The 56597-nt window shown below is 41.2% G+C and overlaps 5 protein-coding genes across 10 annotated transcripts; 3 read left to right on the top strand and 2 right to left on the bottom strand.

Annotated features, from left to right (window-relative positions):
- Positions 1-9854: 9854 nt before the first annotated feature.
- On the bottom strand, positions 9855-12650 carry ankrd39 (ankyrin repeat domain 39). The gene is made up of 5 exons (XM_051423440.1): positions 12561-12650; positions 12251-12456; positions 11983-12086; positions 10861-11064; positions 9855-10783 (listed from the first exon to the last, which is right to left on the bottom strand). Exons 2-5 carry the CDS (start codon positions 12339-12341, stop codon positions 10637-10639), a joined length of 546 nt encoding a protein of 181 aa, XP_051279400.1. The 5' UTR covers positions 12342-12456; positions 12561-12650; the 3' UTR covers positions 9855-10636.
- Positions 12651-13085: 435 nt separating this feature from the next.
- On the top strand, positions 13086-20525 carry kctd9a (potassium channel tetramerization domain containing 9a). The gene is made up of 12 exons (XM_051423437.1): positions 13086-13274; positions 14186-14307; positions 14401-14444; positions 14535-14631; positions 15190-15248; positions 15335-15463; positions 15552-15619; positions 16507-16602; positions 16687-16836; positions 17916-18021; positions 18097-18230; positions 18734-20525. Exons 1-12 carry the CDS (start codon positions 13227-13229, stop codon positions 18848-18850), a joined length of 1170 nt encoding a protein of 389 aa, XP_051279397.1. The 5' UTR covers positions 13086-13226; the 3' UTR covers positions 18851-20525.
- A 976-nt stretch (positions 20526-21501) lies between these two features.
- On the top strand, positions 21502-23270 carry LOC127376498 (progonadoliberin-1-like). 3 transcript variants are annotated; one of them, XM_051423443.1, is made up of 4 exons: positions 21502-21829; positions 21927-22077; positions 22948-23049; positions 23185-23270. In XM_051423443.1, the coding sequence occupies exons 2-4, from the start codon at positions 21928-21930 to the stop codon at positions 23230-23232; spliced, it is 300 nt and encodes a 99-aa protein (XP_051279403.1). In that variant the 5' UTR covers positions 21502-21829; position 21927; the 3' UTR covers positions 23233-23270. The 3 variants fall into 3 exon arrangements, with proteins under 3 accessions (XP_051279403.1, XP_051279402.1, XP_051279401.1); XM_051423442.1 differs by lacking the exon at positions 21502-21829 and having other exon boundaries at positions 21838-22077; positions 22951-23049; XM_051423441.1 differs by lacking the exon at positions 21502-21829 and having other exon boundaries at positions 21838-22077.
- Positions 23271-32034: 8764 nt separating this feature from the next.
- npy8br (neuropeptide Y receptor Y8b) lies at positions 32035-36548 on the bottom strand. The gene is made up of 3 exons (XM_051423438.1): positions 36363-36548; positions 35912-36029; positions 32035-34383 (listed from the first exon to the last, which is right to left on the bottom strand). The coding sequence occupies exon 3, from the start codon at positions 34205-34207 to the stop codon at positions 33110-33112; it is 1098 nt and encodes a 365-aa protein (XP_051279398.1). The 5' UTR covers positions 34208-34383; positions 35912-36029; positions 36363-36548; the 3' UTR covers positions 32035-33109.
- A 12018-nt stretch (positions 36549-48566) lies between these two features.
- Positions 48567-56195, top strand: klhl22 (kelch-like family member 22). 4 transcript variants are annotated; one of them, XM_051423432.1, is made up of 8 exons: positions 48567-48854; positions 48976-49216; positions 51728-51893; positions 51979-52290; positions 52438-52847; positions 53623-53815; positions 53935-54168; positions 54757-56195. In XM_051423432.1, the coding sequence occupies exons 2-8, from the start codon at positions 48987-48989 to the stop codon at positions 55093-55095; spliced, it is 1884 nt and encodes a 627-aa protein (XP_051279392.1). In that variant the 5' UTR covers positions 48567-48854; positions 48976-48986; the 3' UTR covers positions 55096-56195. The 4 variants fall into 4 exon arrangements, with proteins under 4 accessions (XP_051279392.1, XP_051279391.1, XP_051279390.1 ...); XM_051423431.1 differs by having other exon boundaries at positions 48949-49216; positions 51979-52302; XM_051423429.1 differs by having other exon boundaries at positions 48568-48854; positions 51979-52302.
- Positions 56196-56597: the final 402 nt, after the last annotated feature.

Below are 56597 nucleotides of genomic sequence, written 5' to 3'. Positions count from 1 at the left end.
GTCGTCTCTTCAAGGGCTAAAACCTCCGTTCAGTTTAAATAATTAAAGGAGCAGGATTTAGTTGCATCTAACAGTGTAGCTGCAGATTGCAACCCCTTCGCCTCAACCTCCAGTTTAAAGTGTGTAGGAGAAACTACGGTGGCCACGAATGTGACAGGCCGCATCTAGAGGGTCAGTGTACGACTTCGTTCTGAAACGAAAAAGAAACGAAATGAAGAAACAAATATTTGATGTGCTTATAAATCGGGAATTAAAATATGTGTTTGGAAATCTAATTCCTCAATTTTGTTGTTTTTTTTCTTAACTTTATTTATTTATATACTGTTTTTATTTATTTAAATCTAGAATATACTGCTACATACTGCTGTTTATGCAAATTAGTTGTATTTGTGGTTTGTTTCTGGGAAGTTAGAAAGAAGAAGTGAGGTGGGACGCCAACAGTAGCACACCTGGTAGAGGTTGTGGACTGGGCTCGAGTCCTAATAACAGCGGCCAGGGTTTGATTCCAGCCCCGGGGAACCTCTGGTGAATGTCGTCCCCTCTTTCTCTCCCTCTTTCCCGTCTCTGTTGGGCTGTTCCTCTCCAATAAAGGAAAAAAAAAACAAAAAAAAACTGAAAGCTAAAGCTGCAACTTGCATAACACCCAAATCTCATTGAACTGTCGTTGATCAAGGTGCACTTTGGGTAATGTAGGCTCCAGGTTTTGAATGGTCGAAGAGTTGAGTTTGAGTTGCACTAATTATAAGAGAGAGAGTTAGCTTAGCTTAGCACAAAGGCTGAAAACAAAGCTGGTTTTCCCGCAGCGTCATCTGCCTGACTACGTTTTGGCCACGTACATTAACTTCCTCGAGATCCCAGGAAGTGAGGTCAAGAAAAAGTCCGACATATAACCCCAAACAACCTTTTTAAACTTCGGTTCTTGTATGAATAAAAAAGATATAGTGCTGATTAGTGAACTTTAGAGCTTCCAGTCTTTGTGCTAAGCTAATTTAGCTCACAGATATGAGAATGGTTTCCATCTGCCCAGCAAACTCTTGGCAAGAAAGCACCAATTTCCCACAATGTCAGCTACTCCTGAGAGTTATAGTGACTGATTGGTGTATTTTGCTCCGACCTTCTTTTTTTGCTTTTAACATTTTCTAAACTGCATTTTTTTTTTTTTGTCCAATGCAACTTCAGAGAGAGCTGCAAACCATGCAGCAGATGGAGTGTGAATCTGACAACCGCATACATACCAGAGAAAAAGCAAGCATGTTTATTAGGGTAACTAATAGTGAGAGTTAAACGTGCCATCGGCCACATCTTACGATTTCAGAGCATCAAAACACGACTGAAGATCTTTGATGAGGCAGCAGTTTGGAACCAGACATTTTATAGACTTTTCTTTCTGTGTCACCGATAAAGAGTTCCCTCGAGATGTGCGCAAAGCTGTTAATGATAAATTCTACACAATGCACCAAAGTCTTCACGAATTCAAAACACATGGGGATTGTTTATTCATTTGGCTGCTTATTGTTCCCCTCTGATGATAGGAGGTGATGTATCTGAAACTCTGGAAAACCTCCGCCGCAGTCTGAAGAGTGGCGGCTCAGGGCGGTAAAATCTGTGCAAAACAGATGAGGAAAGTAATAAATAAAAAGAAATGCAATAAAATATGGTATTTGGCAGGGGCAGATCTAGATGGGTGGCAGCTGGGGGCCGGGCCACCCCAGTCTGCTGTCAAATGCTGTCAATTTTGTCATTAATTTGCACTAATTTTAAAAATAACTTGATAAAAAACAGGAATTAACACATACTTTAATCTGTCATGTCAAGGTTTAAAAGTTATTAATGATATTCTGGCACAACTGTTTCTGAGTGTTTGTAACATTTTAACATGTTATCAGCTGAGATTAAACTGTTTCACAATTAAAGATTTGGTTAGTTTTAGGCAAGAGCTGAGTACTAAATTGATTAAAGGTCCAGTGTGTAATATTTAGGAGGATCTATTGTCAAAAATGTGAATATAAAACTTATTAGTATGTTTTCATTAGTGTACAATCACCTGAAAATAAGAATCAGTGTTTTTGTTACCTTAGAATGAACTCTGGCGGAGTCTGCCATGTTGATGTATATCTTAAATAATGAAATAAACTTGATGTAAAATTATGATTTCATTTACAGATATGAAGGAAATTTTGGTATATTGAAGTTTTCTTACACCCTTTAAAATCAAGAAGGCCTTTGCGACCCCCTGTGAAGCTTTGGCGAACCCTAGTGGGGGTCCCGCTGGTTTCTAGCAACCATTGGACCATTCTGTCCATTTTTCTATACTGGTGCACTGACACAGATTATTACGTGGGGGTTCATTTGAAAAAGCTTCAAATCATTAATCATTAACCCGACCCTGCAATGTGTACATGCCACAGTAGCTCAAGAAACATAAAGACGAGCTAACCTACAAAAGGCTATAAAATGAAAGCATTAATTTTATGATTGTTATTACTAATTCCATAGTGCACCTGTAAGGAAAGGCTAAAAATGTTCACATGTTGTCTGCAAAGGGTGAAATCAAATAAATAAGCGGTTTATCTGAGATAGCACCAGGCCTACGTAGGCTTTTAAAGTCAGTTGAGCTTCAGATGCGTCCGACAAAAGCCGAGCCCGAACGCAGTCTGTTTTAAGATGAGGTGGGGCATTTCTGATCTCTCCTTACTTCCTTTCAGCGTAAGGAAATGTGCCGGACACTGTTAAAGCCAGGAGTACCTTATGCAAAAGCAAACCGAAGGCTGGCTAAGCCACACATCAGCATGAGAACAAACAGAGAGTCATGCAATCCTCAAAGTGAACAATATCTCCCCCCCCAGGGACGCTTTGCATGATGATTTCCCTAGCAGCTTCTTCATCGCCCCAAAGTGGTGTTTTATTGTCCTCGCTTTTCGTGTTTGCATTCCATTGTTACTGGGCAAGTACAAATATCCTCCTTTATGCACAAAAACCCTCAGACAAGGCCTTCCACTACGAGCCCAGCCCTCATCCATCCATCAGCAGTGCCCCTGTTCTGTGCAGGGCCCCCCCAAAGCTCGACTCACCACCCCCAGCCTGCTCTTTGACATTACGCTGTTGTGGCTTTTCCGGGCCTTTATGCTGGCTGTTGTCTGAGGCAGATTGAAGACCCTTTGTGTGCGTCAGGCCCCTGTCCTGAGTGGCCTGGAGGAACCTGCTGGGCTGCGAGTGGAGAGACAGGAATGCGCATATGAATGGGCCAGTGTGTGCCGGGCACCTGCTGACAGAGGGACGGCGTGCCTCTATGAGTCTTAGTTCATCAGCGTAACCATCTTGTTCAATTACACGTGCAGCGCGGTGTTGCGTTCCCCCGGTCATTCACACTGAATGGGAGTATTGTCAGTGCAGTTGTGGATATTTTGCTGTTTGTAGGGGTTGCTGTCAGCTGCATTGTTTTCTAGTTGTGAATAATCATCAGCAAATGCAGCAATTTTACGTCTGCCCTTCTATTGTACTCCTACTATGTTTCCCATGATGTCTGAATGCTATGAAGGATCGGATTTATCTGATCTACACAAAATGAGGGCTTGCAGGATCTTGTCTTTACATGAAGTCGGCCTTTTATGCCTCATTTCTGACTACAGATGAATAAAACTCACCTGATGTCAGTTTTAGATATAACTCTTATCCAGTTCTCTTCCTTTAAAGTATTTTTCCTTGATCCTTTCTTTTGGAGCAAGTATTCAGATCCTTAACTCGGTAAAAATAGCAAAACTACTCTTTAAAAATACTCGATTAGAAGCAAGCGAGCAAACCTTGGAGCTGCACTGAACAAGCGGCACATACAGTAGATTCACAGAGCTCCTCTGCGGATTTGGCAGATGATACATAGTCTGATTTCCAACGACAGCCTGGTATGATGGGACCTTAGATATATGATCCCAAAAGCTCCATTAATTGTCCTCTGACTCATATGGTACAGCTTATTGGTTGTTTGTCTGGCTCTGCTTTTGAGAAGATTACATCTCCATAATCAATAAAAAGAAGCTTAACCATCCACCACAGGAGTCTGGAAGAAGAAAAAAACATCTGGGAAAATGAACTTTCCCCCCTTAAATATTGCCACAATAACACAAAAATCACAGCATGCTCACTGAGAACAATTTCCTGGGGAAACTTTTACATGATTATGGTGGCCGGTAGGGGCAGTTTGACACTGTCCAGATGTGTTAGATGCATTTAAGTCCAAGTGTATCCAATCTGTTATTAAAGCAGGGTTGTCACTCTTTTAAAGGATTCATTATTTCAGAATTAGGGGCCAATAATTTACCTCTATGTTTACATATAAACATGAAACTACACAGGAAAAAATCATTTTATTCTATTAGGATGAAACTTTGGCAAATTTGTATTATGAATATTTATTTTTTAATCATTGAATGATGCAAATGAGGCAATGTTTAATTACATTTAGACCCAACAAATGAAGAACTACATAGCAAAATATTGTTTTAAAGGTTTTTTTTATGCTGAAAAACACAAATTTTGACAATTTCTTCACATAAAATCATGCGAAAAAAATCAATGAAGTTATTGAGGTATCCCACTTTAAAACTCAATATTCGAGGTATGTAAGATTTGTCAGCTGTCAGTTATGAATGTCAGCAAAGACTGTTGAGCTATTGCTAACGAATGTCCGTGTCTGGCCTCAGTGCAGCTCTTCTTGTGACTGCAAAACAAATCAACATATTTGGATATGATACATGCACTCAGAAGAAAATGTACTTTCCAACCACACTTATTACTTACGGTTAGGACAAATATTGTGGAACTTCTGCATCATTCAAAACAACTCAAACAAACCTGGTATCATATGTGAATTTTGAGATGACTGAGCACACAAACACTTAAAGGACACATTTATTGCTATTTATTGTAAATCCAAGACCTTTCAAGTACTTTCCAGACCCGTAGAAACCCTGTTAAAGCTAGAATATGTAACATTTCTGCATTAAAATGTCAATAAACACTAAAGATATGTTATATATGTAGTTGAGTTCTTACATTATCCCAGATGTTTCCAACAATGTTCTAACTTTATTCAGGTAACGCTGCGTTTCACCAGTCATCAGCGTTGTGGTTGTCTGTCAGAAGCTGTCATACATTGACTGTTGATCCAGTCTGAAGCCACATTGTTACCATCAGCTGTTTAGATCTTGGTGCTTTTTAACTCTAGATTTGAACCGGATGAAGGATTTTAGTCATCGGACGTCTGGATCTTAAGTTATCAGAGAAACAAGCTGAGCTAACGTTAGCAGCAGCTCGGCTCGCAGCCCCTCCGGGATGTCCTTTGTCTGTCCAACAGCGTGGGAGAAGCAGTGATTTTTAAGGTGGAACTGCTTTATTCAGTGTTTTTAGTGGTTTTAATCAGCGGGTCTGTTTGTGTTGGAGAGGAGGAGACCTCTGTGGATCATTGGGCTCCCGGTAGAAACCTCCTGAACCATGAACACTGAAGGAATCCTAACCGGGAGAAGCTGACTGCAATGACGCCAATGGTGGTGAAGACAACAACTCCCATGATCCCACACTACTTAAATGTCATCAAACCTTTTTTTAAAAAAAAAAAGAAATTCAAATGACTGGAAGATCTATAATGTGTCTGGAAAAGTAAAATTAAAATATAAAGCTAACAATCATGTTGATTAGAGCTACAATAACCTGTCTCACATGGTCCTGTCTGTGTGCGGCTGGATCCCCTGATAAGCCTTTACTCGTCCCACAGTGGCAGTGTGAGCTGCAGCCTCTGGACTCATGGCTCTCATCACCCGCTGACCTGGAAAGCGGCGGCGTAAGATCTGCAACATCACTTCAACTGGCAGACAACATGCTGCTTTGAAGTGGGAGTGGACCTAAATTGGATTATGCGGCATCTCTGAGGAGCAGCTCCCGTAGATTTGATTACACACGCCCCCTCACCCGACACAACCGCACTTCTACTCCCCCCCCCATGCAGATGAGAAGACATGGGGCGGATCCTCCCTGCCAGAGTCTGGCACTCCACTTCTTAACGTGTGCCCATCTGCCAGCCATTTACCTGATTACTTGGGGATAACTCAGACAGGTCGGGCTCTTCCAGGGCAGCTGGGAGGCCAGAGAATGCGTTCATGTTGTACAGGTGGTCACAGGGACAGATAAGGACCAGATGACCCTTTTATCTGTGAAAACAAGCATCATCAAAATGGAGAAAACGGATGTCTGGCAGCCGAATACAATGGTGTTGTTGTGTTTTTAGTGTTGAAGTAGTCACAAAACTACTAATTTAGCAGCTTAAACACAGAGAAACACACACAGAGGACAAGCTGTTCTCATCATCCAGTCTCAGCCGACTAAGTACTGTTTAAAATAAAGTCCCAAGCACAGACTTCAAATCCTCCACGCAGGCATGGCACACAGACCACCTTCTATTTCTGAGGAAAATAACATCCAGTCCTGGTTTAACTTGGGCTCATTATGGTGGAAGTGGGTTCCAGGGCCAGGAAGTTTCATTGCTTTCCAAATAAATCTCACTAAACAGAGCTGTAATCCAAATTCCTCATCTTGTGGAGTCCTCCCCAAGTCCTCACATTAAGAGAGAGCTCTGAAAAACCGACTATAAATCACACCGTGTCCTTCTAGATATCACGTACTGTAACATTCGTTCTGGTGAAAATGAGTTCAGTAGCACAAAGAAACTTTTTAAAAAGTGTTTTTTTTTCCCCTGACAAAGCTGCTCATTTTTACCAAATGCAGACCAGTTCCTGATTGTTTCCACATAAAAGGGGCAAAGCAGCTCTCAAATTCAAACCAGCTCATGAAAAATTATCAAAAAGAATGAGGCCCTTTAATATTCGTCCGGTTTTACCGCGTGGCACAGAGGGTTTTCATTACCTTGCTCACTGCGAGCAAATTTCAGACATCAACTTTGATTATGTTACGTAGAGCCTGGCAAGGGAACAATCAGGAGGTGCTGTGGGTGGGTGTGATGGTCTGCCCCGATTCAAACGGGCTTTATTTAGAAAACAAGCAGGGAATATCTTCCAACCAACATCCAGGAAGAAGCAGAAACCCCTGCTTTTACTGACATGTGGCTCTCAAAATGGGTGATCCTAGTTACAGCTCCTCAGCTGTGTTGGAAGGAGGAACTTGTCACTGAGCGTAAACAGCTCTCTTGGCTTAGTTCTACGAGCTAAAATACCCCCCAACCCACCCCATCTACCCCCGCCGACACCCCATCTCCTTGTGCTGTGTGGCGTCAGCTGCAATGAGCTCCAGATGTGGCCTGGCACCCCTCCAGTCACGGCACTGGATGTGGTTTGAAGGTAGTTTGGAAACACCACCCACCAGCGGACCCAATGAAAGTTCCTCAGACTGCAGCGAGGGGTTACTGTGGCGGGTTCGTGCGGCCTGCAGGAGCGCAGAGGAAGTGCAGTGCTGTTGTGCACATTTTGTGGAGGGCTAAAAAGGGGGTAGCAGGGGGTCTGCCTCTTGTACGTGCATGTGTTACTTATTGAACATGCTTTGAATAAGTAAGTGTATGAGACAATAGTTGAAAGTATTTCCATCTGTTTCAGTAGATATGGAAATATCAACATCCTTCATTCACCCCCCAGGCTTCCATCCTTTGTTCCCTTTGCATAGAAGCACTGGTTCAAAAAGCGCTCAGCAACGCGTCCTGCCTTTGATTACTTCAGAAAAGACGAGCCATCTCAGTGAGAGCGCAAAAACAAAAAGCTAAAAACTGCTAATCCTTTAAAAAAAAGTTATCAATAACATTCTGACACAACAGTTTTTGGTTCCATTGTATTTAAATAAATCTGCCAACAGAGAGTTTATAGAGTATTTATAACATTTCAGCAGCTTATTAGCAGCATTTAAGTTTTAAAGGAACAGTGTGGACCAGCATCTAGTGGTGAAGTTGCAGATTACAACTAACTAAATACCACTGGTGTCTATATTTGACGACCTGGGAATGAGAACGAGCTGTGAAGCATGTAGGAGAAACTAAAAAAAACTGCAAAAGTCCCTATTTACAGCCAGTGTTCGGTTTGTCCGTTCTGGGCTACTGTAGAAACACAACAGTTCCTATATTCAGGTGGGTCAGGTGACCTTTAAAAAGTCCAGTGTGTGACATTGAGGAGAATCTATAAATATATAAATATAATATTCACAGGTATGTTTTCATTAGTGTTTAATCACCTGAATTTAAGAATTATTGTTTTTATACCTTAAAATCAGTCGTGACATTTTGTCGGAGCCGGCGGAGGTGATGTACTGCGAGTTAAGTTGCTCTTGGTTTCAACTCGTCCGTATCAGGAAACAACGGCAGCTCGCCTGATCACACAGGATCTGGTATTCCAGATAAACAGTAAAATGTGTTTGTGAACAGATTTGAGGAGAGAAATAGTCAACAACAGAATCTGGATCCATATCTGATCAGCACTGTTTGACAGTTTGATCTGGGTTTGGTGCATTGAGCTGGACGGACTCACTGAGAATGAGCTGTCAATCACAAGGTAGCCCCGCCCTAAAGCATACCCTGCTTTATGATCTGTTTTACTCTAAATGGGACCATCAGTTACTAAATGAACATCATGCTGTATGGAAGAAGACTGAAACTAGAGACTGAGACCAGAAACTCATCAGGAAACTGTTCACTGAGCTCATTAATCAAGAGACAAGTTGGCTCATTTCTCCATAAGACTGAATGGTATCACTTTTTATTGCTGCCAGTGGAGCTGCCCCCTGCGCTGGCTTCACTTCACAGACCCAGAAGCTCTGTCCACTAATTACATACCGCCAGTGGTTTGGGCCCAAACAACATCTTGGTTATAATTCTTACATGGATAATCTGCTAAACATCTACAGACGAAGCAAACGCTACAAACTCTCTGTACACCATCTCAAGGTGGACTATCCAAATAATAAAGTGTTACCAAAGAGCTGTAAACAATGTGTTCTGGTGAAGCTAATACTTAATGTTGCTCGCTTAACGAAACACAAAGAGAGCAGCTGGAGTTTTGTGGTTTGAGGTCATTACACCGACATTACAAAGACTAATCTCTCAGTGTAGAAACTGCTTCAAATCAGAAGCAGTTGGTCCCAAATATTTACTAAAACACTCACAGACATAAAACGAATGCAGCAGGGGCAGACATGTTGCAACAGTAGCAACGGGTCACTGGCAAAATATGCAGGCTGAGTGTTCCTAAAGTCAAATTTAAAACACGTATAGGAATACAAATGTGTGCAGTGATACCTTCAATAATACACAGTGACCCCACCCCAGTGTGAGCTGAACACTGATGTCCATCCATGATGTCTCCCTATGAGCTGTAACGGCCTCACTGATGCTGTTCCCTCCCTCCAACAGTTACCCCGTTTACTTTTCCCCTACAGTGTGCTGGGAGGATTGAATGAGGTCACTGTGTGTGAGCTGCCAGATAATTCACATGGTGTACTGGAAAAAACACACTACAGCTTTTAAGACGACAGCGCCCCCTGCTGCCGCAGACTCAAACTGACCGGGGATAGGACACAGGGTTCCTGCAGGTTTCAGACCTTTTAAGATCATCAAGACAGCAATTTAAGACCTATTTTATGCCCATACTGGCAAGAAAATACGTAGGAAAAGTGACTTTATATACTTAACCTTAACTTTATGAATCCTTTCAATATTTAAGACCTGTCAAAATCATATTTACGACCAAACACAAGCCAGAAAACACATCTAAAAGCAATAAAAATGCAACTTTATACATGAATTTAGACATTTTTAAAGGCCTGAAATTCAGATTTTAGACTTTGGACAAAGTCTGAATCAAACACAGGTGAGATGTTGTCCTCCAGTTTTAATACAAGCTGCTTTGTCAAACATGTTCAAGGGCTTCAATCATTAATGCTGCAGTAAGTTTGTGCTGCATAAATTCAGTATCCAACCCATCATCACTGAGCCGCTTACAAAGAACTTTCTGCTTTAAAATGTTAAACCTTCTGTAGTTTTTAATGTGGTTTCAAATGATTCTGATGGCATTAGTGTTGGCTTTAGTCAGAGAATTTCTACACGTAAAATAAGATATAATTTTATAGCTTAGCCCTCCTAAATATAATACTGCCTTTTTCTAGTTGTTTCATATTATTATTATATTTAAACTAGTCCTTCATATACAATAAAATAAAGGTCAAACAGTTGAGGAGAAATGAGCAGGTTTGGAGCCTTCATTTGTTGTTTAGCTGCAAACAATAAAGATAATATAAAAATGTACAGAAATGGCATTTTTGCTAAAATATTTTATTTATATTATATATAAAATATTTTCAGATTATTACACTTTCTTGTAGCACTTTAAGGTTTCAGCGGCCCTACTATGAGATGAGATCACCAGCAGAGACTCTTATGTGTCTTAGGAGGTGTAATTATCACACAAGCAGTAAACTAGAAATCAAAATCAGGATTATATTTATGTAACGTTCATCCTGTTTCATTCAGTGGCTCTTTGTTGGCGTTCAGTACAGAAAGTCCCGGTCGAGATGAGCCTCATCCAGACCTCACCCAGCATGTTTTCAGCTCATTTGTTCGATTTCAGCAGCTCGCAGCTTGCAGAGTCGTCCGTCGTCACCGAGGTGGTTTTAAGAGCTGCTGCAGATCCTCCTGCGGCGCCAGCTGGTAGGGTAGCTGGAGCCTCTTGTTGACCTGGCTGCAGAGCGCCGGGCAGTGCTCCAGAAGCAGCTGACACACCTCCTGATGACCCCGTTCTGCAGCCTGCTCGAGCAGAACACAGCCAGTGGTTAACTGACGATCAGACTGTCTCTCCACACTGCTTTTATTATGTCGTCTACCTTATGTAAAGCGGATGCACCATCGTCATCACAGAGCGCTGGGTCTGCTCTGTGGCGCAGCAGGAGTCCGACCACGTCCAGATGGCCGCAGTAAGCCGATCGATGGAGCGGCGTGGCACCGCCCGGCGTCTGGGGGGACGCACAAGCTCCGTTCTCAAGAAGAAACTTGCACACGGCGTGATGCCCACTGCGACTGGCGTAGTGCTGAGCCAACACACACACACACACACACACACACACACAGGAGTTTAGTTACATGAGAACACTATAAAGCTTTAGTATAATGTATTGGCATCAAAATATACTGAAAGCACCAAAAGTTAAAAGGTAGTGGAGTACAATATTTCCATTATTTGGAGTATAAAGTAGCCTAAAATTAAAGTTCTAGCTGGAACAACAAAGGAAGAAACAGGGTCGGTCAGTTGGACTGATTGTAATTTATATTGATCCCAGTTTGATCACTGACTCACTGACAAGAGAGACTTTATCTTTAAACGTTAAAAGAAAATGAAAACTATAATTCCTTAATGTTAGTCTGGTTGGAGAAGCTTCTTTTAGTTTCTGTGCTGCTCAGATGTGAAACAAACTGCCAGAAGAACTGAGACTTGAAACAATGACGGCTCTTAAATCCAACCTAGAGACCTCCCTGTTTACCTTTGCTTTTAAATCAATTTTCTTTTAAATCAAATGTGTTTGTTAGTTTGTTTTATAGTTTTTATTCTGGGTGCTTTTGCTTGCTTGTTTCTTGGTTTGTTTGTGCTTTTTGTCTGGATTTTGTAAAGCACTTTGGGTTGTCTTCAGGTAAATTAAATGTCTTGTATAAATAAATCAGCTAAAGTGGCCTAATGTGCGTTTGTTGTGGGGCGTCCTCAACATGACAATGTTTGGGAACCCCTGCTCTAAACGGGGGGGGGGGGTTGCACAAGACCTTCTTAATTTTAAAGCGTGCTAGAAAACTTTAAAAAATATATACAAAACCAGGAAATAATCTGCTCAAAATTCATCTAAATCCCTCGCTCTACACAAACTTCCTGCAGTCAATATTTAAATATCCATAAAATATGTCACTTAAACAGGGGCTGTCAGTTTATTAAATGACAATAAAGGGAAAAGGAAACTCACCAGAGCTGTGTATCCAGCAGTGTCTCTCAGGTTGGGGTCTGTGCCCTTCTGGACCAAAGACAGGACCCTCTCTAGATCCCCGTCCATCGCAGCAGACCAGATCCCTGCAGAGGAAGAATAAAACCTTATTATAACACCAGGAATGACAAATCACTGCGAGCACAAACCATTAAATGAAAGATAAAACACTGCAACAGACTGACTGTGGAAACACAAATATGTTGCATGTTCTATAACTGCATTAGAAGTATTATTTAAAAGTGCAAACCTCGTTCAAACTCCATTTCATTCAAGGTCTGGTAGACACTGGGAGAGGCGACAGGGTGGGAGCAACAGGAGCAGTGCTGTCCATCAGCCATTGTGTTAAACTTGAGTTCAACTGGTGCAGAAATGCATTTAAACCTGAAGCTGAGTTTAAATGAACATTATGCTGTTTGACACTGCAGCTTGGTGCTGCATTACCGCCACCAACAGCTTCAAAACACAGTAAATACACAATAAATAAAGTTAAAAAGCGGATCAATGATTAACCGAGCGATAAATAATATGTTGTATTATATCTCACATACAAGTTGTACCTTATTAATTAGTCTTTAAGGTTATTTTTGTTGGAGAAAACGAAACAGCTTCTGGAGGCTTTGCAGCAGACATGCGTGCTTACGTAGGAACGTTCCGACCAATCACAGAGCTGCAGCCCGGCGGCACCCTTCAGGGTCCCCTCGGATTTGTGGCATTTATCCCAGATTTGTTCAGAAAAAACTGGTGGCAGCACATCATTTTGTTGCTGTAGCAGCATAATAATACAGCAACGGGTCATTTTATTATGTATTAAATATATTAGGTACACAACTAGTTACTAAGTAAAGTATTTTTCTTTCTGTAATATTACTGAAATGTAGTAGTTATTAGTTACACCACTAGTTACTTGGGAAAGTCATATTATTACTGTAATATTACTGAAATGTATTAGTAATAAGCTACACAACTAGTTATTGTGAAAAGTAATGTTATTACTGTAATATTAATCACTAGTAATGAGTGACAGCCCAACGCTGCAGGTCCCAGCATCATCGTACCCGTTTCTCCGAGAGCCCGCGAAGGCCTCATCAGTCTCGTGTTGTTGTCTGATGCAGCTAGCAACCAGGCTGACTCACCAAGCTCAGTGTTAGCTGTCCAAAAAAAAGCCTCATTATTGTAAAAACTGTAACAAACAAAGTCCTTCTAACCAAAACAGCGCCTAAAGAATGAGAAGAGTTACCTTATTTATTAACGGGACTTCTAAAAATGGCAAGGTGGGTAAAGATAGTCGCAGTGTGAGAGATTGGGCCGTTTGATTAAAGCTAACTGAAGCTAATGTCTCACAGTAATCAGATATTTCTACATTAAACATGAATTAAAGTTTATATTGTTAACTGTGTTAGACAGGAGGGACCTCAGTAGTTCAGTCCTTCAGATATCTATTCATAAATATATATATTTATTTATTTATATATGAATATAAATATAAATAAGCAGCTTTGGGACAATAATGATGTGTTTTTACTGCTAATTAAAAATATATCATTTCCATATTAAACGTTATTTCTTCTGCCTTGTTAAAAATAAAAGACCCATTTCTATTATTTAGTAAGGTGACATATTTTATACATCTTTCATTTTATATTCAAAGCTGCACAATGAACTCTGTAACAGCAAGAAATGTGTTTAAAACGAGTTCATTGAGCAGATTATTTCCATTTTATATCATTTTCTGTCTGTATTGTGTATTTTTTATCATTTATAACAATCATTCAGACTTAATGAGCTTCTTTTTTCTTGTCTGTGATGTTTCTTCTATTAGTTTTCTTCCCAGAAGTGAACCAAATACAGATATATATAATATATATAAAAGCCTACCTTGGTTTGTTCTCGCCACAACCGTTTTGAAAGTCAAATGAATGAAAACAGGCGAGTTTCAAACTAAACCCACGCTCAGGTTAATGTAGGCGATGTGAGCGAGGAGCTAAAATTCAAACTTTCCAGGACAACGTAGATTAATTCCGGGATATTTGGTCGTTTTAATCAGTTCCCAGGTGTTTCCATACATGGATACGTTGCATTATGGATCACAAATCATACTGGAAGGACCTGCCCCTTAAAAAAAAATCTGATTTCTGACTGAAAGCGAACTTTAACAACCTTCTTTTGCATCTTCCCTCTCCAGGTTGTAGCAGTATACGGGACCTTGTCCGACCTACTATCCGTAGCGAGCAATAAGTTAGGAATCAAAGCCTCCTGTTTGTACAACGGGAAGGGTGGTCTCATCGATGACATCGCCCTCATAAGGTAAGCTCACACGTTAACAATGAAACCTCTAGCTGAGCGCTTCTCAACTCATCCTGTGACTCGTGTGTGTGTGTGTGTGTGTGTTTCTAACAGAGATGACGACGTGCTGTATGTGTCCGAAGGAGATCCGTTTGTCGGTGAGTGCTGTTTATATCTGCAGGAGTCTCATCCACTGTCAGTGAGAGGGTGAACAAGGTTTCAAACTTTTGTCTTTGTTTGTGTCACAGACCCTCAACATGAAGCCAAGGTTACGTCTGATCAGCACGGAGCACACACCGATTGGCTGACCCTTAACATCGGTGGTCGACCCTTCACCACCACCAGGTATCTGTGGGACTTAAAGCTGCTTTAAAGGTCCAGTGGGGAACATTTAGGAGGATCTATTGGCAGAAAGGTAATATAAGGCTCACAGGTAGGTTTTTATTAGTGTGTAATCAGATGAATATAGGAATCGTTGTGTTCTTGTTACCTTAGAATGAGTTTTTATCTACAGATGTTTCTACAGTATCCCTTTGATGGGGAGGGCAAAGCAATATCCAACTGCACCCCTAGATGCCATTAAATCCTACACATTGAGCCTTTAATGCTTTTATAAAGGCCAGTGTCTATTTTCTACCGCACATGTATCAGATCGGTACTCGTATCAGCTGATATGCAAAGTCTGGGAAGGAAGAAATGGCATCAGAACATCTGTACTTAACTTATATTCAGGTGATTATACACAAATAAAAACATACCTATTAATATTATATTCTATTTCTGACAACAGATCCTCCTAAATGTTTCCCACTGGAGCTTTAATGAGTAGTAAAAACATTACAAAAGACTTAAATATTCTCTCCGTTATATGTGAACTCGTTGTCTTCCTCGCTGTCTCTTCAGGAGCACGTTGGTCAGCAAAGAGCCGGAGAGTATGCTCGCTCACATGTTTCGAGAGAAAGGTAAGTTCGTGGCTACCGAGCGGCGCAGTCGGTAGGCATGTCAGAGTCATTGAACGGCTGTTGTTAACCGCTGTGTTTCGCTCCAGACGTGTGGGGGAACAAGCGGGACCGGCACGGGGCTTACCTAATCGACCGCAGCCCCGAATACTTCGAGCCTATCCTCAACTATCTGAGACACGGCCAGCTCATTATCAATGAAGGCATAAACATACGAGGTGAGTCAGCCCGGTTCTCTCTGAAGAGGGTTTTTAAATAAAGCGCGGCGTCCTGATTGGAAGCTGAATGTCCCTCAATGTCTTCCAGGAGTCCTCGAGGAGGCTCGCTTCTTTGGAATCGAACAGCTGGCTGAACAGCTGGAAGTAGCAATCAAGGTAACATTGAACGCATCGTGACGAGAATTTGTTTTTTAATTTTCGTTTTCAGTTTAGTTCAGTTTCAAAGGTGCGTTTGCTTTGTTTCAGTGTTTTAATTGTTTAAAATGTTTAGTTTTTATTAGTTTCAGCATTATTTTTAGGTTTTTTTAATATTGGGGTATTTATTAGAGGTAAGAATTAAGTAGTTCAGAATAGATATTATAATACAAACTAATCCCTCTAGGATTTTTCTGGGATGGTTGCTGCCCAAGATTACAACTGCAACTTTCCAGAAAATAATGTTGTGATGTTTTCAGGCATTTTGTTGGCCTTTAAATCACACGAGGAAATGAAAAGTTACAAAAACAGTTGGGTTTTTTTGCGTGTAACTCATTAAAAATTGAAGGCAACTTGTTCTATTGAGATTAGAATCGTATCGTAGTAGTTTGCTGATGTATGGCTCAACATTTTGTGCGGGGGGGGGATACAATACACTATGATTGGTGACACTGGAGAGAAACCACAGTGATTGGTCAAAAGTTGGAAAATTGCAAGTTCTCACAAAATTAGTTGAATTTACACAAGCTGTTCCTGAAGTAAAACTTCCTGGAGGAACTGAAAAACACACTGACTCACAGTCATGTAATAAATATGCACCAGTGCCTTCTTTTATAGTTTTTATTTCAGTTAATTAAAATGTTTTTTCACACCTAGTTTGAGTTTTTAGTTTAGTTTCATACACAACTTTTAATCCTGAAGGTCTTCAGATTGCACTGTTAACATCTGAAGGCAATCTGATCAATTCCCTAGGAGGAGTCTGTTAAAATACAACTAATATTGCACATTCAATTCAACGTCTTATGAACATATATAATAACGCTGATGGTGTCTTTCTTTGACAACAGAACACGCAGCCACCCGAGGACCACTCTCCCATTTCCCGAAAGGAGTTTGTTCGTTTTCTGTTGGCGACGCCGACCAAGTCAGAGCTCCGCTGTCAGGTACAGATAATGAAATGGTTTTATTTACCCCGTCAGTTCACTATTATCAATCAGTTCAATGTTTAACTCTGTTCCTGTTTGCAGGGTCTTAATTTCAGTGGCGCCGATCTGTCCCGACTTGATTTGCGTTACATCAATTTCAAGATGGCTAACCTCAGCCGCTGCAATCTGACGCACGCCAACCTGTGCTGCTCCAATCTGGAGCGGGCCGATCTCTCCGGAGCCAACCTGGATGTAAGTCTGAAAACTGATTCCTGTGCACAGTATGAGCAGATCTCACTGTCGTCTGTCTGAGCTGTGTGCGGCATTGTTAATCTCTAATTAATAAACCTTTGGGTTTTTGGCCACCTCACGCCTGCTGCCCCCTCCTGCTGTGTGGAGGAAGGGCCATGCTGACACACACCTCCTCTCACAGTCACCTCATTAAAGAAATAACAATCCTCAATCTGGTAACTTCCCATAAACTTCCTGTAGGGAGTGTTTAGAGTGTGTTGGCTGCATGATGTTGTTTACTTGTGTATTTTGTCCTTAAAAAGGAAACAAAACAATGTGTTATTCTGTGTATAATCTCCTCTAACCTGCTTCTGACTGAACATCTGGCCTGGTGCCATAATGTTGATGTAGCGTGAAGTTCTGTCCAGAGTCTGCACGGGGGTATTTTATTTTGAAAATTGTCCGGTTTCTGTGTCTGACTTCCTGCCAATATGATCTCCTCTCCCCTGCTTCAGAGTCGTGTCGCGGCACTTCAGGTAGAATCTCTTGCGTTGTTTAGAGCGGGTGCGATCAGCATACCTCTCTCAGTACGACGTCCTGGAAGCTTCTTGTTGGCAGCATATAGTTAATTATTTATGATATTTTATATGAAACATTACATTGTAGACCACATTTACCTACCAGTACTGATCAATATCGTCTCTCTGGCAACACACAGCTCAACAAATTATCAAAATAATTAGACCAATGTGTGTTTTGTGACATGTTTAATGCGTTTTAGCTGGTTGAAAAGAGACTTTCAGACCGAATATCACCCAGTTTTCAACAAGCAGTCGATGTTGAAATCCTGGTTCGTGCTTGTTGGCTTGGTTTTAAGAAACAACAAGTTGAATTGAACCTACTGTAACGGCTACATATCCCAACATAGAACCAATACCAATATTCCTTCATATCCTTAGTACCTATTTTGCCACTATGGATGTGTCACATTGCATTAATAATGGTCTAAAAAGCTCTCTGAAAGTCTCAAAATGTCTTAAATGTAACCAGCTGAGACCCTGATTATGACCGCTTTCTATCTTTGCGTTGTCTTTTCGAAGGGCGCTAACTTACAAGGGGTGAAGATGCTGTGTTCCAACGCCGAGGGAGCCTCTCTCAAAGGATGCAACTTTGAAGATCCGTCTGGACTGAAGGCCAACCTGGAAGGTTAATCCATCACAGCTCCTCAGCAACGTGCAGGCGGATTCACATTTGTTTTAACCAAATGTTTTTTGTCATCAGGTGCTAACCTGAAAGGGGTTGACATGGAAGGAAGCCAGATGACGGGTATCAACCTGCGTGTGGCCACTCTGAAAAATGCAAAGCTGAAGAATTGTAACCTGCGGGGAGCCACTTTAGCAGGGACCGATCTGGAGGTGAGTTAGTGCTGTCAGAAGGGATTATCTCTGGAAACGTTCGTGTTGACTCAGCTGCAGTCTTTCTGGAGCCAAAGAGGAAGAAACAATGCAGATCTGAACGCATTGTTTTATAGATTAATGTACTGTATAAGTCTGCTGCATCCCAGATCTTTTGCCACAGTAACTTTACGTCTGATAGCACAGCAGCAGGAACTTCCCCTGGACATAAATACATAAGCACTTAACACAGTGAAATCTTTCTTCATCTTTATTGGAATAAAATGCATTTGGTTGTAAATAAAAGTGTTGGTTTTGCCTGACTGTAAGATTAAACTTTGCCTTGTGTTTAAAGTAGAGGACTATTTATATAGTGAATGAATAGAAAATTTCATCCAAGTAATCAGCAACAAATAATGTTTTAAATCTCATCAATAACCTTTAAATAAACATTACAGTTACATTGCAGGCTTGTTTTTAATCCTCCTGCCTCTCTCTGTTCTGTCTCTGCTGCCTGTTTGAAGAACTGTGATCTGTCCGGCTGCGATCTACAAGAAGCCAACCTGAGAGGCTCCAACGTGAAAGGAGCCATTTTCGAAGAGATGCTGACCCCGCTGCACATGTCACAGAGCGTCAGATAACTCTGCACGCTCCTACAAGTCCAGTGTGAAACCCCAGCTGGCTTCTTTATCGCTCTTTTCCTCCAGTATATCCCCCCCTTCCTTACTTACAATCTCTCATTGCCTGTCTGCAGCACAGGTAGTTGTATGCACATCCCTGACATTCCACCTATATTGAGTTAGCTTTAAATATCTTGCACTAGAATTTATTCAGGGTTGTCTCTGTATGTTTGTATGGTAGGAAATGTTCAGCTGCGTATATCACCAAAACAAATAATGTTCCTAGTGTGTGTACATGTTGTTCTGGATGTAATCCAATGACTATACTCATGTATTGTTTTTATTATAATTTATATTCACTTTATACTACGTGGGAGTCAGATTGTCTGCGTGCGGTGACGTTCAGCACTGAGCTTCACTGAGTGCTGCTGTAGCAGAAACTGAAGGGTCACTCACCAATAACTGTGTCATTATATATTCCTCTTTTGAGTGTGTAACTTAATTTTGCTGGATTCAACCTATTCTAAAGGAAGCAATGCAAGCCAAAGCCATAACAATAGCACAGTCTAAGAGGCTGAAAGTGCTGTTAGTGCACCACGAAACTATGCGACGGGCTACTTCTAAACACAGCTTGGGTATGCAATACGTAATTTACAGCTGTGACGCGTCTCCTTTCCTACTTTTAATTATTGTGTTCTTAAAAAGCTTTTTCCTTTTTTGGTTTTGTGAATCTACCTCTTTTTTTAATCCGGTGTGCGAGCGATCCGCGGTTGCATGCGTTTGACTGTGGCGCCGCTTTATTGTGTTAATGTTGGTGTCATTCGTTATTCTTCCAGTTGTGAGAAAATAATCAAACCTGGTTTGCTTTGACAGTAGGGCTGCAACTGAGGGTTATTTTCATTATCTGTTGGTAATTTCCTCGATTGATCGTCCCCCAAAGCTTGCACTGACGTCCTCTAATATCTTGTTTTGTCCACAACCCAAAGATATATTCCGTTTACTGTCATAGAGGACTTTAAAACAGAAGCTATTCACATTTAAGAAGCTGAAATTAGACGTTTTTGTCTTTAAAAATGACCCAAAATGATTCATCGATCGATGAATTGACCGATGGTTGCAGCTCTATTGAGCAGGAAGCCGTTTTCACGTGTTCATGTCTTTAAAGTGGGTTTGCCTGGAAACATACTCCCATGTATTGAAGTCTATCACTTAATCATGCTTTGAACTTATTTGCACACGTATACTTGTAACATGTTATACCTTTTACACCAAAAAACGTTTGGTGCTTGTAATCTTACGTAAATCAAATCCAGTGTCTCCAAAACTTCCACGAGAGTCACCGTTACGAGTCTTCAGTCCTCTACTGGACGGCGTCCGTTTGCATGTGTGAAGAGCTGCACTCGACTCTAAAGCTGTAGCTCAAAGCTGCTCCGATGCAATACTATTCACTCAGTTTAACAGTAGGTACCCGGCCTGTGAGAGCGAGGGATGAAGGCAATCATATTTCAGCTTGTGCGTGAAAAGTCGACGGTTATTTATTTTGATACATCTCACTGAACGCAATATGAGGTGAGGGTTGCTTTGTGTTTGAGACGGGGGGCGGTGTAGGTCTCCCCATCTATGATTATTGCACTCGACCATGGAAATATATTTCCATAAATGACTGTTATAAATAAACTGCTATGAAGAAGAAGAAGTCTTTGTCATTTGATTTTTAATCATTTGTTTTGTCTCAGTTGTTAATGAAAGAGTGAATCGTGTGTTTCCACAGTTTTCTAATCTATTGAGGTGAATCTTTTCTTTTTACTGGTGAATTAAGATGAGATTAATTAAATTATTGTTATTATTATAAATATTATGAATATTCTTTTGTACATTATATTTTGGGGTCATCCGTCCCATTCTTGTCAACATGACATCTCAGGAACGCATCGAGGGAATTCCTTAAAATCTGGTACAAACATCCACTTCAGAGGTTCCCAACCTGGGGGTCGGGACCTTCCCTAGGGGTCGCCAAGCTTTGTGGATTTTAAGATGTGTCAGGAAAGTTTTTTACAAGGAAAACAGGAGGTCAGTAGCTCAGCATTTCATTCAGTTCTATGTAGAGAACTAAATGAAATGATTGTTTTTAAAGTTATTAAATGAATGATCTGAAGTCTGAAGAGCTGAACACAAACTTTATTCACTCTGATAAACAGCCTCGTTCTATATTAGAGAAGTTCAAACAGCCAAACAGCTGATAGAAAAATGAGACTGAATTAGTCAAAAAAAGAAGCTTATTAAGTATATATGATTGTTACAATACATAATACAGACAGAGAATTACATAAAAATAGGAAGAAAACCCATCTCTGATCAACCTCTCTCAAAATTCATCCAAATCTCTGGTTTTACACAAACTTTCTGCAGTTACTGAGTTCACTGTTTGGGTTCATTGAACAGTTCATCAGCTGTTGTTGTTATACACTGAATATAATATAACACTTAATCAGTTTACGACAATAGAAAATGGGTCCCTTAAGGGGAAAGGTGGGAACCAGTGGTCCACTCGGACTCATGGATAAACTGATTAGATTTTAGTGGTTAAAGATCTTTTCTTTTGACCTGTGACGTTAATATTCAGTGTTTTTTGGATCTATTGTGATTACACAGAAATGAGAATAAATCTACCAGATGAGGGCAGCAGACTCAGAGGCTGCTGTTTCAAGAAGCGGAGCACAAAGGAGGCAGAGAAGTTCAAATAAACCGGCTGTAACAACGTCATAAAAGTGCCCGAAATAGCAGAAAATGGTCGATGCTCCGTGGCCAAAGCTCGTCCCACGTAACCTGTTCACACACCATGTGTAATCTTTTAAAGCAGCTCTGCGGGTCGCCAGTAAAGTGTTGCTTAATCCCACTCTGTGACCCCCCTGTAGTGAAGTGTTAGAGGAAGCATAGGCTTATATAAACCTCTGGAAATAAGCAGATTCACAGAGGACAGCAGAATATATCAGAGAGAAGGTAAAGACCTCAGTGAGTGGTGTCAGTGCGGAGAACTGAGGCAGTGAAGGTCAGTAATGTGCTTTTATGTGCTACATGAAGCTCTTTGTCTCCTCAGAATGGCTGCACAAACCTTCGCACTGCGGCTGCTGCTGGTGGGGACGCTGCTGGGGACACTGCTGGGGCAGGGCTGCTGCCAGCACTGGTCCTATGGACTGAGTCCAGGAGGGAAGAGGGAACTGGACGGCCTCTCCGAGACACTGGGCAATGTGAGCCTTCTCCTCTTTCCTCTTGCACAAATGTGATGGTTTTAGAACTGTTTAAAAAGCCTGAAAGCATCTTTCTTTTATCTGTTGTATGACTAAATAACCACGAGATATTGAAGGCTTTTTAAATCCTCTGACTGCAGACGTGGTGGAGAGTTTCTGTAACTTTACCTCCTGATGGTGTTCAGTGGCTATGCATTCAGTTGACAGCAGGGCCGTTTCCAGAAGTCGGGGGTGCCACTGGCCACCCCTGAAATCTGATTGGCCACCCTTATTAACCTTTCCTTTTTTTAAAGCTGTGATTAAGATACTGCGTCATATGAAACTAGATGACCTAACACATCAATTGGTACAGACCAGGGGGGTAAATAAGGCTTCAAAGTTGGGCTAAAGACCTCTGACCTCGAGATATCTGAATGAAGATGGGTTGTATGGTTCCCCACAAGCCTCCCCTTTACAGACACTTCATGCTAATACAATGCTTGTGGTATAAATGTGTTATTTTAGTGAATATTTAAATATTTCTGCAGACTGGGGTCCATAAACAGTGTTGGAATGACATAAATTGGGAATGAGTGGAAAGCTGAGACACACACTTCAGTGCCCCCCTTGTGCCACCCCCGGTTGTATGTACGATTGAACTTGATCAATTGAATTTGAGGAAACAAGAGGGGCAACGTTACTGCAGTGCTTAGTGTACGTTACATAAGTCATTTTCACTAACTGGATCTCGGCTAGCGAGCTGGGCCGTGTGCTTGCTGCTACCATATAGCTCATCGTGGTTCCTGTTAACGGCTGCAGTCACACCCGTCTCCCTTTCTTCACACCCGAGCAATGTGCAGTATTTTGGCATTATGTTTTCTTTCTCTCCAGCAGATAGTCGGGAGCTTCCCACACGTGGCGACGCCCTGCAGAGTTTTAGGTTGTGCAGAGGAATCACCTTTCCCCAAAATATACAGAATGAAAGGATTCCTTGTAAGTTTTATCTGCTTTCTGTTTGTCAGTGCTGTTTATTTATTCATGGCTCGTCTTTGATTTACTGTCAGGACATCGTGCTTCTGATAGAGTTTGAATTTATTCTCACAGATTGAATCTCTGGTTCTGTTTCAGGACGCAGTCACTGACAGGGAGAACGGACCCAGAACGTATAAGAAATGATCTTTGATTCTACAATAAATGATTATATAAGCATATAAGTGGTTGTGGTTATTGCGTGAGAAATCCAAGCTGCAGACGAAGGAGAAGAGAGGTTAGACTTTTTGATCAATAAACCAAAATATACCCCGGCACACTGCTCTGAATGAAAAAGCCTTTAATTACTGGCTGCTTCAGGGTTTCAGGGGGATTTTTGGGGGATTGTTGTGGACTAAAATGCCTGGCAGCTATTTTTTAAAGATTGCAATACATGTTGCAATATTTGGAGGCATTTCTTCCAAAGAAAATCTGATTTTTTTGTGTTATAATTTATTAATAATCAAAGTTCTGAGAATAAACAAAAACAAGTGTAAAACCACGGTAATATTCTGGCAGCTGAGGCACCAAACAAATACTGGAAAATAACAAAATACAGTAATTATAATTAAAATGCAGGTTTTCATTTTATATTAAAGCTTATGTAATTTTTGGGCTTTTTAATGTTTAATTAAAGATATTTACACTGTAAACCACTGAATTGAGTTATAAATACAAGCAAACGCAAATAATCAGGCTTAAATTTACAGCAGAGTGCTGTTATTATTTATTTTTTCTTATTTAAACTTGAATTTTAAAAGTTATAGAACTGTAATAAAAGTAATTATCTGTGTAATTACAGTAATTACTGCTGATTTCACTGATAAAAACTGTATTCTGACAGTTTACCGACAGCTTATACACTGATAAACAACATTTATTCAATGTTTTCATTGTGAAAACTTCCATAATTATACAAGATATCTCTCCACCTTCTCTATTTTTTCCGTCCAGTTTTCCTTCCTCTCCACCTCCGTCTCTTCCTCTCATCCTTACCTTCCTCCTTGTCTTCACGTCTCTCATCTGTCTTCCTTTACCTCTCCAACCGTCCTCTCCACCTCACATCCACCCTCTTCTGCTTCATCGTCCCTCTCTCCTTCCTCCTTGTTCCTTTACATCTCCACCCTTTTTGTCTTTCTTCCTCCTTCCTTAGAGATGGCACTCTCTCATCCAGCTGCTTTCTCCTCCTTCCCTTCCTCCTCCTTATTTTTATTTATTGATGCACAATGTTTTACATGTTGTATAACCCTCCTCTTCACTCATGTGTCGTCACATTTTGAATCCATTAATTGTTTTTTGCCTGCAAGGTAACTGAAATGTTTAAATAAAACAATATGTAAATACTTAACTTACTTTTGCTTTGTATTAACAGCACAACATGACATTTTTTGAGTTTCCATTGACAATCTATTAATATAATACATCTGTGGTAACCAATCTTTTTCCTTAAGGGACCTTTTCTATCATTAAAAACTCAGTGACATATTTTTGTGATATTTCATATTATATTCAAAACTGTACAATGAACCCAAACAGTGAACTCAGTAACTGCAGAAAGTTTGTGTAAAACCAGAGATTTGGATGAATTCTGAGCAGATTATTTCCTGTTTAGGAAACTTTTTATACAATCATCTGCCTGTATTATGTATTTAACAATTTCAATCATTCATTCTTAATAGGCTTCTTGTTTGTGTTTGAACAAATTCAGTGTTTCCTTATCCCTGCCAATTTACTTTACATTTACTTTTCTTCACAGAAGTACTGAGATAGATCACCAATACTTGAAACACTGCACACATTTAAGTTCATTCAAAACAGTTATTACTTCAACAGTTCATTTTTTTACGGACATTTTTTGGAGGATTAAGTTGTGTTAACTTACTTCTGTGTTGAATATTTTTCTCTCAATTTTATCTTGAAAATAAGGAAATAGGGGTAGTGAAGAGGCTGCAGCACTCCCTAAAATCCAGCATAATGGAAACTATTAGTTCATAAAAATGTTCAAACTTCTAATCACTGACAGGAAAGAGGTTCAGCCTTGTTTTTTATCCGTTTTATCTGCAAAGAAAATGTTGTTAATAACTATTAAATAGGCTACAAATTATGTAGAACCATGAATGTCATGCAGTTGGTATTTAGTATGACGTCATTATAAAGACTTTCTCTCAGAGCTCCAAACTCTGACTGACTTCCATCCTCCCTGATTTTGGGCTCAGCCACCAGATGGCACCAGAAAACAACAGGAAGCTTCATCCTTTAAGTTTATACTCCTTTATTGTTATAATACTTTAGTGCTTGTCTGATTCCCAAAATAATCTGCCATAAAATCCAAAATTTTGCAGACAATCTCTCAGACTGCTGCTGAGACTTTGCAGTATTTCCCATCAGGCTGCATCAGTCAACACCGTAATATACTGTAATTTACTGTATTTTATTGTGTTTGCTCAGCATGTGAACATGTGTCTGATGCCAATTTATTGTATTGTAATAGCTCATTGCTTGCTCGGCTTGTTTCGCGTACACTCCACAATCTCCTCTGGATTATAAAAGTGCTTATTGATGGTTGGACGGGCAACATGAAAATGATTTGACCAGGCGACACATGTTTGCCAACAGTGTATGGAATTTAAACAAACTGAATAACAAATCGAAGTTCATTCATCATGGAGATTTGACAGTGATACAACAGCCTGTAATATCCTGCTGCTCACGCTCTTATCTCCAGTGGAAAGTGTGTTTTTCAAAGTAGTTCAATCTGTCTGTCACTCCGCTGTTACTCAGCAAACACACAGGACAGAAAATCACTTCCGTGGGTTTCATCTTGTTGGTGAGACTTTTTGTTGAACACACACACGACGCCATATGGGTCAAGTATTGTCCGTCACTGAAAGTGATTTGATAAGGGATGGATATACAAAAAAAAAAAGGCTAGCAGCACAACAGGACATAAAATATTTACTCAAGATCCGATACCATTGTGAACACTAAACTCTCAGCGTCCATCTACCCTCCATTTTAAAATTAAAGACATCATATCAGAGACATTTTTCTGGCGGCAAAGAACATTATTTACTTTATTTTAAAGGTGGACACATCAAGGCAGCCCTATTAAAGAATACATTTAGAGTAAAAGGTGGAGGGGTATGGTGACTTCAGCACTATAATCAAGAAAATACCTGCCAGAGACCCCGCTGAGCACTGCACTCCCACAGCTGCGAGGTCCTCCAGGTTGCTTCTAATTAGTCCCACTGAGACTGGTCTGAAGCTGATTGGACTAATAAAGGAGAACATGGGGCCGTAACCTTGGAGCCGATAAATAAATGCTGTGTGGTTAATGTATGCGGACTCTGCGAGGACGAATCAACAGTTTGTTAACAGCAGAGTTTTGCACAGCTGGGAAAACACAGTTAATTATTCTTTAAAGGTGGTTTCCAGCCCTTTTCCTCAACCCTTTTCCTCATTTAGTGAACTGAAGAACTGCTTAAGGGACATATTTAATTGATATATTTAATATTATATTCAAAACTGTACAATGAACCCAACAGTGAACTCAGTAACTGCAGGAAGTTTGTGTAAAACGAGTGATTTGGATGAATTTTGAGCAGATTATTTCCTGTTTAGGGAACTTTTTATACAATTCTCAGTCTGTATTATGTCTTTTTTATCAATCATACAGACTTAATAAGTTTCTTTTTTGTCAAATTCAGTGTTTGCTTGTCCCTGGCACTTAGCCTTTGTTCTATTAAACAATGTACTTTACATTTACTTTAGTTTACTTTACTTAAGTGAACCAAATGCTTTCTAGCAACTTAAAAATTGTTCAAACTGATCACATCAAAATATTTAAGTAACACAAACTCAATTTTGTAAATTAAAAAAAACATTCTTGATCAAGTAATTTTAAATTTAAATAAATTTAAGTGACACTGGCTTTATTTTGTAATTTTCTGTACAGTGAAAACAAAATACCTAATAAAAAGTACTTCAGGAATGTTGCTGTAACTGTAACTTAAAATGACCAGTAAAAGCTGCTTAATCAAGAGTTTTGTTTAAATTTAAGTTAATGTTACTTATTTTTTTTGATGTCGTCTGCACCAACAATTATTTATTATGAGTTAAAATAACGTCTAATAAATATCCTAATAATTTCTTTCTCAGCTCTGATTGGTTGTTTTCGTTCGGGGCCGGTAGATTCTTACAAATACCATTAGGGGCTCTAGAACGAGCCGGAGGAACCTGATCTCTGCTCATGTTCTACAGTCAGGATGTAGTGAATATTTCAGCAAATATGACAAAAAGTTATTATTAAAAAAAAAGTTACCTACTGCAGCTTTAAAGCTACCCAGCAGATATGCAACCTTGATCAAAGTAAGGAGAAAAATAGGTGAAAAATGGACAGATTTAATAACGATAATAAACAATTACATATCTGTCATCAGCTGTAGTTTTGAGAAGAGGAAGACTTTAATTAGAGTTTTAGTGTTCAGAGCAGACGGTTGTCTCTTGTTATATTGTATTTATCAAATTATATCAGATTTTGTGGCTGTGCACCCGGTGGTAACCCTGAAACAACAGAGCGCCCCCCACTGTGTAACAAATCCCAGTTTAACACAATTAATCCCAAAAAGTGAAGTGTGAAACTGACAGTTTTACATCAGGGTTATATGTGACTATTCCTCCACCAGAACCAGTCATTTCCAAAAGTCTCCATTTGTTGCTGCTTTCAGTAAAGACATAATCCGGCACTTAATCCTCAAGTAAAAGGACAAATTGTCGCTTTTGTACAGCTTAAAGAAATTAGATATAATGTGCTCGCTAATTAGAGAGCTTTAGAGGTGTTGGTAGGCGGATTATGTTACCTTCAGACAGCTGTCGCCCCCTGTTTCCAGTGTTTATGCAAAGCAAACCACCTCCTGGCTCCAGCCTCATATACGCTGTATACAGACAGTGTGAGTGGTGTCAATCCTTTCATTTAACGTTTGATAAGAAAGTGCATACTTTCCAATTTGAATAACGTCTTTCTTTATGGGGTCCTAGTAAGCTATGTCAGTAAAATGACACACCTAAATGGAACACAGCCATCCTTCAGGTTATTACACCTGTTCCTTTCCAGATATGATGTGTCAAAATAAAAGTCCCCGCCAAAAAAGTCCTTATTACTTTACAGTGAGAGCTTAATTACACCACCCTGATAAGCCGAGTGAAAATGAAAGGAGCTTTCTTTGTCGTCCTTCTTTTCAAGCGGGAGAGGTCCATCTGCCTGAGCTGGTTCCACCGAAACTGCTTCGCCCTGGCGTCTCTCCTCTGTCAGTGTTTAATAAAGTGCCTCTAATAGCTCGGCGCTCTGTGTCAGCTTGAAGGAAACCCATTGAAAACCCTTGAGGAAACTGTAACCAGGCAACTAAAACAGGCTGTGGTCTTACCTATTTTCCTCTGACCAAAGAAAATGGAAGGTCAGGAGCAGAGGCCACATCCTAAATGATCTATCTATCTATCTATCTATCTATCTATCTATCTATCTATCTATCTATCTATCTATCTATCTGTGCTGATTTTCAGATCACATTTTCTTTGTGCGAAGGCTGCACATTGCTTGCAACGACAAAAACGATCCTCAGGAAACTGGCTGACACCAATCAGGGGGGTTGCTATTCCCGGCTGTCAAGTCTGCTCGTGTTATGCAAGACAAAATATGTGTGTGTTCGTGTGTGTGTGTGTGTGTGTGTGTGTGTGTGTGTGTGTGTGTGTGTGTGTGTGTGTGTATTAATACTACTGTAGACACAGGAAACTGAGGCCCAGATATATCTTCCAGTAGCCTAGACAATGGATATTTCTAGATTTACTTCAAAAGCGGGAACTGTTTGTTGCATTGAATCCATCTGGTAAGGATTACGTGTGTGTGCAACCCAGGTCTGGCTGACACAACAGTCATGCTTGGTTATGATATCCAAAAGCTAGATACAAAAAAGAAAAAGAAAACCCCCTCGCTGATATGATGAATCAGGAAGCGCCCGCTGCAAAGCAGAACCATTTGAGGCAATTTAACAGAAAGATAAGAGAGCAAGGAAAAAACGTCGCCTGGGCTGATCTACGTGTTTGACCCTCCGATGAGCTACCTGTCTGTTTCAATGCGCTCTACAGATGTTGGTATGTATAATAACATGATTAAGATTCCAGAGGCAGCAGTCCGACTCCCTCTGACCTTTTCATCTGCCAAAACAAGAAGATTAGTTCCTTCTCACAAGGGATCAAAGGGGCACAAGGCCAATGGCTTTGTCTGGCATCACTGTATATAGGATTTTAGATTGAAAGATTATTTTAATGCATATCTATGTTGTCACATCTTATATAGAGTTTGACAATCCCTCAGGCTCAGCAGATTCACATTATAGATCCTGTGCACATCTTTTAACATTTTGCTGCCTCTTGATCTTTAGAAGTGCTGGCCGGGAAGACGGATTCAAACATCAAGGAAGGACTTTGAGCATTAAAAGCCCTAATTATTACGGGAACAAAGCAAAACAAGATAAATGATGCCCTATCTTACAGTACTAAGGAAGGCAAAAACTGTGGCTGCAGAGAATTTAAACGCTCAAAACAACAGCTTGGGGAATACTGCGGCCAACTATGTAGTTCGTGTTGTTCCTGTGATTCCTGTGCTTATATGAGAGTCTCTCTAAATTAAAATGCAGGGAGCCAAGATGCTAATCTTTCTGGAACTGCTCCACCGACAAGGAGAGTCTGGCCCCGTGTACTCATTAAGTGTCTTCAGCTGAGCTTCATTTCATAGTGCAGTTATGTGCCCATAGCCCCTTAACAGCTACTTGGGTAACAATGTAAGACGGCATCATTTGAAGTTTCACTCGTTGTCAAGAGTCGCTGGAGTACGTCAGCTCCTCCGGCATCTTGGGTCTTTTCTTCCAAACAAAATGAACACTGCTGCTTCATTCGGGGGTGTTTTAAAATGAAAGGCAGGTGAGAGGAAGGGAATATAGGAGAGAGACAGCGTGTAAAGGTCGGCTCAGGCCGAGGTAGCGGAAGCAAACAGTCAATTATGTCGACAAGGCCCTCTGAGAGCTCTCTTAAGGGCTAAACTGCCCTTGGAAAACAACTTGGCAGGTTGTGTGAGAGTCGGATGCAGGTTCAGCTTTCCGTGAGGTGTAAAAACATCCTGCACTTGACCTCCGGACATGATCATCACGGCTAAAATACCCCTGACAGCAACAATCTTACCCTCTTCGTCTCTCTTAGTTGATGTACTTTGAGATGACTGCAACTGTGGTTGGAGCAGTAAACAGTTTTTTTTTGCCCCCTCCCCAAGCTGTTTAACATCTAAGGCACCAAACACAACACTGATTAATTCAACACTACAAGCACATCTGAAATGTGTTGTGATCTCAGACTTCCCCCTGAATAATGCACGCAGAGGCAGCACACTGAATTTGACCTCAGAAAGAAAAGACGATTTTAAAATATTGACAGTTTCGACTGGGGCGGATCTAGAGGGGTAAAGTAAGAGTGCAGTGCCACCACAGTTTGGTTTCAAATGCTTAGATTCATTTGAAAAATAACGTGTTAAAAAACAAAAATGAACACATATAATTTAATGATCCGTTGCAGGGATGTGCACAATTAGTCGACTAATCAATTAAACGTTCGCTAGTCGGCACCAGTCGGTTAAACTAATATTTTATTCATGTACAACATTGGTTAACTGTTGCATATAAGATGTTACACAGCCACCCGCCACTGGTCGTGGATGCAGGCGGCATGTAAACCAGTGAGAGTATTTATAATGGACTTAAACCTTCATTCTATGTAATGGCCAGCAGGGGGCAGCTCCAGTGGCTGCAATAAAACACCAATAACACGAAGTCTTATGGAGAAATGAGCTGACTTCTCTCTTGATTTATTATCTCAGTAAACACTTTCCTAATGAGTTTATGGTCTCAGTCTCTAGTTTCTTCTTCCATACAGCATCATGTTCATTTAGTAAGTTATGGTCCCATTTAGAGTAAAACAGACGATAAAGTAAGGTATGCTTTAGGGCGTGGGACAATGATGACATCTTGTAAAAACCAGCACTTTAAACAGGCGTATAACCGCTGGACCGGCGCGATAACCACATTCATCACAGGCATGCAGACGTTAACCTGCAAGCAGAGCAGGCTGCTGGATCGGACAAATACCTTCTTTTATTGGTCTGCAGTTGAATTTTAAATCTGTTGTCTCATCTGTTTAACTTTTAACCTTTAAAATACGATGTGGTTATTGAAGAAATGGCTCTTAAATACAAGCAGCAGTTTCTCAGATAATGTTTAACCTTATCAATTAGTTAATTAATTGTTTTATTATCTCCCAGACTAGTCTTTATTTAATTAAATTGACTGGGAAATTAGTTGTTAGGAACATCCCTAGTTATGGCCACATTTTAGACTAAATGGTCGATAGAAAAATGTCTCAAGATTCAGAATAAAATAAAATAAATTAACATTTTATTGATTTGTAATGCCTCCTTTTTATATAGATTTTTCGATTCAGTACTTTACAATGTGCCACAAGTAAGTTAAGATATCTTCATTTTGGGGGTTTTTCAAGCAAATATTGATTAAACCAGCATTCCTGCACACCACATACTACAACCGTGACAAGTGGTGACGGACTCATGTGTAAACACATCAGTAATCTCCGGGGAACTAGAATCCTACACGGTTTCCTAAAGTGGAAATGTAGTGCAGTCTGGTCTCAATGTGACACTTTCCCTTTAACAGGAGACTTGGGACCAATCAATTATGTGGTAAAAGCTGAGAATGACGTGGGTGCATTGATCTGCGAGGTGACAGAATCAGGATATTCTGTGTTTAACACACACTCAGAGAAACATTTACCAAACAGAAACAACAAAAAGAAAAAGCAGATCGCGAGAATATTACAACATAGACGTTACCATTAAAGATAATAGTAAATGTTTTAATTCAGTTCAATACCACAAAGAGAAGTGACTAACATTGTTTCCTAGCAGATATCTGTTATGCTACACAGTGCTCTTTATTCCCAACCACAGACTATAACCGTGTCACATCTTTTACAGGCCGTACATGTATTTAGTAACGTTATATACAGCAGCTCTCAAAGTCCCTTTACAGCCACTTTTATTTTGTTTTATGGCACTTGATATATAGCTATTGTATGGCACATTTTATGAGAATAAGCATCCCACACCCACAATATACTGGAGCGCAGACCTTGGCAGACAGCGGGAAACGTATGAAGCTCTTGCCAAGGTTCTGTGTCAAAAGATCATTACATTGTTTGTGGTGACTTTAGGTAATAAGAAGTACATTAAGATGATGCTAGTAAATCGTCTGAATGAACGCCTGCAGCCACATTTAACTCACTAATGTTCCCTCCTTCGGTTATGTAACAAGCTACTCTGCTGATAATCATTAACACGCCACAGGTCACAATCCCTTAATATTTTTATCAATACTAGTAACATAAAACAGCAAAAATTAAACGAATTAATACTCTCTGGTGGTCCCATTGCTCACATTTACAGCAGGTGAAAGTGTGAAAAGTAAAACCCCAAACAGCTCATTTGAAAATGACTTCTGAGTAGATCCCAGTGCTTTGGAAAGAAAACATGACTAACCAGATTAAATGCTGTCTCTTCGTTCGTTTTGTGCCCACAGCACACAGGGAATGGACTATACAGGCTATACAGAGTGCTTGTGTGAAGCGCGTTCAGGCGTCCAACAATACTTAAACTTGTCCAACCTTTGCACCGTCATTTTGTTATCTCCTTCCTCTTACATGTGAACTCATATTGAATCGAGGGCACAACGCCATGCTGGGTAAGTGTCTTTAGCCGACTCCCTCCAGACCGCTATTGTGAGTTTTATAACTTTGTAAATGTCAACCTTGCTTTTAGATGCAACGAAGCAAGAAAAGCTTCGGAGGATGACACAATGAGGGCGGAGGAGGCCCCAGTAGTTTCTTTGTCTTTGACTGAAAAGGCTTGGATCTAATTATTGATGCTGATAGATCCATTGCTCAAGATTGACCCCTTGGTGACCTCGGTGCTGACAGTTGAGAGAGGGACGCTCTCGTACCTCTCTACCACCCCCCAGCAGCGGCAACGCAACAGCGTGGACTTGAGCTGTTTCTGGAAATTGCTGTTGAGGAAGCCGTAGATGATGGGGTTGACGCAGGTGGACGCCATGGCGGTGAGGTGGCAGAATGAGAAGATGAAGTCGTGGCCACAGGACGGGATGGCCTCGTGGTTCCAGTCAAACACCGTGTTGAAGACGTTGAGAGGGAGCCAGGAGAGGGCGAACGCCACCACGATGGAGATCAACATGGCGTTGATCCTCGTGGAGCCCTTGTTTTTCTTTTCGGTGGTGTTCCTGCCGCGCTCCACCATGTCCTTCCTCCTCCTCAGGCGCAGGTAGATGTGCAGGTAGCAGACCATGATGAGGGCGAGAGGGAGGAAGTATTGGAAGACGAGCAGGGAGGTGGTGTAAGCTCGCCGCTCTTCGACCGTCGGCCACCGCTCCATACAAATGAGGTGGTCGCTGCCCGGGAAGGGGATGCTCAGGTTCTGAAAAGGCAAAGTGAGCACGCTGTACGAGAGGAAAGGCACCGAGATTAAGCAGGCCACGATCCAGGTGACAGCCACGGCCAAGTAGGACTGGCCCACCAAAGGTTTCCATCCAGTCGGGTGGACAATGAGCTGGTAGCGCTCCATGGCGATGAGGACGAGGGAGAAGATGGACACGGTGATTGATATACACTGGATGAAGGGCGTGAGCTTACAGAGAGCGTCTCCCAGGATCCAGCGGTCCATCAGGGTGTAGATAATCGTAACCGGCAGGCACACGATGCACATGAGGATGTCGGAGCAGGACAGGTTGACGATGAAGATGTTGGTGACGTTGCGCATCTCCTTGTGCCGCGTGATTACAAACACGAGGCAAGAGTTCCCGATGAGACCGACCGCCATCACCGTACTGTAAGCGACGATGAGAAACGTGGTGCCACTCACCGAGAGCGAGCAGTCCTCTGCGAAGTCCCACGGTATCTCTTTCCACAGCGCCTGGTTGTGATTGGCGTGCAGCTCCATGGCGGTCTTCCTGGGCTCACTTCAAAGGCTTTGGGGGGCGGTGGGGGGACTAATTGAATTAAGCTTGTTGTGTCACACCTGCGATGTAATTACTTCTTGAATAATTTTTGCATGTTTTTACAGCTTTCCCTCATCTTTAATCTTCGGCGGCCTTGTCAGCATTCTTCATTTGCAGCCTGAAAAAAAAATAAAAGGAAAAAGAAATGAGTACCCTCAGACAAATTTCCCATCATGAAAAGTTTATTTTTAAAGTTATGGACTCTTGAGATATTAAGAGGTTGGTTTATCGCCCAAATTGAAATGTAGCTCCCATAAAAAAAAACTGCAGTATAAAAAGAAATTGACCATCACTTCATGAGAAAAAGCTCATTTCATCATTAGACCTCTTTGAAATGAAGACACGTGGCAGAGATGTATTTAGAGGTCCAATTTCACCTTTTGCACACTCTACAAAATGTAGATTTATGAAGGAAACACTTTATGTTAGTTATGCTAATATCACAAAGGCAGATTTTCTATCTCCTGGAGGACCGGCTATAAGAATAAATGATGAGCTGATGGCATTTTCATCAAGAAAACAGCACAGATCCAGCCTTCGTGGCATCGCTGTAATGGCATGCTGATTTAAATTTCCATCACAATAACGGTGTTAATGACTGCTCCTTCAGAGACAATCGTTCCCCCCTCAGTGTTTTCTCCCCTTTTGACAGCGGGGAATTGATTCTGTTTCTGTCCATAAAGAACAGACACCTCTCATCGTCACTGAGCATTCATAATGGCATCCTCAGATTCTATGTGGTCCTTTACCATCTCCAACAAATTAATGTACTGGAAAAACAGAACAGAAACACAATTTCGGTGCACAGAGACCAAGAATATCTGAGTGTGCAAACACCGCAGCGGCAGTGAAAACACAGCTGATTAACTGGGATGCTTTTGCCCTCGGCTCAATTCCCAAGAAATTACTTTTGCAGCGCAGCTATAACAGAGTGAAATCTACGGGACTTAAAGGATTTATCATTTTTAATTGAGGACTCCTTAACGATGATAAATGTTGACAGGTGGGACATTAATTGCTTGTGGCTGTCTCTGTTATGAGCAGGGAAAGTCCCATTATAATGCATTGTTTAATAAATCTAACAAAGCCAGAGGATTTATAACAAAAGTAAACACTTGTACCTGCACGGTGCCGTAATACCACTTAAATTCCACCGTGGTACACAGTATTTTCTCTTTAATTAATCCCCTCCTGGATGACTAAATCTTGCTGAATTTCTGGATACGTGGCCCGAATATCAGACCCAGGCTGCAGCCTTGATGCTGATGGTGTATGGCAGACTCTGGACACTTAAAATGATGCATTGCTTAGTGTTGTGTCTGCTGGTAAAGGGACAGTACAACAAATTTAACTGTGACATTTGACTTGATCCTCCAGACAAATACAAATTATACAGGATGGGAGGCCCGGGCTTTGCAGGAAAACCAGAAAAATAAATTACAGCCTTAAAATGGAGATGTTTACAAATTTCAAATACATTTTTCTTCAGTTTTCTTTTACATGATCTCACCTCAGTCGTCTCACTAAACCACTTTGACACAAAACAGCCACAAGTCCGGATCCTCTCATGCAGAAATGATTACAGACATCGGCAGATGAGACACACATGAAGAGTGTGAGAGTGTGTTACTGTATGTGTGTCCTACCCTCGGTCCCTGCAGCTGGATCCGCTGTCTTACTGTCTGTCTGTCTGTCTGTCCTCAGCTCGGGACAGGTGGAGGAGACTCCTCGGTCCTCCGGTGTGCCACCGTGCGCTCTCTGCTCCTGTCGGGGGGGACCCAGCACGCATTTACACCTCAACAACATCCACTAAAACATTAGCATTACAGTACTAACACTTAGGACAAGTAAGAATAAAACTATTCATCTGTTAAATAATAAGCTCCTAGAGGCTGACAGCACTGGGAATATAAAACACCAGTGCGTAATGTTAATAAAACTCACTATTATCATCATTACAGCTTTGTCGTCGCATTTTAATGGAAAATAAAAGAACCGAGCCTGCAGGAAAATGGGATTTCTTCCTCTCAGGTGACCCTCCGAGCCACACAAAATATATTGTTTTAATTAGCTGGTGAATGAGCCGATGTTTCTTACCGAAGGGTCGCTGCTGGAGGACTCGGAGCGGTTTGCATCAGGTGAGCCGGAGCGGAGTTAGTGGTCGAGCAGGAGGGAGCAGGAGGGAGGAGGAGGGAGGAGGTGTCCTGCCAGGAGCCCTGGTAAGAACTGAGATATCTCTTAAAGCGACCTTATGCCTCAGACTCCGGCTGGGATGTGATTGGGAACATGTTACATAATAAATACTCCGTGGCACGCACGCACGCACACATGCACGAGCACAGGCACGCGCCCACAGAGAGAGAAGGGGGGGGCAATGGGGAAATTGAATTATGTGAATATTTGTACACATGGTCTGTTTCACCCAAATGTATTAGTGACATGATATGATTCATTTAGTCTCCTGTGAAGGGAGATGCTGAGCCCTCACATAATGAGACCACTTTCATATATTCCCAAAGAGGAATCGCTGTAATATCACTGTAATAGTAATATAATGTTGATTTATGATGGGCTGTTATTGTAGTGCAATGTTTTTAAATTCCTATGGGGCTTTCTCTGGTTGCTATAGGTGTCATTATACAGAATCCTGCCTGCACAGAAACATATTTAAAGGGTCCGTTGTGCAACATTCAGGAGGATCTATTGGCAGAAATGAAATATAATTTGGTTTTTATTAGTGTTTAATCACCTGAAAATAAGAATTGTTGTGTTTTTGTTACCTTAGAATGAGACATTATTATCCAAAGAGGGAGCCGCTTTTGTAAAATTACAGGAGGCCACTTAATAAATAAACATTAAAGAGCCCCTCCGGTCATAAATCAGTTTTAATCCTCGTTCCTACAGTTTAATATCTGAACGATGTCTGTGCAGAGTTTGACTCCAGAAGGATGTTTTCACATTCATCTGCTGGAAGTGGAAAGTTTCTCTGAACTCAGTGAACAGCTGATTTTAAGGGGCGGGGCCTACAAGTGTTGATTTGTGACATCACAAGTAGTTTGGAAGTCAAGTAGATGTGTTTTTAAGGATTTTAATGTGGAAATTATAGTTTTATTTGCAGATAAAAACACATCAGACACACATTATTGCTCCAAGCAGGCTATTTATATATGTCTTAATACATTCATGTAGGGGATCTTTAATAATATTTATCAGATTAAATGGATAAAAATCAGGATCGTCGATGTAATAAGACAAGACTTATTTTCTGACGATGCTACCAGGTGGGAACGCTGCACTGAAGCTAGCATATTTTGACTTGCAGTGGCTCCTGATATGAGCAACACTGCATACAGCAGCTGTCATGTGGTTCAGGTATTGGAGGAGTAGGAGGCAACATAAAGGCAAATTCATTCGTCAATTTTTCATTGAACTGCCTGTTTACATTGTCGTCCAGCAGGTCAGAAATCAGGAGTCAACACTAATGCACAGATCGCTGCAATTTCCCAACAGCCAAAGGACATTATTGAACATCTAAATAGAAACTATCCCAGTATGAATCAGTTTGTCTATCTGGGTTCTTTAGTTTCACTGCTGTGGATGTATAAGCTGTTTTCACAAAGTGTGTCTGTTGAACAAAGACAGAGGACATGCATCGTCTATATCTAAGTATATGATACATAAAATGTTAAAAGAAATCCAAAATCATTTGATTCTGCCGGAATTCAATAGCCAATATTGATGGATGCAGATGGATATCGATTGATATGTGCATGCATTGTAGCAAGACCATGAACTGACTTCTCTCTCTGTTATAAAGATCATTAACTTTGTCAATATGAAACGCCTCAGATTGATCACTGCTAAACGCAAAACCGACCACGCCGGTGCCGCGTTCTCTGCATGCAGAAGGCACCTTTTGCATAATTGTCCACGTTCATACAAACTAAAAGCATCATCAGGATGAAAACCCTTGTCCAGATCCCTCCGCAGATAACACCTAGAACTATTTTAAACCTGTTTTTTGCACCTCTCGAGCGTGTGCAACAGATTGTTAACTGCTTCTTCACACTGTCCCCACACACTCCTGTTTCAAGTGCAGGCTGTATGAGAGAACAGTAATAGCTGTTTGTCTGAGAGGCAGAACGCTGCAATGACTTGCCACCAACAACAACAGCTCTGTGGGTGTTTACTTGACACAGAGACACGGGTGTCAAGTCACTCAAGACAATTAATCTATGCACATATTTTTCGGGAGAAAGGCAGGAATGCTGACAATGGCTCGGTCAACAGTACGGCAGGACTGGATGTTTTTGCTTCTAATGAGCAACTATTCAATATATTGAGACATGCTGTACCTCCCCCTTGAGCAATCTCCACTTCTGTCACTCAAATCTTGATTCTTTTTCTCTCAGCGAGAAGAAAACATTTCTTAAGAGTCTAAGTCTTAAGTGTCTCGAGTGCTACGACGGCATGAAATTGTGTTTTTGACAGCGTGTCCAGCAGTTCATTTGTGATTGATAAGTGACAAGCTGAAGGACTTTCGGCACAATGGAGTGTGGCCAGAGTAGCTTGTGCAATCTAGAGAGGAAGAATACCTCTTATGGAAAAGGGAACATTTCTGTCACAAGAGCACACAATGTTCAACAGAAAGCAGATGAGTTTTTGTTCCGTCTCAGGTGATAAGAACAGATAACATGTTCCAAACATTTCTGAAAACTTCTCTCTCTGACGCATGAAATATTTGATTGTTCTCTGATCGCTTCTGTTATTCGGTGCACTCTATCGACTGTTTAGACTACCGTCCTGAGTCCATTTACACAATACATAGTGTAACTTGATTCAAACCTGTGTCCATATTTGGATTCAGAAAGAGACTCATATTACATAAGGTATCTGTAAGTGGTTCTTGTGGGAAAATTGTTAATAGTTTTATGTGTCAGTGCCAGTATAAATCAATATAGGGACTGTGCCCCATTAACAAGGAATGGTTCCCCTGCTGTAGCGCCACATATTCTCGCTTAATAGTTTTTGGAGAGCGATTGGTTTCTCCGTATTTTTCTAAGCGCATATCGGCTGTTTTTTGTGTGATTTATTTGTGTTGACAAAAAACTTGCACTTTAACAGACCTTTAATATCCTCCGCTGTGCAGTGTTGCTTCAAAATAGATTCTAACACCAGCCAGCGAAAAAGAAAGAAAGAAATGCTGAGTCTTTGTAACTTCACACTTTGTTCAGTCATGTCTTAAAGCAGGGACAGAAAGAAAGAAAGAAAGAAAGAAAGAAAGAAAGAAAGAAAGAAAAAAGAAAGTAAAAATACAACACAGGAGAAATTCACATTATGTATTATTATGTTTGTGAAATATTTTGTGATTGCAAGAGGACTTTAAATAAAGTAAAAATAATTTATTAAAGCTAAAATGAACACTGCTGTGAGAGGGGGCTTATTGTTGTGTGAAAAGTTAGTCATAGGTTCGTGTTTGAGCTCAGAAACGTGGCAATGATGGAATTAAATCTGCTCTCCCTGAAAATAAATGAGTGCTCATTGGCTGCCAATAAGTTATTGTTATAATGAGTTATGAAGAATGAATAAATACAATTTAAAGGGCCCCTGCAGACATGTGAGTGAGTGAGCACAAACAAAATACATTTTGGGTAGAAGCATGAGTAAAATTTGTTTAATTCTGAACATAGCAAAGGGCTTGTTGTTCATTAAACGTATAATATGTAATTTTCTGTCTCTCACATCAAAACAATAACAAAATACAAAGTGTGATGAGGTTGTGAAGCAGCGTGGGATCATGGGAGTTGTTGTCTTCACCACCATTGCAGTCAGCTTCTCCCAGTTAGGATTCCTTCAGTGTTCATGGTTCAGGAGGTTTCTACCAGGAGCCCAATGATCCACAGAGGTCTCCTCCTCTCCAACACAAACAGACCCGCTGATTAAAACCACTAAACACACTGAATAAAGCATTTCCACCTTAAAAACCACTGCTACTGTAACGTTAGCTCAGCTTGTTTCTCTGATAACTTAAGATCCAGACGTCTGATGACTAAAATCCTTCATCCAGCTCAAATCTAGAGTTAAAAAGCACCAAGATCTAAACAGTGGATGGTAACAATGTGGCTTCAGACTGGATCAACAGTCAATGTGTGACAGCTTCTGACAGACAACCACAACACTGACGACCGGCGAAACGCAGTGTTACCTGAATAAAATGACAGATGTCTCTGAGTTTTAAACATTGTTGGAAACATTTAAATATAATGTAAGAACTCAACTACATATAGAACATATCCTTAGTGTTTATTGACATTTTAATGCAGAAGTGTTACAGATTAGAGCTTTAAAGGGATCCTATTGTGAAGAGTCAGAACCTATAGGGAAGCAGTAACATGAAATAAAATAAGAGGCAGAAGGAACTCAACTCGGAGGGTGAAAATGATGCTCATAAAAACTAGTATTTGGTTACAGCTCAGTGCTGTTATGAAAGACATCTCACTGTAGTGTTCATAAATATGGGCATATAAGGCCAACAACTGTTATGCAACAATAATTAATGTAAATAGGATAGAAAATTAATATTTCCTGAGTTCTTACAGGGAGCGGTAAATTATGAAACAGGCTGCCACGTTTGTATGTAAATTTCTCATGTGTTACTGTAAAATGAGGGCAAGCTCTGTCTGTCGGGGGATTACTGCGTGCCTCTGTTTACAGCTCACCTATGGTGGAAGTATAAAAATATCAGAATGAAAAGATTTACAGTCACTTACCCCGACCTTAATGCCATGGGGATGTTGTTTTGTGCCAACACTGCAGTGCTGGTCACATATTAGCTCACATAAATCCCATATGTCAGGCGGTGATAAGGATCCTTATGCACACATGTATGCATGTATGTGACTGGATGAAGCGGAGAGCAGCATAATTGATGCACTAATTAATCAAAAGCTGCACTCCAGTGATGTTGCAGCTCTCGCACAGGAGTCTGTTTGTGCACTTTGAGGACGGGTGACGCTGACCGAGATGTATGTGAATGTATGTATGATCCGTGTGTTGTATGCAATATGTATTCTGTTTGATGTTGATGATATTAGGTCGTATTTCTCTTTCTCTTTAATTAAACTTTTGATCTGTCTGCTGTAAACTGCAGATTTATGACTTTATGGTGTGAAAAGCTAACAGCTAACAAAATCTAAATATGGCTGAAGGCTAATTCATCCTCACAAAAACATTGATCTAGAGGCTTGATTCTTCCTTGAACACCGTCTGTCACTGCAACCTTAAATCCATTGTGTGCAGGGAGGTCCTCAGTGAGCGAAGCACAGTCTCCCCTGCAGTATTACAGCCCCTTACAAGAACCAAGCTGAAGTGATCCTTGACACCATCACTGCAACACAGTCCTATAAATCCCCCGAGGCTTTAAATAACCCCAGCCAAGAACAAATGCCACAATGCCTCGTACTCGTGGATGACAAACAACCCCCATCAGTTGCACAGATCACATCTGACACAGACGCTCGCCCTCGTGCTCCTCTGTTTAAATGTGACTTTTGGGTGCAGCACATACTGGAGAGTATTACAGAACAATGCAGCTCATACACTGAGTGACAAACCCGGAGAGAATTCAAACCCAATTTCCTTCAACTCTACAGAGTTTTACATCATCTTTCAGCTCGTGGTTTTTAGTATTTCTGGCTGTTTTGGTAGAGTCTCAAAGTTAGCAACTAGTGGGTGAACATGGTGCAGCATTCGGCTACAGAACCGGATGTTTCCCTCAGGAATTATGGCACAAACAATGGAGCTAAAAGGGGAGTTAATGCTGGACTTCCATTCGACAGGTGATGAACAAAACTCCAACTATCTGCGGGATGTGTAGCTGCCTGCTAACAGTCTCGCCACATCAACCTAAAAGACCAGTGTGTAGCTGTGTAGTTGCAGATTGCATCTCCCTTGCTTCACCTCCCCTTCCGAGTGCAAAGGAGAAACTACGGTGGCGGTGTTTAGTTTGTCCACTATGGGATACTGTAGATACATGGCGGTTTAACATGGCGGACTCCATGGGAAGGCGACTAGTGGCGCCTGTAGATAAAAACATCTCATTCTAAGGTAACAAAAACACAACTATTCTTATTTTCATGTGATTATACACTAATGAAAACAGAATTATGAATATTATATTCCCCCCCAGGCCCCGAACCCGGTCCCACGTTCCCAAACTTTGGGACCCCTTTCTATCAAACTGACGACCCCTGTGACATATTTTATGGATATTTCATATGATGTTCAAAACAGTACAATTAACCCAAAGAATGAACACAATAAACAAGTGATTTGAATGAATTTTGAGCAGATTATTTCCTGTTTAAATTCATTGGTTTTGCTTCAGGCCGTTGTTCTATGAAACAATTTACTTTATATTTACTTTTCTTTACAGAAGTTGAACCAAATGCTTGTTTTCCTCCACCTTCCTTAAAATCAAGAAGATCTCAAAACCCCTTATGAAGTTTTGCCGACGCCAGGTTAGATATAATAAATACGTCCGGTTACACTTTAAAAATAAAGCGCAGTTTGGTACAGAAACAAGATGAGCTCTGGAGGTGCTGCAAGCTGGATTTTGGCTACAGCCAGGCTAGCTGTTTCCAGTCTTTATGCTAAGCTAAGCTAACTGGCTGCCAGCTTCACATTTACCACAGACATGAGAGTGGTATAAATCTTTTTATAGGCCTAACTCTCAGCAAACAGAGCAAATAAACATATTTCCTAAAACTATTAATTCCTAATATGTTTTCAGGTCACAACCAAAATGGAAACTTAAGCGTTCTAGTGTCGGACCATAAAGTCTGCCAAGTATGAAATGAAATAAAGCTAAAAAATGAATTGATTTCAATTTTGGTACTTCAAGGATTACATTACGCGTAGTGGAATAAACTGATTTGGAGGAGGGTAAAGAGAAAAGAGCAATAGAGAGAGAGATAGACTTCAGGAAAGGTCTGAGATTGGGGTTTATTAAAACACAATTGCATTAGTGGATCGAAAGGTAGAATCAATCCTGTGTGCATTAGACCTGCTGACTCTCCTCCGGTTATTCATATAAATGTTCTGCATGACCCTTCCTGCTTTCTGAAGCCACATAAGTATTGTACTCGGCTGCAGTCACATCTGTGTGCGGCACAGACAATTCTTCCTCGCTACCTCAGCGTCGGCGTATGATTCAGAATTTACACTAACGTTGTCACAGCGAATAAGACGGTGGATCTCACACCCCAAAATAGCCCTCATCCCGATAGCGAGAGAGGTGAAAACTAAATTCAGAGGCGGCGATGGAGGGAGGACAGCAAGTTGCTATTGATCCACAGAAGCCTTGTTCAATATGAGTCCAGATCTGTGGACACATGGGAGATATGACCACACCGCCCACTCAGGTTTCTGTGCCACTGTTTAGCTTTATTACAGTTAAATCTGCCCCACCATCGGTCCCACTGGCCTCCCTGGAAGTGTTGGAGAGGGTGGCAGTTACCATGGGTTACTAGAAATCTCACAGAAAATGCATACTGAGATGCGTAATGTAAATTAATAATTTGATGTCAGTGTAAAAAGGAATTTCCATCGCTGCTGATATTCCTTTAGCAGCATGGGCAAACCGTACATGACGCAGAGCGAAACCTCTGAGAGCAGCTGTCAAAGCAGAGTCCAGCCGAGCTATCTGGTGCGATCAAGTCTCCGCTTGCTCTCTTGTATAATACTTTCCACTGGGAAATGCCAGCTTCCTGCCACGTGTGGCCCATGCAAGAAAAAGGAAGTGATTATCCACCCTGTGTCTTCCTCTACAAGTTGTTGTCCGGCCTTTGTTTTTTTTTGCACCTTCTTAATGATCAGCGATGGCGAGCGATGAGGGACGACAGGACGAAACTTGTTGAAATTGGGTGATTTCACTTCATGTTTTTACTCTTTATACCGACGCCGCCTGACAAGCCCTGCTTCCTGTAGGCCAGCTACATGCTGTGGGGACGCTTGAATATTTCAGTAACATTGGTTTGTTTTTCTCCAAGTCCCCAGTGAGGCAGGGAAATCTCCCAGCTTTTTCCCAAACCATTGACCCTGACCTCGGTGAGAGATGAGGAAGAAAGAGACATCACTTTAGCTGACTGGGGAATTGCCCTTATGGTCAAACAATAAATGTCAATATTTTCCCAGCATGTCATTTTAATTATCCTGATTCCTTTTTCACGCTGCTGTGTTTTATTGCAGTTTCTCACAATATGAATCATAATCACAATAAAACATACTGAGGCAGATCTGTCCAAATCTCCCTCCCTCCTTCTGTTTATCATTTGAGGGAAATTATGTATCACCCAGCGGCTGCCAAACTAAAGCAGGCTGCAGCAAACAGCAGCGCTGGAAGTTGTTGTGTTACAGGATTTTGGTCCAGAGGAAAATTAATTGCTCCCCACGCAATCACGAGCAGCCCCAGTAAAATTGCACCGGCGGGGCCGCACCTCGGTCGCTTTACAGCCATCCACTCAAAATATGAATCACAGAGCAGAAAGTGTGTATAACACAGTAGACAGAGATTATTTCACACTGCTGCCTTTAGAAACTGTCCAAATCTGAATTTTGACACACACTCTGACTCTTCCTGTCTCCACACGAAAATCTCAATTAAAGGTGCCATATATACTCTGAAGCAATTATAAATATTATTTTTATTCATTCACGTTCGCACACTGATTAATATTTCTTACTTTACTTTTTATTTTTATTGTGCTTTTATCTGGCTATTGCTAAGTTAGCAAGTTAGCTGTTAATGTAACAAAATACAACTTCCCCAGCTAACGTGATCTGAACAGTGTTGATTATAGCCAACAATCAATGATGTAGCGGTACAGAGCTAACGTTCGGCAGGCGTTGTCTTTATTACGTTATTCTAAATATGATGGTAATTTATTTTCACTTTTGGCCAAAATACTGAAGATAGAAAGAAAGACTGTCAATAGGATGAGAATAATCTAGATCTAGTCAAGAGAGCGAGTAACAATGACGCTACAGGTTTTGCTTAGGTTAAGTTTTTACTGTGCCAGTTAAATCTCCTGCGTTACTAAAGATGGCAGGTAGTTGGCATGGAAACCATCTTAGATGGTGTGCAGGCAGAATGAACGGCACCACTGGAGCTCCGCTGTCCCAAACTAATCAGTTCTATTGTCCTCTGGTCTGTCAGTGATAGTAGCTGGTGCATTCATGTTTTTATTCCAGTAACCTGCTGAACGTAGTATTGCTTATTAGAGCCTATTGTGCCCACAATAATGCACATACACCAACTCTCCTCCTCGTAGCATGGCCGTCTATACGGCAACCGTGATCTATTGGGATGAAGGTTAAGTGAGTTGTGTAACAGGGACGTTCACAAAAGCTCAGTGTCATAGATTATTTAATGTCTCTGTAACCGCTGCAGCCAACATCCCTTTTTTAAAGTCTTTTTTTTTGTATAGATTGACAGTTAATTCTGTAAATGCAGCCCACTTTGTTTTCATTTCTTTGTCAGTTCTTCCTCCAGTCTGTGGCGCGCCTTCTGCACAGCCTTTTCCTGATGAGAGGAGACGGCCCACTGCTAATGTACTGGAATGCTCTACTCTGAATAATGGCAAAACCAGTCTCTGTGAAGGTCCAACAAAAACAAAAAAAACATGCTTTCAGTCTTGGACACTCACACAATCACAAAGTAACACAACTGTATTACTTATTGTGTGTCTGTGATTATGCAAAACTAATCAGCGAGAATGTGTGAAAATGATTTTAGATTCATGTTGAACAATTGAAAGGTGAAGTGTGCATCTGTCTGTGATATTCACTGTTTGGATGGTTTGACACCTTATGATGAATAATTTCACAGTAAAACTAAAGTAATCAAGATTTATCTTTCTGGTAAACCACTAATCCACATGTGAGCATCTTAAAATAGAATAAAGCTACCTTTATTATCTGTATACATACACTCTACACACAATACTGGGTCCACAATATGATTTTTTGTAATAAAATGAGATTGAAGACAAATTATGACTGAAAAAGATTTGTTTATTTCTTAGATAAAAATCTACAAAATATATTTTCTCTTAAATTTTCATATTATAGAATAAGTTTTCTATTTCTGAGGTAACTGTGCAATCAACTGTCACTTAAAGTGGCCAGGAACGCAATTAGGTGTAACTTTAAGCATTAATATAACATAATATAAATATAGTGAGTTATATACAAATTCCTGTACAGTTCTTATGAACAGATAAATTAGAGACTAAAACAGTTTTTGTATCAGGCCGTAAACATGTTTATTTCTGCTGTAAAGTTGAATTAAAGCATTTTAATATGGGGCCTTATGGAGGTTGACTCACTGCTGGAGCCAGCCTCTAGTGGCCGTTAGAGGAACTGCAGGTTTTGGTTACTTCGATGTTGGATTCATTTGCAGCCACAGAGGTTGCTGCTTGTTACTGACATGCTGTTTCTTCACATATTTGTATCGTGATTTAACTGTCTCACCGTATATATCTTTACTTTCTTATCTGTGACTGATGATTGATATACTTTCTGGTTCACTCTAGTATTGCTGTCAAATGTTGTAATGGGGCTGCAACTAATCATTTTTTTCATTTTCATTCATTATTAATTTGCTTAGGAGCTTTCTCAATTAACCATTTAATCGTTTGGGCTAAAAAAATTTCAGAAAATAGTGTTTCCTAAAGCTTTTTCTTTAGATATTTTATATGTTTTTTAGATATTTTTAGTTTCAGATTATTTTCCTGCTGAATGATTAATTGTTTCAGTCGGTCAGAGACTTGATATGACTACGTTGGTGGTAATAAGTCTGTGTGTATGTTAGCTGTTCAGTTGCTGTAGGCTCCATTAATGGCGGGGACGATAGTAAGGTACCTGTCTTCAGCCACATGACGGATACAGCCAGTGTGTCAGTGGGAAAAAAAGTTATTGCTGTTTAAAAAGGGCATTTCTGCACCCAAGACAAAAAGCCAGGGGAGCCGTCCCCCCCTTCGGTCCCTCCCCTGTGCAGCCCCACTGCATTCAGACTGGAAAATAAATCAAGTGATGGATTATTCAAACAGTGTTTTTGCGAGTGGAAAAATCTCTACTCTTCGTGTCAGGAAATGATATATGCAAATTGAAACCTCGGCAGAAGATGAATGAGATTGTAAAAATCTGAGCAATATGGAAGCTTCAATTTTTATAAAAAAAAGAGCATCGTGACTGGCTGCCTTAGAAAATCTATCTGGCAGCTCATGCAGTTATCAAACAGTGGAAAATCAATCTGGAAGGCATTTGATCAGATGGAGGCCAAATATTGGAGAGGCGAAAATGATAAATACAACAAACAGTCGGCAGGAAGATATAAAAAATATATATTTTAGACTTTTTTTTAGACTTTGCACATCAAAGGTTTTCCTTTTCTCATCGTGTTAGTATTTGATTTTATCGTGTTACGTGAATGTATTATTTAGAAACAAAGATATATTGTTTATTTCTTCTTTAAATTAACTTTTGATAAAAGTGTTTCCACTGCCATTTTGTGTTTTGGAATTGGTGAAGTGTGCCAGAAAGTAAAGGAAGAAATCACTAATACTATATCTGAGTGCTATATTGAATATATTTAAGTAACTGCAGTAAAAGTCGGCATATAAAGGCAAAGAAAGCCCCTTTTTAAATGTTACTTATGTGATAATATTAGTGCATTATTTCAGGTGGTCCATAGTCTAACTACTGTAACTACAGTCTGTGTAATAACTAGTAACTACAGCCATTTAAAAAATACAATTAAGCCAAAAATGTACATTATTTTACCCTGAAATGCAGTGGATTGGAGGTGTAAAGTTATAGAAATAGCCTACTTAAGTAAAGATCCTGTACCTCTACTTAAGTACGGTACAGATTAATGTATTTGGGCCTACTGTGACCTCTGATGTTGGTCTATTCCACAGCAGACACACGCAGCCCCTTTAGATATTTAAGCAAGAAACAGCATCCTCTTGTGTTTAACAGACAGAGTCACAGCAGCTGCACATTTATTTACCTAAAGAGGAATTTAATCAATATAAATAATAAGACACTAAAACAAGGGATAAAAACAACATAACAATACACATTATAAATTTAATTTAAAGAGACAAACTGGATCTGTCTCATTTATGTCCCTGCGTTGTGGCAGAACGCCCTCTGATTGGCTCTCTCCTAGAAAATGGGCGGGACAATGCGACAGCGACGACCAATGGGCTTCGAGCTCAGCGCCTGACACCAAAAAGTAAACAGACTTGTTTTTGATGTGTCAAAAAATCAGACGACTGAAACTAGCTTAGCCACCGCGCACAGGTCTTACTTTCCCTCTTTCACCGCAGCAGTCAGTGTATGAGACGGAGCTGCTTCTGTACGAACACGAAGATATTGTCGCGCAGTCGGTTTTACGTCGGTTATTTAAAGTGTCTTAGCTTGGTTTTTTTGTTTTTATTATTGTGCATTAGCTGACGGGGTTAGCAACGCAGAGGCTCGACGGTAGCATGTAAACTGTGTACTTTCACTTCTTCCAACATGTCGGTAGGTTAAACTACGGCCTGAATCGTGTGTATGCACAGATCTGCAACGTTACACTGACACTGACATTCAACCGCCACCTCCTTTACCCCGCTAGCTGCTCCCTCTATATTTATCTCTCCAGGTTTAGGAGCGATGAAGCCTGAACACCAGAGTCCTGCCATGGCCGAGGATGGAGACGTGAGTCCAGCGGGGGGCCGCCGGGGCCGACACACCTACAGAAGTTCTGCCCATTTCCGGAGCCTGCTGGACGGCCTGCTGTCTCTCAGACAAGGGGGCATCCTGTTCGATGTGGAGCTGCTGGTGGAGGGTCGACCCATCCAAGCCCACCGTATACTGCTGGCAGCCTCTTGTGATTATTTTAGGTAAAAAAAAACAACAACAAACCCCCCAACTTGTTGCTCTCACTTCCTTTATTATTCCACCTTTATGTGTGCCACAGCATCAATGATATGTGGTACACATCATGATACAGGGGGGTTACTGTTATAGACGGTGTGTTATATTGCTGTTTGTAAAATCTAATCTTTGGAAAACCGTCATAGTTTAAAGAACAAACCAACAAATACATAAAACTTTTATGCAATCAGAGGAGTCCCTGTAACGTGGGTTCAAACACAAACTGGATCAATTGTTTCCTTCCTGATACCTGAACTCTGTGTGTCGGGGGGTTACTGAGTCCTGATCCGATACATACCGATCGATCAGCTATAACATTATGATCACCTGGGCAACCTGGAGCTCATAATGTTCTGACGTCTTTCTATCAGAACCAGCGTTAACTGTTTCAGCAGTTTGAGCTACAGGAACGTTGGCTGGCCCCCGCGTGGTCCGATCCATCACCCTGTCTCCGGTTCTGTTCCTTCCTTGGACCACTTCTGATCGGTACTGACCTCTGCCGATCGGGAACACCCCACGAGAGCTGCAGGAGTCGTCCATCACAATGTGGCTCAGATCCTCACGCTGCACATTTTTCCTGCTTCTAACACTCTGAGGACCAAATGTTCACCTGCTGCCTGATATAGAACTTAAATACGTTATAAAGTTAGTCACCACTTTCCCAACCCCCCAACGTAAACAAACACACCCGAAAAGTGAGAGAGAGAAAGAGAGAGGTAGGGCTGACCATGACTTTATTAAAGTATATCAGTATAACTTTCGGACTTTGGAGGGCCAACTTAAACAATTTAAATCCCATTAACACTCACAGGGAGACTGAAGATCATTACAACAAACATTTTACCAAGATTTATGTTTAATAACTTTATATATTTAAAGAAATCTTTAACCAATGGGAGACGAGTTAGCTCTTCCAAATGTAATCAGTTATTACTCTGCTACTTTAACAACAGGTTGTGCTACTCAAGTGTATTTATATGTTATTAAACCTGTATAGAAAGCAGTTATGTTATTTAGTCTTTATTTAAAAAGAACCAACCACATTAATATTTACAGAATCAGAACAGAACAAACACCAGACAGTAAAAACATTCTTGTACATCACAACACCATTTAAAGTCACTGCTAATTGTTTTTGCACTACAGGAAGAACAATGGACGCGTGTGCAGTTTGGACCTGAACTTAAAAACAAATACAGGCAGCAGATGATCATATGGAAACAGTTGACTGTGACCAAATACCCAGAGGCCTCCAGGCTGCTAAACGTATCTCCAGTTCGAACCGGTTTTGTTTAATTCCACGTACAATAGCTCCAACTCTAATCAGTGAGTGCAGGTGTCACAAGACAGAGCCAAGGTTTGGTGCAGAGTCCAGTTGAAACAAAGTGTTTCCCTCTTGTATGTGACTCACTGCAGCTTATCAGCATTCTCTCTTCTTATGATCAGCAGGTTTTTAGCTGTTTGTGTTTACTCGTCTGCTTCCATTATGATGCAAGCTTTAAGTCGGTCACAGAGACGGATGTTTAGACTCTGTATATGACGCAGAGGAGCGATACAAGATAGACGCATTGAATGTGAAGTCAAACACTAAAAGAGAAGTGTATCACTTTGTACTTTATATTGATTAGTAGCTTAGTGCAAGGGGGTGGAAGTGCCAGTAACCCAGAGCCCTACTTTTGGTAGGTCGCCCTGTAATCCCATTACAATGCTAAAAGTAGGTAAAGATAAGGCATTAACATCCCTTTTACAGAAAAGCTTTTACTGTATGCGGTCGGATGTGCTTTGTAACAACAGTACAACAAAGTATGTTCAACAAAGATTACATATGGAGGTTTTCTCAGCTTAACGACAGCGTTTTACTTTGGGTGTTTTATCTTTAATGGACACTTCTTAGTAGAAATCTGCAGAGAAAGAGAGGCGGATATTGTGCAAGAGCGATATCACACAGTGGTATTTGTGGCTGCATGGTATACATCATATCCTCCCAGGCCCACCAGGTCACCCCAATATGAACCCAGGGCAATTCGACGAAACCTGATCGATGCATCAAATAATTCTTAGAAAACTCTGCTGCGTACCTGTTTAAACACTTCCTGGACTAACAGCCAGCCACCAGGGTTTATCAAGATGTTGGTTTCACTTTTGAGGAGTTGGCAAATCGCTGCACGCACAGCCTGCACCAGCAGCCTGTGCAGAACACTTCCTGAGTAGAGGAGTAACATACGACAGAGAGCAGGCGGGCAAAATCAACATTTTTAGGCCAAGTGATGTTGAGCAAGAAGAAATCCTATGCAAAGAGAGAGAGACTGTTTATTTAAAGCTTTAATCTGTAACATTTCTGCATTAAAATGTCTATAAACTCTATGTTCTATATGTAGCTGAGTTGTGTACTTACATTATCTCAAATGTTTCCAACAATGTTCAAACTCAGAGAATCGTGAGCTCAACATTGATCAAGTGTGACTGCTCTCCACTAGGGGGATGTTTGCTGGAGGCCTTCGGGAGACGCAGCAAAAGGAGATCCCAATTCATGGAGTTTCCTACATGGCCATGAAGAAAATACTCGACTACATCTACACAGCAGAGATCGAGTTAGACCTGGAGTGTGTGCAGGAAGTCCTGATAGCTGCCACGCTAGTACAGGTTAGCCCTTTGTTGTTGTTTAGCAGATGACGTCGTTCATTGTTCGGTTCCTTTCAGATAATTAATGTCTCTTTGTGTGTTAAAGCTTGAGATTGTCATCAGCTTCTGCTGCGACTTCCTTTTCTCCTGGCTGGACGAGAGCAACGTTCTGGAGGTGCATCACCTCGCTGACGTCTACGGACTGCAGCAGCTCAACACCAGGATCCACTCCTACATCCTCAGGAACATCCAGACGTTGTCTCTGACCGACGTGTACCGACAGCTCCCCCAAGATGAAGTGTTCAAAGCGCTGAGCAGCGACGAGCTCCAGGTGAGCAGCGAGAACGAGGTGTACGAGGCGGCTCTTCACTACCACTACAGCCCGGAGCAGGTGGAAACTGACCAGGTGTACTTGCAGGTCAGTCCAAAGGTGTGTCTCCAGTTTTATACTCTCCCTCAGATACACACTGTACACTGAGTAAGAAAGGAATTATTGATTATATACCGGCTCAGTTTGCCTCACTTTATCTGCCTGAACTCATGTTTGTGTGTTTTTGGCCCGAAGGACAATCTGAAGATGCTCGATGCTGTGCGTTTCTGTCTGATTGAGAAACAAGTGCTGCAGAGGCTGTTCGGCAGACTGAGCCAGTGTCCGCTGAAGGACTCTGTGTCGGCCGCGCTGCGCTACCACGAGCAGGAGATCTGGCAGCCCGTCCTGCAGAGCCCCCTCACCCAGCCACGCTCCACCTTCCACTGTATCCTGGGCTTCGGGGGGATGTTCACCGCCAACTCCCTCTCGGCCAGCGAGCATTTGTTTCAGGTCTTCCACCCGAGCTGGGGGGAGTGGAGGACTCTCACTGCGGCTCACGCCCCCCGGATGTCCAACCAGGGCATCGCTGTGCTCAACAACTTTATTTATCTGATTGGAGGAGACAAGAACACCAGTGGGTTTCGTGCAGAGACCCGCTGCTGGAGGTGAGACTTTTCTCAATGAACTGTTTAAGGTTCATTAAAATATAAAAATCAATCAGCAACTATTTTGATAAAAGCATAAATTAGTTTTTTGTCACTTTTCAAGCAAAGATGCAAAAAACGTGGCTGCTTCGCTGATTTTCTTTACTTTTAATGATAGTAAACTAAACATCTTATACATTAAATATAATAATATATTAAACATTTTAAGGATTCCTTAAATTTGTCTCTAATTCTAAGAATCCCACCAACCCGCCAGCACATTTAAAACACTTGTTTTCTTTAAAAGGTTGCAAAATTACACAAATTATTATAGCCAGAAGCTGTTGGGTCTCTGTCAGTAACTTCTATACCTGCGTTATATGAAAACTGTCCTAAGATAACTTCTGATATATATATATATATATATATATATATATATAATTTAATTACATTAAAAACTGAAATAATTTCAAATTTCTTTGAGTAAAAAACAAACAAATCTGAAAACTGTGATAATTTATCAAAATCACTTTATTCCACGTCTCATTTATAATAACCAGAGGTCTCGTTTTTGAACGTTTTTTTGAGATAAATATGTGTTGATCAGACTTTAACAGCTACACATTGAAACTAATACGGAGTTTCCTTCATATCCTGATCACTTTATTGCCTGAGTGGACATAAAATACGTGTCCAGTTGTGCTGAAAGCTGCAGAATCCTGCAAAAGTTGAGTCACTTTGAGCTCGTCACACAGATCTTCTTCCTGCTGAGTCATACTTTTCCCATCTTTCCCAGATACGACCCTCGCCACAACAGCTGGTGCGACATCCAGCCTCTGCAGCAGCAGCACGCCGACCACTGCGTCTGCGTGCTGGACGGCCATATTTACGCCATCGGAGGGCGGGACTACTGCAGCGAGCTGGACGTGGTGGAGCGCTACGACCCGCGCACCAACATGTGGGAATTCGTGTCGCCCCTGAAGAGAGAGGTATGACAACTGTAATACCGCTACCCTCCACACGATGGTGCCACATACTCACCTGTGGCGGTTTCCTGTGAGACACCAGCCTCCTTTAATGCTCCTGTAACACGGGTCTGTCCCTCCAGGTCTACGCCCACGCCGGAGCAGTGCTGGATGGGAAAATGTATGTCACATGCGGGCGCAGAGGAATGGCATACCTCAAAGAGACCTACTGTTACGACCCCGTGGCCAATCACTGGACAGCGTGCGCCGAGGGGCCGGTGGAGCGGGCGTGGCACGGCATGGCGGCCGTCAACGGACGCCTTTATGTAATTGGTGGAAGCAACGACGAGTGTCAATACCGGCGTGATGTCCTGAAGGTAAGGTCATAGGTCATCAGCTGAGTTCTGTGTGTTTAGGTATTTTGTGATAATATGGAATTATGGGTTAATGGTGAGTTCAGAACAGAGCGTACAATACAAACACATGGACTCACAGTCTCCAAAGCTTCCTCTGGTTGTGTTGGTAAATGTAAAACACAATATCATTTCAGTCTGTTTTTATTTTTATTGCAGTGAACTGAAATGTTTTTCTACAGCTGGTTTTAGGTTTTAGTAACAACCTCGCTCATCAGTGGAGTGAAGGCAGTGTTTACTCCAGTAAACAAGAGTCTCTTCTTTCTTTTCTTCCATGTTTATTTCTGATATATTTCTGTTTTCGATTTCCCGCCATTCCTCAAATGTAAATTAGGTCATATTTTATATTGTTATTATCTATTGCAGTCATCATTTCTGACATAGCGACATATTTTTATGTTCTAAACGGAACAATGAACCCAAACAGTGAACAGCAGGAAGTTTGTGTAAAACCAGAGATTTGGATGAATTTGGAGCAGATTATTTCCTGTTTAGGGAACTTTTTTTTTTTACAGTTTTATGCAATTAATTTCCTGTTGTTATGTTTTTTAGGTGGCGTGCTTCGACCCTGAAGCCAACTCTTGGTCTTTAATGACCCCCCTCCCCGCTGGACACGGAGAACCCGGCGTTGCGGTGCTTGACAGTCACATCTACATCCTGGGAGGGCGCTCTCACGACAAAGGCAACAGGATGAAATACGTCCACGTGTACAACACCGACACGGACGAGTGGGAGAGCGATAAGGACTTTAAGGAGCGCGTCTCCGGGCTGGCGGCCTGCGTGGCGCTCATGCCCCCCGCCGTGATCTCCCAGGCCAGGAGCTGGGAGCAGCGCACCAAGGCCTCCTGGCAGGACGTGGACATGGACGACTCGGAGTCGAGCGACGACTGAAGCGGCCTCGCTGAACTGAACGTCTGAGCGCTGGAGGCTCGTGCACTTTCCGTACGCTGCATGTTGACTTTTAGGTACGTTGGGGAGGAGTGTTGTGGTGGCAGCATCGTGTCCTCTCATGCACGTTGCCCACTTTGAGTGCCTCTGAACCAAAGTGTCATTCAGGAACTGCTTCCTTTTAAAATAATCTCTTTAGACCATCACGCTCCGCCTATGAACCCCCCCGCCTGCTCAGATACTAATGCTACTGTCTGCCGCTAACCCGTCATCACTTCCTGTCCCTGTACCTGCCTCTGCACTGTTGATCACAGAGGAGTGGAGACTACTGGCTATGCAATAATATGGATGATAATATGGGGTTGTAGGTTTGTGTGGGATCTTCTGAACGGGGTTTATGTGTTGGAGATTTACAGGCAGTAAGCTAAATTAAAACTTTTTCTGTTATTAATTCACGTCTCATCTCCACCCTAGCAGCTGCTGATAAAGCTGGGAATTATAATGGAGTGGTGTCCGCGTCCGAACTACTGAGTGATCATTAAGTTGTTGAACGTTGTGCCTTGTTTTTGGTGATATTTGTGGTATTTTCCTGTATCCGGTGGAGCCTGTGGAAGGAGACGAGCCTTCGGTGTTGTGCCTCTGATATCACGCTCTGTCTGGGGAGACTCTTATTGGACTGGTTTGTGTTCGTACGGGAACGACGAGGCACTGGTGCTACAGGTTGTCGCAGTACGTTGCCACGTCCTGATCTTATTTCTGTCCTTTCACACTGTATAATTTATTCAATCTCAATCCAAAGAGCACAATGAAGGGTCCTTTGAGAATCAGCCGGGTTGAGCTGTGCTCCGTGCTCCTGCTTCAGTTCTCCGTGTAATGTAGGCGTCTAAGAGTCCCTCCACTGTGTGTCCTCGGTCTCTCCGTCAGTGGACTCCTCCAGGAACAAAGTCTGGTTCTAAATGTACTTTTCTTTTTTCATATAATGAGAGTTTATGTCTTAAGAAGAACAAAAAAAAAATGCACTGTACTAGAACACACTGTTACACAACATATGCAAATTTAGTATCCTGTTCATTTTGAAATTTAATAAAAGTGGTAATATATTGCCTGTGTGTGTGTGTGTGTGTGTGTGTGTTAGTAGGGGTCTAGGCCCAGATACAGCAGTGAATTATGGTCCACATGTGGGCCAGATCTGGTAGCTACACCTGGTCCAAGACAGAGCGGGCCCCTCCCGTGTGTCGGAGCCGGTTCCAGGAGTCCGCTTCAACTAAACTTCGACGTTCACACCGACAATCCAACAATCGCTCCTCCTCTCTTCCATGTGTGCTAATGTGAACACAAACAGTTCAATCAGTGCGTTTAACATCAGGTTGTAAATCATAACAATAAATAATGTATATGGGGGGAAATGGAAATAGTAATCTAAGTACATGCTCACTGTATTCTTTGCTACATTAACAAATAAACAATAATTTAAAAATAAATATCAATTGTATTGTAACACACCT

The sequence above is a fragment of the Dicentrarchus labrax genome, unplaced genomic scaffold (assembly GCF_905237075.1).
Source record: "Dicentrarchus labrax unplaced genomic scaffold, dlabrax2021, whole genome shotgun sequence".
Classification (NCBI taxonomy): domain Eukaryota; kingdom Metazoa; phylum Chordata; class Actinopteri; family Moronidae; genus Dicentrarchus; species Dicentrarchus labrax.
The sequence above is the reverse complement of the archived record's forward strand: the minus strand, read 5'-3'. Positions and strand labels throughout refer to the sequence as shown.

Excerpts from the sequence above, each read along its gene's own strand:
- klhl22 (XM_051423431.1), top strand. The coding sequence starts at position 48,987 with ATGAAGCCTGAACACCAGAGTCCTGCCATGGCCGAGGATGGAGACGTG. Across the intron at positions 52,303-52,437 it reads ACTTGCAGGTCAGTCCAAAG|GACAATCTGAAGATGCTCGA; the intron begins GTGTGTCTCCAG and ends TTTGGCCCGAAG. Across the intron at positions 52,848-53,622 it reads GCAGAGACCCGCTGCTGGAG|ATACGACCCTCGCCACAACA; the intron begins GTGAGACTTTTC and ends CATCTTTCCCAG.
- kctd9a (XM_051423437.1), top strand. The coding sequence starts at position 13,227 with ATGAGAAGAGTTACCTTATTTATTAACGGGACTTCTAAAAATGGCAAG. Across the intron at positions 16,603-16,686 it reads AGTCAGAGCTCCGCTGTCAG|GGTCTTAATTTCAGTGGCGC; the intron begins GTACAGATAATG and ends TCCTGTTTGCAG. Across the intron at positions 16,837-17,915 it reads TCTCCGGAGCCAACCTGGAT|GGCGCTAACTTACAAGGGGT; the intron begins GTAAGTCTGAAA and ends GTCTTTTCGAAG.
- ankrd39 (XM_051423440.1), bottom strand. The coding sequence starts at position 12,341 with ATGGCTGATGGACAGCACTGCTCCTGTTGCTCCCACCCTGTCGCCTCT. Across the intron at positions 11,065-11,982 it reads CTGCTGGATACACAGCTCTG|CACTACGCCAGTCGCAGTGG; the intron begins GTGAGTTTCCTT and ends GTGTTGGCTCAG. Across the intron at positions 10,784-10,860 it reads GTGCATCCGCTTTACATAAG|GCTGCAGAACGGGGTCATCA; the intron begins GTAGACGACATA and ends CTGCTCGAGCAG.
- npy8br (XM_051423438.1), bottom strand. The coding sequence starts at position 34,207 with ATGGAGCTGCACGCCAATCACAACCAGGCGCTGTGGAAAGAGATACCG.
- LOC127376498 (XM_051423441.1), top strand. The coding sequence starts at position 21,886 with ATGTGCTTTTATGTGCTACATGAAGCTCTTTGTCTCCTCAGAATGGCT. Across the intron at positions 22,078-22,947 it reads TCTCCGAGACACTGGGCAAT|CAGATAGTCGGGAGCTTCCC; the intron begins GTGAGCCTTCTC and ends CTTTCTCTCCAG. Across the intron at positions 23,050-23,184 it reads ACAGAATGAAAGGATTCCTT|GACGCAGTCACTGACAGGGA; the intron begins GTAAGTTTTATC and ends GTTCTGTTTCAG.